Source organism: Mauremys mutica, chromosome 12 (genome assembly GCF_020497125.1).
Source record: "Mauremys mutica isolate MM-2020 ecotype Southern chromosome 12, ASM2049712v1, whole genome shotgun sequence".
In the NCBI taxonomy this organism is placed as follows: domain Eukaryota; kingdom Metazoa; phylum Chordata; order Testudines; family Geoemydidae; genus Mauremys; species Mauremys mutica.
Window position 1 is genome coordinate 44468311 of NC_059083.1, and position 71155 is coordinate 44539465.

A 71155-nucleotide genomic window follows, 5' to 3' on the forward strand; every position below is an offset into this window, starting at 1 on the left:
CTCTTGCCTGGCCGGAGTGAAAGGTGCGGATATCGTCGGTGCCGCGGCAGACATCGGTGCCGGCGATCCGACGGAGCATAGCGCTCGGCTGCGGAGCAGGCGGCTCGTACGCAGCGACAGAGCGAGCTCGACCACGGTCCGTACCGGGGAGCTTTCCAGCACCGGACTCGACGGCTCTTGCCTGGCCGGAGTGAAAGGTGCGGATATTGTCGGTGCCGCGGCAGACATCGGTGCCGGACGCTCCGACTGAGCGTAGCGCTTGGCTGCGGAGCAAGCGGCTCGGACGCAGCTTCCGGGCGAGCTCGACCACGGTGCATACCGGGGAGCTTTCCAGCACCGGACTCAACGGCTCTTGCCTGGCCGGAGTAACTCTTCATCCTCCAGGAGGGAGGTCCATGCTGAGGGTACGTCGGAGTCAGTGACGGTGGTGCCAGGAGGCCTTGTCGGCACCGGCGGTCCGGTGCCGAGGGAGCGCGCCGTGAAAGCGAACTAGCGGTCGGCGCCGAGAGCGGAGGAGCAAGAGCTGCCTCCCTCAGGAGCTGTTCAAAACGAAAGCCCCGCTCCCCTTTGTTCACGGATTAAGGACCTCACAAACGCGGCACTTATCTGTGAGGTAAGATACCTCGAGGCACTTAGGAGAAGATCTCTTGTCGGCAGCGGCTTGTGGCCGGCCGAGCAGTAGAAAAACCCTGTGGACCGGGCACCGGACCCGGCCCCGGGAGAGGGGAAGGGGATAAACCCCAACCCCTGTAAAATAAATACACTATACTATACTACAAACAAACAGATTTAACTACCACTATAAACAGAACGAGAAAAAACTACGAGTAGCTAGGGAAGTGGAGGTCAGCTAAGCTGTGCTCCACTGTTCCAACTGGCCGTCACGGGCGGGAAGAAGGAACTGAGGAGCGGACGGGCCGGCTGGGGTATATATTTAGCGCCATAGCGGCGCCACTCCAGGGGGCGCCAGCCGGCCCGCCGGTGTTGCTAGGGTAAAAAAGTTCCGAGATGCCGTGCACGCGCGGCGCGCACACCTAACTGGAATGCATTGGAGCAATCACTCGAAGAAGAACATGGACACTACAAGCCAAACATTAAATCTGGGGGACACATGACCCCATGTGCCTCCCCCACCCCCCACAGTGCTTCTTCTGCTGTGAGATGGGGTTTCCTGCATTTTAGAAGAGGGGAAATTCAGGCTCAGACAGAATAAGTGACTTACCTGACTTCACACGGAGCAAAACCTGGATCTGTGCAGGCTAACTTAGCACCTTAACTATGGGGCAAACCTTTCCCTCTGCAGCCAGAACCTGGGAGAAGAGGATAAGGAGACAGATGGACATGCCCAGACACAGAGTTTGTCTGATAATCATCTCACTGACCCTCCCCATAGGCACTAGGCCAGTCTGTGCAGTGTTGGGTGATAATGGTGATGACACCAGTCTTTGAAGTGGTCTTTCTCCTTGGCCCAATACTGACCCTGTAATCACTGCGTGGACCGGTTCTGCTGGGGGGAAATACGAGCCAGTTTGGGCTTTGTCTGACTCTGAGCAGAGGAGTGTCAGGCCGGAGAGAAGAGACAATGGGGACTGCTCAGCACACAAACATGGACATGCTCAAGACCACAGTTAGCAGCAATTGCTCCTCTGCACGGGCTCTTTGCTGCTGGAGCTCCCCGCAAATGTTTCCCACCAACGCATTTGCCTCCACAGGTCTAGATTCTGACTCGGGTTGTACCATTGCTCCTTTGACCTCAGCAGTTAGCCAGTGTTTGGGGCCTGGCTAGGTTCTTCCATTGGCAGGAGATATTGATTATAGGCGTCAGGTATTTCTCTGGTGCAACCTTTATTAGTTACAGACAATGTCCAGACATTACTGTGCCCTGAACACGGTACGAACAGCCAGCAGCCGGCAGTTCCCTTACTCAGAACTCCATGTCTGCCTTTCCGGGGAACCCTGTGCCTGAACTGAGGGCAGAAGAGGTCTGGGTGGGGAGGCAGAAGGTCAGGCTGAGGTGCTGACCCTGGCTCCGTGTCAGCCTCCCCCCAGACCCAGGTGAAGGGCTGGAAGTTGCAGAGCATGCTGGGAAGCCTGAGCCCCTCCCAGGTGGCACCACGTGGGGTCCCAGAGTCCCTTGGGGCAGGGAGTGGGCGGGAGTGTTGCCTAGGGAAGGGAAAGGGGCTGTCACTCACACCACAAGTAGCTGTCCCGCATGTCCATCTGGACAGCCAGCTTGGCCTGCTGGAGGCTGTCCATGACATTCTGGGCATGCTGCTCCACGCTCTCAGCTGCCACAGAACCATGGACAGGTTCTGCAGCGAGATCTTGTTCTTCCACTGTGGGGGCAGACATGGACCCTAGGGCACTAGCATTTGGGGGGCATGGCGACCACAGCAGCTGGATCTTTGGCTGCCCCAGTGGTCAGCAGTATTTTGAGGGTGGGACCTTCCACTGCCTCTGTCGGGGGCACCATTTATGGGGTGGAACCTTCCATTACCTAGGGCACCAAAAAAGCTGGCAGTGCTCCTGCTGCCCTTCAGTCATACCCACTGTGACAAAGTTCCTCCTCTACCTGGGTGGGTCCTGCACTTATTGGCAGATTTGCTCACCTCAGTGATCTTCCCCACAGTCTGGGTCAACTCCTCCTGTGTCTGATCAGGAGTTGGGAGGAACCTGCTCTCTACTCCAGGTTCCAGCCTAGGGCCCTGTGGATTGCAGCTGTCTATAGTGTCTCCTGTAACAGCTACATGACAGCTACACCTCCCTGGGCTACTTCCCCATGGCCTCCTCCAAACACCTTCTTTATCCTCACCACAGGACCTTCCTCCTGGTGTCTGATAACGCTTGTACTCCTTAGTCCTCCAGCAGCACACCCTCTCACTCTAAGCTCCTTGTGCTCTTGCTCCCAGCTCCTCACACCCATTTCCTCTCCTCTGGCACTCCCTTCTCCCCCACGTGACTGGAGTGAGCTCCTTTTTAAACCCAGGTGCCCTGATTAGCCTGCCTTGATTGGCTGCAGGTGTTCTAATCAGCCTGTCTGCCTTAATTGGTTCTAGCAGGTTCCTGATTACTCTAGTGCAGCCCCTGCTCTGGTCACTCAGGGAACAGAAACCTCTTTCTCCAGTGGCCAGAATATCCCCCTTGACTCCTCTACTGTGGAGGGTAGAAGGGAGAGGGCGGCTGCTGCTGCTGCTGTTGCTGTTCCTGCTGGGCCCTCGCTGCTGCTGTTCCTGCTCCAGCTGCTCCCCTGGCAGGGCTAGACACCACTACCTATCCCCCTTTTCTGCTACTTGCTGGCTGGCTAGTGGATTCCCCCCCCACCCTCAGTTGCTGCTGTTACTCCACCTACAGCCCCTTGGGGGCGCCTGCTGGCCCGCTCCCCAGAGGAGGGGAGTGAGGGACCCCAGCTCCAGCCCTTGTTGCTGAGGGCTCCACCACCACCATCTTCTGAGCGGGGTCCCTCCTGCCTGGCCACCAGACCACCACCTGGAGCTGCTGGAGCTGCTGTGTTTGCTACTGGGGAGCTGCTGGAGCCCCGAGGAGGAAGAGGAGAAGGAGAGGACCACCTGCTGCTGGAGGACCTCATAGGGACTCTGAAGACCACCGTGGAGGGGGCACTTGAGGACTGAGTATTTTTCGAACTGTGCTCTTGTGGTGGGGGTTTGGACTGTGTCTGTTGGGACAACGGGGGTGTGGTGTGGAGCCTGCCCCCAGTCCATCCGTGTCCCCCTTTGCCCCCACCACCGTCGTTGCCCCCTCCACCACCCCCGCTGGCTGTGTTCTCTCTACCTCAATCTCCTGCCTCTGGGACTGAGCTGCTCACCTGGCTTGCCACGCCCAATTCCACCAGTTGGGCCTGCAGCAGCAGCAACCACCATTCTTTTTGCACAAGTGCCTGTGGGCGCACCCCCCACCCCGTTGGCCTGGCCCCCTCTCCTTTGCCGCATTAGTCTGCCCCACCCATTTCCCTCTGCGGCCCTGCTTGTCCTGCCCCAGCCCTGCAGCTAGCCCCGTCATCCCTCTGCCCCATTCCTGGCTCAACTTCCCCCCGCCCCTGTGATCCCTCAGCCCTGATTAGCCCCTTCTCTCGTGCGCCCATGCCCCCTCCCATGCGCTTGTGCCCTTCCCCCATTTGAGTTTGCCCTTGTTCACTGCACCCCCCATGCTGTTAACCCCCCTGATCCCCTAGTGCAACTAGAGGAGCCGGAATTCCCCTCTGGGTTGGTGGCCTGCCACCCTCCCGCCCCTGGGTCCTTGATTACTCCCCACGTCCCTTTAGCCTTCCCTTTCTGGCACCCTCCTCCCCTGCCTGCAGCCTAGCGGGGCGGGGTGGTCACCTCCTCTCCCTCCCCTCCCCTCGCTGTTTGTCCCCCTCCCCGCTCTCGTTATGGCGGGGGAGAACCCCTCGTGATGCTCCCGCCGCCCCTCCTCCAGAAGCCCCCATGTCCGTTCCCCAAGCCTCTACCTCGACCTCCGCTGCCGATCTATCTGCCACCACCCCCGCTGGGGCACCGGCAGCGGCGAGTACCGCGGGGACATCCGCTGATGCCACGTCCTTCGCTCCTTCCGATTTGGGAGAGGCTCCCCCAGCCGGTGGGAAAGGTCGGGGTGGGAAGAAGGGTAAGGGCCCAGCTAAAAAGACCAAGCCCTCCATGGTGGAGACTGCCCCTGCTGCCGCGGCCCCATTACCGGCCGTGGCATCCCTCCCCGCTGTTCCCTCTACCAGCTCTGCGGGTGTCCCTCCCCCGGCCCCCAGGGCGTATGCCCAGGTGGCGGCTGCCCCTCCGCCTGCCGCTGCTCCTCTGCCTGCCGCTTCCACTACCATCTATAGCGGCCGGGGCCCCTTCCCCACCTTGACCAGGAAGCACGGTGTCCGTTGCCTCCTGGTGCCCGCCTCGCCCCATGTGGAGACCTACGTGCGGGCGTTGGCGAGGGTGGTGGGGCCCACGGCCATCGTGGTGGCCTCCAAAATGGATCTTCCAGTCTCTCCTTACCAGTCCCCCAAAGAGTTAAGGTAAAATTGGTTCCGACCCCTCCTTATGGGGCTCACCTCCAAGATGTAGCGGAGCCTGTCTGCGTCTGGGGACTCTGCCAGCAGGTTCCCCAGCAGGGCATCCAGGAGCTCTGGCATGACTTTGTGCAGAGCCTGCAAAGCATGAGTCAGAGTTAGGGAAACTGGACCTACACCTGCCACAGGATGGGAAGAGGGGTCTCTGGGAAGCACTGGTGAGATTCCCAAACACACATCCTGGCCTCTCTCATTCACATCCCACTGCAGGCAATTAGCAAGGATTGATGACACCTGGATCTTTGATCCATGAGCTTAGCAGGTCTGTGCAGAGGGCCTTGTAGGCAGAAGAGGATGAAACAGCCAAGTTGCTATGGATGGAAGCTGGGCTGCTGGGCAAAACACGGCATAAGAAAGAAAGAAAGAAAGAAAGAAAGAAAGAAATCCCCCAGGGAGGGGTAATCCTCTGGAAGGAAGGATCCAACCCTGCAGCTTGTTCCATCTCTGCCTACCCCACCCCTAAATCTGGAGCTCCAGTGAATCAAGGGAGCAGGGACCAAGAACCACTCTGGAAGAGGAGGAGGATGGAGGAGGAGGATGTACCTGGATGTTGATGGTGTCCTTCTCCGTGCCCAGGGTGAAGACCGAGCCAAGGGCAGCTTGCAAGAGGTGGGTCTCTAGGTCAGGCTCAAGGGCTGGTTTCATGGTGCTGGCAAGAGAGAGGAGCTGGTATTAGACTGTGCAGTGCGGGGGTGGGACTGTCGCCAACACGGACACGAAACCACAGGGATATAGGCACAGGCTGGTGAGAATGGAAAGTGAGGCACTGAGCTAGGGAATGACAAGGCCAAGGCGTCACAGACAGACAGCGGCAGGACAGGAATAGTGCCTGTTCCCTGGAGCCTGCTGCCCCTCCTGTATCTGAGCCCGGGAGTGAGCCCCTCCCCAAGGCCCCTGCAATGTTAGTGGAGTGAAAAGAACAGCCCAGCCAAGAGAAGTGAATCTTCCCACCCCACCAGCTCTGCCAGAGGAGCCACTCCTGGGAGGTGACCTGGGAGTGGGAGGGACAGTGACTCCCAGCCTTGGGCCTGAGCAGCACTGGGGTTAGGGGAGCAAGCGGGGGGGCTGTCTCGGTACCTGAGGTTGCCCACTGCAGCCAGGGAGTTGGTGAGGATGGCGCTGGGTGGAGAGTCTTGAGGAAGCTCCTCAATGAGCTCCTGTGAGACGCAAAGGAGACAAAGGAGCGTGAGAGATTCGGGCCCTACTGACACCTCCCAATGAGGAGATTACACAGCCAGTGCCCCACATGGCCAGCAGGATCCCCCACTACCTCCTGCTCCTCCCATTTCTTCCTGCCCATCAAACTTGTCTCCTTCCAGATTCCTGCCCAGCTCAGTCCCAATCCCCTTCTTTCCTCCTCCCTGTCAAAACTGCCCCCATTCAGCACCATCCCAACTACTGAGCTGGGACCATGTGATTCCTTGTCCCCCAGTCTCAGCTGCCCTCCAGCCCCACAATTCCCCCACTGCCCAGTCTTACAATTTCTCCCTTCTCTTCTCCCCCGCCTTCAGCCCCAGCAATCCCTGCCCTCTGCTGCCTCTCCAACATCACCCAGCCCCCATCCATTAGCCCGGCGATACCCCTGCCAATCCCATGTCTCTCCTCCCTCCAGCTGCCGTAGGACGTGTCTCACTCACCACAATTCTCTCCACCACAGCCACCTTGCAGCAGTGCGGCTCCAGCGTGTCCTGTCCTCTGTCCTGTGCAGCAAGACACGCGGGGTAGATGGCCTGCAGGAACCTGAGCTGCTGCCCCTCATCCTGTACCCACCAGGAGTGGGGGATAGCGAGAGAGAACCTGTTAGCTAGGGACCTTCCTGCCCCACCCACACCAGCTCCAGGGCTCAGGCCTCAATGGGGGATTGTGGGGACCCGCCTAGTGTCCAAATACCCCACGACTCCTACACAAGCAGGATCAGGAACTGGGACAGTGCCTGTGGGGGTAGGAGACCTCGGCTGTTGTGGGACAGATACCCCCATCTTGAGGGTCCCACATCATGGATGTAAAAGGGCCCCATGAGGGGTGGAGGATCATCAGGGACAAGACCCTTGGTAGGGGGTGGGGATGCTGGAAAGGGACAGGTCAATCTTGGTTCCAGCCCAGGTGGGGAACATTTGTACCTTTTCTCTGCACTGGAGCTGCTCTCTGATGACCTTGAGAGCAGCTTCATCTGTGGATATGTCCACCCATTCCTCCTCCTCTGAATCCCTGGGGGGTCCCTGCACCAGGGAGAGAAGGGAACAGGGTGATGCCTGCTGCCACTTGGGGGAAGGACAGGGACGTGGTGGGGAGAGCAGGACTAAAGACCCCCTTTCCCACCTCAGGCACCCAGGGCAGATCGGCCCCACACCTCCCTCTCAGGGCTGCCTTCAGCCCCCAACAGCTTCAGAAGCCCATAGCAGAGCCCCCCCCCCCCATTGTCCAGGACTCCAGTGGAGGTGCCCACTCCCGAAGCCCTGGAGCATCAAGGGATAAAGTGGCAGCAGCTCTTGATGCCCCCACCCCCAGTTCCCCTTGCTGCAGGGGCAGCTGTGTGACTGCAGCTGGTGGCAGTGGGGTTCACGTGGCTTAGGCCAGACACCTGGGCTGGGGACCCCGCCCCCCGCCATATCACTGGGAGAGTGTCTGGGCCCAGGGGGTTCACATCCCCGTCCTCACCCCTCCCTGAGCCCAGCCTGGCTCCTCACCTGGAACAAAGCAGCAGCGTCCATCGGCGTCGCTGCTGCCAGAGTCCCAGGCGCTGCTGGTGTCCTAGGCTGAGCTGCTGGTGCTGGCACAGGGATCTTCCACTTCCTGGCCTGAGGGGCTGGAAGGTCCTCACTGGCCGGGCAGGGCGATGCCTCCTGCTGGGAATGAGGGCTGGGCTCCTGGGGCCGCTGCTGCCCACACAACAAGCCACAGAGCCTCCCTGCTCGGCGCCCCTCCTGGGCTGGGTCCTGTCTGCGAAACCCCATCCTGAGCCAGCTCCATCTGGGCCTGGTCGGGGCCTCTCCCAGCTTGGCGCCTGCGCCGGGAGCTGGGTTTGTTCACCAGAAGGCTGGGCACTTCCACCTTCTGGCCTGGATGGGAGCTGCTTCCTCGCCAGCGGGGACGGAGAGGTGGCTCTGCCCCTTGAGAAGATGGCAGCTGCTTCCCTCAGGCCCTGGGGCCACCTGCAGAGCCTTCCTCCTGAACATCCTCAGGAGCCTGGCCATCCTGGAACCGAGCGGGGAGCAGGTGTGAGGCTGGGGTCAAGGCAGCCTTTCACTCATGGGCCTTTTCGGTCCCTCCTCATCCCTGCTCCAACCAGAGCAGCCCCTTCTCCCCCCACAGGAGTGCAAGCTACACACACTGGCAGGAGTTCATTGCATGAGCTGCTCCCAATGTTCCCCCTCCTAATCCCTGCTGCTGCTGCAATATCCAGGAAGTCTCATCCTTTTAGAGCAATGGGGTCAGTCCCAAAGACCATCGGTTACTCTGGACAAGCAGCCCCCTCCTGCCATCCCAGGCCACACTCCACCGCCCAGGCTAGAGAAGGAACAGAACCCAGGAGTCCGCACTTCTCCTGGGAAGCCATTCCCCACCTCAGAGTCACAAAGACCCTAGGCACAGGAAGAGCAGGGCCCTCCTCATTCCCCATTGATTTCCATGCTCAGCAGCTCACAGGGTCTGGCCCAGCTCAGAGACTCTCAGCCTGGGGAACAGTGTTGCACAAGGGAAGGGCTGGGAGCCCCATTGCTGGGACCTTTCCAAACACACTGGAGACGGCTCTGGAGAAGCCCCTGCCCAGTTTCAGAGAGAGGGGCTTTTGGGGGCTGTTTGCAAATGAAATCCCCCTTTGGAGATGTTCTCTCCCCCTCTTTCTGCCTCTCTCCAGACAGACAAGGGAAGCCACCGAGGAACCCTAATGCCACTCACTTGCTCTAGGTGATGGTATGATGGATGGCGGATGTTCAGGGTCAGCAGATGTCCCTCGCCCTCCTCCTCACTCCCCAAGCCCAAGGCAGGCTGGAGAGGATGGTGACCTGAGCAGTTACCGTGCCCAACCAGCAGGCAGGGTAATGATACTAGGGCGATCGGCTGGCTGTGAAAACAAGAGTCTGTCTTATTGCCAGGGGATGGAGAAAGTCAGCCAGCAGCAGTGGGGTGCAGAACACTGCTCTAGAGCGGAGGTGACAGCGGCTCCAGGATCCTGACGTCCCAGCACCTTACACACCTGCCTGGAGCCTCCCAACCTCCCTGGGCTGTAGCGATGGGACCCCAACCCTACTGATGGCAAACAGGCCTCAGCTACCAGCTCAGGATCACACCGAGTGTCAGAGCCAAGGATGGGCCCCTTCCCTAACCACTGCTGCACACTCCCTCCCACAGCTGGCAATTGCGACCAGGCCCTAATGTCCGGTCCCCCTGCCTTTGAGAGGGAGTGTCACTCCTGCTTCCATTGCTGCCTATTGATCTGTGGGACTGGGCAAGTTGCTCCCCCTCTCTATGGCTCTCTGGGACTCACATCCCCGAATGGGCTTTAAAAAAGACAACGGTTAAAGTTTGGCCCCAACTATTTCTTGTTTCTCTCCACCAGCCATTTTAGCAAAGTTTTGAATTCTTGACGTTCAACACCTGGAAACATCCCTTTCCCCTTCGCAGACAGCTTGAGCCTCCCTCCTCACCCAGGCTCTCTGCTGCCTGGAGTTAGAGAATTGACCCTATTCTCATTGCACCTACCCAAGGTGTCACACAGCAAAGCAGTGACAGAGCCAGAAAGAGAAGCCAACAGTCCTGTCTCCTGTTCTAACTAACAGACAACAACCCCCATGGAGGCAGGGATAGAGCCCAGGAAATAAGGGGTGAAAATTTTCATGGAAACCCTTTTCTGTCAGAAAATCCATTGAGACTAAACCACTGTTTCTTGAAATCATAACACGTAGGATGAAAATTCTTTGCAAACAAATATTTGTTTGCAAAACAAGAGCTTTTCCTGTTTGTCACAGTTCATTAAACTGTCTCATCGTACACAAAGAGGAGACACTGTGATCTAGAAAGTTAGATGAGATGCTTCAGTCTGAGCTAAGTAGTTGCTGCTCTTAACAGTCTCAAAAGAATAAAATACCAATCAAATAGAATATTATGTCATAATCTGATATGGCTCAATGTGATAGGACACCTCCTATTCTGCATTGCTACTAGTGACACTCTTCAATAGATCCCCATCATCCACCCAGCATGAGGTAGGTGGGAGAGGATTGTTATTTGTACTTGACAGAAGGAGAAACTAAGGAGCAGTGACTTGTCTTAGCTGATGCAGCCAATCAGTAGCAGAGCTGCTCTCAAATGAGCTACAGACCAACAATTATTGGTCCAGCAAGTATTTTGGAAGAATTGGAATGTTAGAGAGGCTCATGAACTGCTCCGAGACAGTGAATGCAGAGCAGCATCAACATCGGTCAAACGTATCACTGGTTGTGACTTATTTGCTTGGTCATAAAAGAGAGCGACAAAGACCAGCATTTCCTCCCTGTCAATAGCATAGAGGAAAAGGACAAAGGAAGCCAGAAGAGAAAGGTAGGAGAGACAGAGGAAAAGGGAAAACAAAAAGGAGAAACCCAAATGTTCCCCATAATTCTAAGGGACAAAGTCCTAGGTCAGAAATAAAATGTTGCCCGCACAATCTAATGTTTTCTTTTCTTAAAAATCAGCCGGCACCTGATGGATCAGACTGAACAGGTTCCAAACCTCTCAGAGGCTCTTACCTTCTATACAGGGACATCTGTTTTCTAGCAAAATCAAGAAAAGAAAAGGAGAAAACTCCAAAGATGCTCCTCCTTGCGCTCACGTACGTGAAAGTGAATTCTCTCTCTGTCCTCAAGGAGAGACCTCGAGAAGGAGACGTGCTGAAGCAAAGCCACAGGGATCTCCAAGGTTGCCCCTGTCCTGCACCCCTGTCCTGCCTGGCAAATGTCAAGATCTCTCTGTGAGATCATCACCTTCCCACCACCTTTGTCCAATAGGCTGAGGTCCTGCCAAAGGCCCTTGTGATGTCACTGCCACACCCACCCCTCCCCTGCAGTGCTGATGTCCTGCCCCTGTCCAGCCACATTGAATGGTTGAGCTGCTTCCCCTGTATCATCCCACTCAATGACTCTTCATTGTGGGATGACACCGACTATACAGTAGAACACAAGAGGCTCCCCCAGGCCGCAATCAGCTTTTCATAAGTTAATAGACTTTATGGCCAGAAGGAACCATTAGAGCATTTAATCTGATCCCCTGCAAATCCTAAGGCCTCCTGTATGTCAGAAGAGCTGGGTTTTTCTTTTACTCAAACAGTTTCCAGAAAGGCATCTAGTCTTTATTAGAAGATCTCAAGACATGGGGAAGGCATCATTTCTCTTGGTAGTTTGTTCCAATGATGAATCATCCTCTTACAAATCTGGGTCTTATTGTCATTATACTTTTTCTGATTTCTGCTTCCATCCAGGGGGTCTTGTCATGCCTGTCTCTGCTAGATAAAAGCTCTTTTATACTCAACATTTTCTCTCCATGAAGTCAAGCAACTCACCTCTCATTCTTGTTTTGTACATACTAAACACATTGAGCTTTTTCCAATGTCTCATTACAAGGCATCATCCCCATCACTCAATTATGAATCTTTTCTGTACCCTCTCCAATTTTTTTAACATAATATTCAAAATGTGGACACAAGAACTGGATTCAACATTCCAAGATCAGTCTCACCAATGCTGGATCACTTCCCTTTCCATACTCACTACTCTATCCATCCAAGAATGGCTTTAACCTTTTTTACCACAGTTTCACATGGACAGGTTATGTTGAGCAGCTCGTCCACTATGGCCCCAAAATCCTTTTCAGGGTCACTGCTTTCCAGTGGACGGTCCCCCATTCTGTAGGGTGCCGCCTGACTCCTTTGTGACTGGAAGTATGGGTTTGCATATGCCTTTATTAAAACCTAATTATTTAGTAAGTATTTTAGAAGAACTAGCCCCATAGAGAGAGAATCATGAATTGCTCAAAGACAATGAATGGAGAAAAGCAGCAAGAGCAATCGAACACATGTTTGGTTATGGCTTATTTCCTTGCTCTTAAAAGTGAGTAACAAGGACCTGAGTCTCCTCCCTCACAATAGCCCCATGCTCGCCCAATCAGCACTGAGACTCTGAGAATCAGAAAGCTGAGAGTTCTCACCAGATGTCCCAGGTCACCACTGGAGGGAGTCATTCTTAGAGCACTATTCCAGCCACATGTCTTTGGGAGGGCCTCCCGCAATGAGAGTTGGAGCACAACCTCCCCCTCCCCGTCCCCCACTCCACATGCACAGACAGGTCCTGGTGGTGAAAGAAGAGCAGGGGAAAAGGACAAAGATGCAAGAGAAGAAGCGAAAGGAGGGAGAGACAGGAAAAGGGAAAACAAACAGGAGAAACCCCAGTGTCCCTAGTGATTCTCAGGGACAAAGTCCTAGGTCGTAAATAAAATGCTGCCCCCACAATCTAGTGTTTTCCTTTCCTAAAAATCAGCCGGCCCCTGATGGATCAGACTGAACAGGTTCCAAACCTCTCGGAGGCTCTTACCTTCTATACAGGGACGTCTGTACCATCTGCTGCCATTGTAAATTGGCAATGAGATGACAGTTATCTGTCGTTCTGTATTGTCTGCTGCTGTCATGGGTGCCCCTGGCTGAGGTCGGCCGGGAGCACAAAGACAAAAATGGGAATGACTCCCCAAGTCAATCACTCCTTTATGGTATCTAAAAATAGAATCAGTCCTGCCTAGAATATGGGGCAAGTGTACTAGAGAACCAGTGTATCAGAGAATAAGAGAGCACAGCCGCTCCGTGTCAGATCCTGCAGAAATGATGAGCTGCATGACATTCACAGGGGGTGCCCCTGCAACAACCCCACCTGTTGCTTCCCTCCTCCCCCAACCTTCCTGGGCTACCGTTGCAGTGTCCCCCCATTTGTGTGATGAAGTAATAAAGAATGCAGGAATAAGAAACAGTGACTTGTTACTGAGATAAAATGAGGGTGAGGCAGCCTCCAGCTGCTATGATAGTCCAGGCAGTACAGAATCTTTTCTTTACACATGAAGGGCGAGGGCTGATGGAGCTCAGCCCCCAGTTGCTATGATGAAGACGGTTACCAGCCGTTCTGTACCATCTGCTGGGAATGACCAGGAATCAGTCCTATTTTTACCCAGGCACCCCCGGCCAACCTCACCAAGGCCAGCCAGGAGCACTCACGGGCTGATGACAAAAACCGATACCAGTCCTTTTGTACGGTACCATCTGCCACCAGGGAGAGAAGAGGATGCTGCTGTTTAGCTCTCCAGTACCCCATCTACCAGCAGCATGCGGTAGACATAGAGTGACCTTGAAAAAAGGTGAGAAACGATTTTTTCCCTTTTGTTTCATGGGGGGTGGGGGGGGGGTTCATTGACAAGCTATACCCAGAATCACCCCGGACAATGAGTTTGACCCTACAGGCATTAGGAGCTCAGCCAAGAATGCAAATACTTTTTGGAGACTGCTGTGGACTGTGGGATAGCTGGAGTCCTCAGTACCTTCTCTCTCCCTCCATGAGCGTCCATTTGATTCTTTAGCTTTCCGTTACGCTTGTCACGCAGCACTGTGCTGTGGACTCTGTATCATAGCCTGGAGATTTTTTTCAAACGTTTTGTCATTTCGTCTTCTGTAATGGAGCTCTGATAGAACAGATTTGTCTCCCCATACAGCGATCAGATCCAGTATCTCCCGTACGGTTCATGCTGGAGCTCTTTTTGGATTTGGGACTGCATCGCCACCCGTGCTGATCGGAGCTCCACGCTGGGCAAACAGGAAATATTCAAAAGTTCACGGGGCTTTTCCTGTCTACCTGGCCACTGCATCCGAGTTCAGATTGCTGTCCAGAGCAGTCACAGTGGTGCACTGTGGGATACCGCCCGGAGGCCAATACCATCGATTTGCGGCCACACTAACCCTAATCCGATATGGTAATACTGATATTAGCGCTACTCCTCTCGTTGGGGAGGAGTACAGAAACCAATTTAAAGAGCCCTTTATATCGATATAAAGGGCCTCAGTGTGGACGGGTGTGGCGTTAAATCGGTATAACGCTCCTAAAATCGGTTTAAACGCGTAGTGTAGACCAGGCCTGATAGTCAGTCCTGGGCCCTAGCCGTGTTTATCCTGGCCTCTCTGCTTCAGCTACAGTAACAACCCAAGTAGAGGTTTTCTTCTTCTCCATGTTCTTTAACTTCATGTCACTGCAGAAGAAAGATTTTTTCTTACCAGCTGGCTCTGATGTATGTAGATGTCTTTCCAGAAGATGTGCTCTGGCTCAGTCACATTATAGATTTTCTGGAGGAAACACTCGGTGACATTTTTGGGCCTGTGTTATACACATGTTCTAGGGCCGAGCCGTCCCTCCCCGCTGCTCCTTCTACCAGCTCTGCAGATGCCCCTCCCCCAACCCCCAGGGGCATATGCCCAGGTGGCGGTGACTCCCCTACCTGCCACTACATCATCTCCTCCAACCACCGCCTCTGCTACCATCTATAGCAGCCAGGGCCCCTTCTCCACCTTGAACAGGAAGCACGGCATCCGTTGCCTCCTGGTGCCCACCTCGCCCTAAGTGGAGACCTACATGCAGGCGTTGGTGAGGGTAGTGGGGCCCACTGCCATCGAGGCGGCCTCCAAAATGTACAGAAAGGTCATCTTCTTCCTAGCATCGGAGGCCGCTGCTCAGGAGGCGGTGGAGAAGGGCCTGGCGGTGGGAGCGTGTTTGGCCCCCTGGAGCCATTGGAAGACCTGGGTGTTCAGTTAGTCCTGACCTCTGTCCCTCCCTTCCTGCCCAATGCCACCCTGCTGCCTGCCCTTTCTACCCTGGGGTGACCAATCTCTGTTATCAGCCCTCTTCCATTGGGCTGCAAAGACCCTACCCTCCATCACGTCCTCTCATTCCGCCGGCAGGTGCAGCTTCAACTGCCGCCAGCTACGTGTGATGGAGAGGCACTCGAGGGGTTCTTCCTCGTCCCCTACAATGGAGCCCACTACCGGGTGCATTATTCCACAGGGGAGGCCCGATGCTACCTCTCCTGGGAGATGGGACACGTCCGGAGGGACTGCCCCTTGGCCCAGCACGGAGGGTGTAACGAAACCATGTTCGAGGGGAGTCAGAAGGGTCTAATGATTATGGCACTGGACTAAGAATCAGGAGACCTGGAGTCTATTTCTGCCTTGCTGGGTAAGTCAGAAATTCTTAGTGCACAGACTGTAGATTAAAATAGGGTTGACTTCTTCACGGACAAGAAACTGTCCAGAGCTGTGGCATTTGAGGCCCTTTCCATTATCCTGTGCTGGTTCCATCAGGCAGTTTGTGTTTCCACTGCTTGGTTTGAGTCTCTCTTAGATCTCCAAGGAGACCTTTGAGTGCTCTGGGTAACGTTCTCTGGTTTCATTGGAAAGACAGCAGAGAACCCAGGGAGTTACAGAAGGTTCTGGTCACCTGCTGTCTCTGTCATATGCTTTGCAGGAGTTCATACAGGATCTCATGCCAGGCAAATGTCCTGCTTGGATTGGACTTAACTTTACAACTCCTGCAATGAAGTGGACCTGAGCAGATGGCTCCCCGTTAAATCAAACACTTTGCATCTTTCCCCATGTTAAATACATCTGAAGTGTTTTTAAACATTAGCCAACCTAATTGTTTATCATTATCTGTATTTATTATTGCTGCACAATAAAGCCTCTAATCAGCTCTAACACAGTGCAGCAACAACTTCTATTTCCCGCTGTGCTGGCACAGTGACAGCGTATTTATGCAAGTTTTCAGTTGCAGAAGTTTGGCCTGTATTTATTTATGTCTGAAAAACACCAAAAGTTAGATTCTGACTGTGTGGAGACATCAACTTTTATAGAAACCACATTATAACGTTTACTTTGTTTACTATCAGAGGGGTAGCCGTGTTAGTCTGGTTCTGTAGAAGCAGCAAAGAATCCTGAGGCACCTTATAGACTAACAGACGTTTTGCAGCATGAGCTTTCGTGGGTGAATACCCACTTCTTCAGATGCATCTGAAGAAGTGGGTATTCACCCACGAAAGCTCATGCTGCAAAACGTCTGTTAGTCTATAAGGTGCCTCAGGATGCTTTGTTTACTATATATGGGATTATAATAAAAATGTCATAGGAAAGATCCAAATGAGAACTCTAGCCTGTGTTCTTGCACACGGGTTGTTAAACCCTGGGAACTGCTGAGAGCAAATTTAGTAGGGCTCTATCCAGTACCACAGAAGCGATATCAGTATGTACTGACAGCTACAGATGATTTTTCAAAAGCGGTAGAAGAATTTCCACTTTGAACTATGACAGCACATGAGGTGGAGAAGAAGACATGTAAAATTATATATCAACATGGCTGTCCAGAGCAGATACTGGCAAATCTAGGTTCTGAACTGAATCATGAGGTAACAGTTTACATTTTCACTGTATGGTCAAGTACACAATCATGGCTATGTGACAGGAGCTGTTAGCAGCTACAAACTGAGCCCTTTGGAAGCCAGCACCCTGGTCACTGAGAACACCCAGGGCACCGGGTGCAGTTAGAGTAGGAGGGACTGGTTAGTTTGGGTTTGGAAGGGCAGAGGGGATCACTTGCACCTGTAGGGAGCCCGATGAAGTCACTAGCTCAGTGCTGAGAAGAAAGCAGCAGCATAAAATTCTCAATTGGAGCAGGAAGGGGCTCCTTGTAACTGCTGCTATGTTGTGATGCACCATAAAAAGTCATAAAGATGCTTGGTGGAAGTTCCCTGGAGACTTCATGCTGCTTAATTCACACAGAGGTCTGCCAGCCAGGGGTTGCAGGAACTGATGGGGGAGCCCATTCAGAGTTAGAAATTTAAAAATGAACATTGCCTGCAATCTCTTCATGACACTTCATGCTGTAAATTGTGAGTGACAACACATTTTTGTGTCTTGTCAGATATACAACATGGTTTTTACTATTAACTATTTGCCAACATATTTCCCCATGTAATAACACAATAAGATTGGATAAGGGAACACAGTAATTACACATAATTCAGTGAGAACTAGGGAAAGGAACGCAGATATTTCTGAAGGAAATGTTATGGAAAAAATTATCTATTTTTAGATTATTATTTCCCTGTATTAAAAATTAGGAAAAACACAAAGCTTCAGGAGCTCATGCCACCTAGACACCAGTAGACTGGATAAAAAGCTCAAATGAATCCATTAAAAGATAATTTTAGGGTATTTATTTTCAAATAATCAAGGTACGTTTAGGGTACTCTGCCATGGATGGCATTATAAAGGGGCCGGACTCACCCCTGCGGCGCCTCCTGCTGGTGACTCTGGGGAATTAGCTCGGTTCCAGCTCCGGAGTGCCCTCTGCAGGCCAGTGATCCGCCTGTTCTCTGGTCCCGAGTCCCTACCTAGACCCCGGTGCCCTTTTACACGGGGTGCTGTCCCCCCCAGCAGTAACGCCTTTCTCTCAGGGTCTCCCCTCTCAGGGAACCCCCACCCTCTATCCCCACCTTGCCTCAGTGTATGGCTACTGCAAGTCATTGTCTAGCCCCACATCCTGGGGCAGACTGCAGTATCAGCCTATTCATCACTGGCAAGGAGGGTTTGGACCTGCTGCCTTGGCCTACCCCTGGGCTGCCCTCTGCAACCCCCAGTACCTGTTAGCCCAATGCTAGGCCGCAGCCTGGGGCTTTCCAGGCTGGAGCTCCCCAGACTGTCCCCAGCCCTGCTCCACTCGGGTACTTTGTCTGTAGCTCCCTGCAGGCAGGCCCTTCTCGCTTTTCAGACAGAGGAAGACTGTCTGCTTGGGCTTCTGGCTCACAGCCTCTTATAGGGGCCAGCTGGGCCTGATTGGGACGTGGCCCAGCTGCAGCCACGTCCCAATCAGCCCAGCTTAAAAGATGCTTTCTCAAGCCTCAGACCCTTCCCAGGGCTGTTTTTAACCCCTTCAGGGCTGGAGCAGGGGTCCACCCTGCTACAGGCATATTATGAATAAATCTTCAAAAAAGACGGTTACTCACCTGTAGTAACTGTTGTTCTTCGAGATGTGTTGCTCCTATCCATTCCAGTTAGGTGTGCGCGCCGCGCGTGCACGGCATCTCGGAACTTTTTTACCCTAGCAACCCCGGCGGGCCGGCTGGCGCCCCCTGGAGTGGCGCCGCTATGGCGGCTGTTATATATCCCAGCCGGCCCGTCCGCTCCTCAGTTCCTTCTTGCCGGCTACTCTGACAGTGGGGAAGGAGGGCGGGTCTGGAATGGATTGGAGCAACACATCTCGAAGAACAACAGTTACTACAGGTGAGTAACCGTCTTTTCTTCTTCGAGTGATTGCTCCAATGCATTCCAGTTAGGTGATTCCCAAGCCTTACCTAGGCGGTGGGGTCGGAGTGAGACGTGGCGGAGTGTAATACCGCAGAGCCGAAGGCTGCGTCGTCTCGAGACTGCTGCACCAACGCGTAGTGGGAGGCGAAGGTGTGGACCGAAGACCAGGTGGCCGCTCGACAGATGTCCTGGAGCGGAACATTGGCCAGGAAGGCGGCCGACGAGGCGTGCGCCCTTGTCGAGTGAGCGGTGAGGCGGCATGGCGGCACGCGAGCGAGCTCGTAACAGGTTCGAATACACGCAGTGACCCAGGAAGAAATTCTCTGGGAGGAGACCGGCTCGCCCTTCATGCGGTCGGTGACGGCCACAAACAGCTGGGTCGAACGCCGGAAAGGCTTCGTCCGCTCGATGTAAAAGGCAAGCGCCCTGCGGACGTCCAGGGTGTGAAGTTGTTGTTCCCGAGGTGAGGCATGCGGCTTCGGGAAGAAGACCGGGAGGAAGATCTCCTGGTTGAGGTGGAAGGCCGATACCACCTTGGGGAGGAAGGCCGGATGTGGTCGAAGCTGTACCTTGTCTGCATGGAAGACGGTGTAAGGTGGACCCACCGTTAGTGCGCGAAGCTCAGAGACTCGTCTCGCGGATGTGATGGCGACGAGGAAAGCTGTCTTCCAGGAGAGGTAGAGCAGGGAGCACGTGGCCAAGGGCTCGAAGGGGGGACCCATCAGCTTGGCCAGGACGAGGTTCAAATCCCAGGTCGGGGCAGGGCGCCGCACCGGCGGGTACAAGCGGTCCAGGCCTTTAAGGAAGCGGGAAACCATCTGGTTGGAGAAGATGGACCGACCTTCCAGCGATGGACGAAAGGCGGACACTGCTGCCAAGTGAACCCTCAATGAGGAGACTGCAAGACCTTGCTCCTTAAGGTACCAAAGGTAGTCGAGGATGGTAGGTACCGGAACTACGAATGGATTCTGATTTCGCTGATCGCACCAAAGCGCGAACCTCTTCCATTTCGCGAGGTAAGTGGAGCGAGTGGAAGGCTTTCGACTCTCCAGCAGGACTTGCTGAACTGCCGCGGAACAGCCCCTCTCCGCGTGGGTCAACCACTCAGGTACCAAGCTGTAAGATGGAGGGACTGCAGGTTCGGATGGCGGAGTCTGCCGAAGTCCTGGGTGATGAGGTCCGGCCACGACGGGAGGGGGATGGGATCCTGAACGGAGAGCTCAAGCAGCAGGGTGTACCAGTGCTGCCTCGGCCAGGCCGGCGCTATGAATATGGCGTGGGCTTTGTCCCTCCGAAGCTTCAGGAGCACTCGGTGCACGAGTGGGAACGGAGGGAAGGCGTAGAGGAGGCGATCCGTCCATGGGTAGAGGAAGGCGTCCGACAGGGAGCCTGGCGAGTGACCTTGGAATGAACAAAACAGGTGGCACTTCCTGTTCTCCTTGGAGGCGAATAGGTCTATCTGGGGAAACCCCCACCTCCGGAAGATTGTGTGGACGACATCTGGGCGGAGGGACCACTCGTGGGAGAGGAACGACCTGCTGAGACGGTCGGCCAGCGTGTTCTGCGCTCCCGGAAGAAAGGACGCTTGCAGGTGAATGGAGTGGGCCACGCAGAAGTCCCACAGGAGTATCGCCTCCCTGCAGAGGGGGGAGGAGCGTGCTCCACCCTGCTTGTTCACGTAGAACATTGCTGTTGTATTGTCCGTGAACACTGTCACACATCGGTCCTGCAGGTGGGGGCAGAAAGCTCGGCAGGCTAGACGGATCGCTCGGAGCTCGCGGACATTGATATGCAGGGCGAGCTCCTGGGTCGACCAGAGGCCTTGCGTGTGGAGATCGCCCAGGTGGGCCCCCCAACCGAGTGCTGAGGCGTCCGTGGTGAGCGTTGCGGACGGGCACGGAGGGTGGAACGGGACCCCGGCACACACGATCTTCGGGTCGAGCCACCATCGGAGGGACTCGAGGGTCGGTCTGGAGACCGTCACCACCATATCGATCGGGTCCCGATGCGGCCGGTACACCGACGCGAGCCAGGACTGGAACGGGCGGAGGTGGAGCCGCGCGTACGCGGTCACATAGGTGCATGCCGCCATGTGGCCCAGGAGGCGGAGGCAGGAGCGCACCGTCGTGGTCGGGAAGGTGACTAGGTCCATGATGAGAGCGACCATCGTCTGGTGGCGGGCGCGAGGGAGACAGGCCCTGGCTATGGTGGAGTCGAGGACCGCTCCGATGAACTCCACCCGCTGAGAAGGGATCAAAGTGGACTTCTCTGCGTTGATGAGGAGGCCGAGCCGCCGAAAGAGGGACTGGATCTCCGATATCTGGCCCCTTACGACCTGACGAGATTGTCCACGAATCAACCAGTCGTCTAGATACGGATATACGTGGATCTGACGACGGCGGAGGGCTGCGGCGACCACTGCCATGCATTTGGTAAAGACCCTCGGCGCGGTGGAGAGACCGAACGGCAACACAGCAAACTGGTAGTGGGCGTTGCCGACCACAAATCGGAGGTAACGCCGATGAGGAGGATAGATGGCAATATGGAAGTAAGCGTCCTTCATGTCGAGGGCGGCAAACCAATCTCCCGGATCCAGAGAGGGAATGATGGTCCCCAAGGTGACCATGCGAAACTTGGGCTTGAGCAGGTATTTGTTCAGCTCGCGAAGGTCCAGGATAGGACGTAGCCTGCCTTTCGCCTTGGGGATGAGAAAATAACGGGAATAAAATCCCCTGCCCCGTCTGTCCTGAGGCACTGCCTCTATGGCACCCACGCTCAGCAGAGTCTGGACCTCTTGTAAGAGGAATTGCTCGTGAGAGGGGTCCCTGAAGAGGGACAGGGAGGGTGGGTGGGAAGGAGGGAACGAAACAAATTGCAGGCGGTATCCCGACTGGACTGTCTGAAGCACCCAGTTGTCCGATGTTATTCGGGACCACGCCGAAAAGAAATGGGAAAGGCGGTCGTAAAATAAGGGGGTAGGATCCGGTATTGAGAGTGATGGGCCGTCCCCGTGCGTCCCATCAAAAAGCAGGCTTGGCTCCCTGGGGGCCCTTGGACGAGGCCTGCCCCTGGGTCCGCCGGTTGCCTGACGGACGACGGCGGTTCTGGGCCAGTCGTCGGCTAGCATACGGGCGATAGCGCTGCTGGTAGCGGGATGGTTGTGGCTGGAAGGGCCTGCGCTGCGTCGCCGGCGTGTGCATTCCGAGCGTGCGAATAGCGATGCGGCCGTCCTTCAAGGTCTGGATCCGAGAATCCATCTTCTCGGAAAACAGACCCTGGGTGTCGAAGGGGAGGTCTTGGAGGGTATACTGCACCTCCGGCGGCAGGGTGGAGGACTGCAGCCAGGAGATGCGCCTCATTGTCACGCCAGACGCCAAGGTCCGAGCCCCGGAGTCTGCGGCGTCGAGGGCGGCCGTTATAGAGGACCTGGAGGACTTCTTCCCCTCGTCCAACAAAGCGGAGAACTCCTGGCGGGATGTGGACGGCAGGAGCTCCGTGAACTTCGCCAGGGACGTCAGAATGTCAAAGACGTACCTGGCGAGAAGGACCATGATGTTTGCGATCCGCAACTGCAAGCCCCCTGCGGAGTAGACCTTACGGCCGAGCAGGTCCATGCGCCGGGCGTCCTTGGACTTGGGCGCAGGTGCAGGTTGGCCGTGCCTCTCCCGGTCGTTGACAGATTGAACGACCAGGGAGTCCGGGGTTGGGTGGGAGTAGAGGTACTCATAGCCTGTTGGTGGGGCTGAGTACTTACGCTCGACCCCGCGTGCTGTAGGTGGAATGGAAGCGGGGGTCTGCTAGAGCGTAGTGGCGTTCTTTTGAATGGTCCTTACAAAGGGCAACGCCACTCGGACGGGAGCGTCCGCACCCACCACGTTGGTGATCGGGTCCTCGTCCTCTTGGACCTCCGCGACGGGGAGACCCATGGCTGTCGCTACCCGGCGAAGCAAGTCCTGGAAGGCTCGAAGGTCAATGGGAGGGGGTTCGTTGGCTGCAGCACCTGCCACCGCCTCGTCCGGCGAGGACGATGAAGATACGCCCTGCACAACTGGCTCAGGCACCATGGCTGTTGGTTGAGCTTCCGCTGAACCGTGCGGTGTGGCTGATTGGCGGTCCGGAGGAGCGGCGGGCTCGTGCAGAGGGGAGGGAGGCGGCCGACTAATTGTTGCTTCGGGCACCCTGGTCCCGGAGGTCACATCCCGCAGAGGAAATGGGATGCCCTGCGCCTCGTGATGCTCCCAGGGGACCCAGTAGCCCCACTGTTCATGAGGAAGTCCCTGCGGGGTCGGCAACCGGTGGGCGGTATCATCTGCGCCGGAGGCCACCGACGCTGGGCGGGATGGCCAAGGTGGTGCTGAGGCGCCGAGGGATTGAGCCGCCGAAGACGGAAGTCTCTCCGCCGACGGCACCGAGGGCCGATACGTGAATCGCCGTCGAGATGGCGAACGTGATCGTCGGTTACCGCGGTGCCGGGAGCTCGACCGGTGCCGGGAGCTCGACCGGGACCGGGATCCGCGGTGCTGGGAACGACTACGAGAGTCACGGTGCCGGGGACGGTGCCTGGATGGAGACCTCCGGCGGTACCGACGGTACGGTGACCGGGACCTGGATCGGTGCCGGGAGTGCGACCGGTACCGAGATTGAGAGCGGTACCGGGACTCAGACCGGCGGCGGGATGGTGCTCGGTGCCGTGATGAGGAACGGCGTCGAGATCCCGAGCGACGAGACGGGGACCTGCGCCGGGACCGGGACCGGGACCGAGAGCGCCTTCCGTGCCGCTCGTCGAGGGAGGGTGGCCGCGTCATTCTGGCCGGTTTCCCCAGCGAGACGACAGCCCGCACCGGCGGCACCAGGGGCCGGAGGCTCGGAGCCTCTATGAGTCGGATCAGGTCTCGGGCGGAGGAGAATGTCTCCGGCGTCGTAGGCAGCCTTGGCTCAACCACAGTCGGTGCCGGGGAGCGTGGCGGTGCCGGACTCGACGGCGCTTGCGGTGCCGGAGTCGAGGGCCCAGGGCACACTGTACGCACGGCCGCAGCCACTCTTGCGGCGTCTTCCGTGCTTGCCTTTGCAACTGCTTTCGCCAGCTGTTGCTTGCAGGAAGGCGAAAGCGAGCGGTGCCGAGTCTTCTTAGCCACCGGCTTAGGTACCGGGGCCACGGTGCCGGAACGGCTCGGTGCCGTGGGTGCACTCTGCACCGAAGGGGCCCTCGGTGCCGGCACGGACGGTGCCAGGGGTTGGAGGGATGCCTCCATAAGGAGCTGCTTGAGGCGAATGTCTCTCTCCTTACGGGTCCGCGGCTTAAAAGCCGAACAAATAGCACACTTGTCCGTGCGGTGTCCCTCGCCCAGGCAGCGGAGGCAGGAGCCGTGAGGGTCACCCACTGGCATAGGCCTCTGGCACGCTGCGCAGGGCTTAAAGCCCGGTGCCTTGGGCATGAGCCCGCACCGGGGAGGGGAAGGGAGGAAACACCCCCCTTATCCTTATCTAAATTACTAACTAACTAACTACTAAACTAACTATACTAACACTAAACAAACTATGTACAACAAGAGATAGCGAGAGCTAGGGTTGTGGAGGACAGGGAGCACTCCATAGTTCCAACTGGCCGTCACGGGCGGTAAGAAGGAACTGAGGAGCGGACGGGCTGGCTGGGGTATATAACAGCCGCCATAGCGGCGCCACTCCAGGGTGCGCCAGCCGGCCCGCCGGGGTTGCTAGGGTAAAAAAGTTCCGAGATGCCGTGCACGCACGGCGCGCACACCTAACTGGAATACATTGGAGCAATCACTCGAAGAAGAACTGAATTATTACATTGAAAATGTTCATAACGCATCAAGTTTAAAACCAAAAGGAGTCCTAGCAATGCCATGTCATGTGCCTCCCCTCAGACTCTGCTCAGCTAGATCTTCAAGAAATTAGGTTCAACAGCTAATTTCAAGGAATTAGATCAATCAGTCACTATTTTTACAGAGCTTTAGAGAAAGTGATGGACAGAACCCAGAGGAATTGTGATGAATTTCCTGGAGAAACTTTATTTTCTTTGTACTCTAAACCTCACATGACACCAAAAATATCACTCTTTCGACTGATTTATGGCCGAGAAGGAAGGTTTGCCAAAAAGCTTCACCAAATTTCATGTTATGTGTCATTAAGTGCCAGCGTCTTTAATACAGTTAAGTTAATGTATGATGATTGAGGGCTGGTCTACACTACGGGGGGAAATCGATCTAAGATACACAACTTCAGCTACGTGAATAACGTAGCTGAAGTCGAAGTATCTTAGATCGAATTACCTACCGTCCTCACGGCGTGGGATCGACGTCCACGGCTCCCCATGTCGACTCCGCTACCGCCGTTCGGGTTGGTGGAGTTCCGGAGTTGACAGGAGCTCATTCGGGGATCGATATATCGCGTCTAGATGAGACGCGATATATCGATCCCCGAGAAATTGATTGCTACCCGCCGATACGGCGGGTAGTGAAGACGTACCCTGAGTAAAGGAACACAATTCCTTCTCTATTTCTTTATCAAACTACATTTGTTGTGTCCTTATAACCAAGAACATGAAGAGACTGGCAGTACACCGAAATCAACAGTGGACACTGACAATACATTGTCTGCAAATAATATGTCTAAAAAAAAATAAACAAAAAATGGAGATTGTAGAAGAGATTTCTATCAATAGGAAGAGAGCATTTGAGGTTAGGGATCGTGTTTTGTTAATCGATATAAGAAAAAGAAAGGAAGGGTCATATCTTGATTACCAATTAGATGTAGCTAGAAAGTTAAAAACCACATGAATTAATGCTGACAGAAGTTCAAAGATTATTATATAATCTTGTGTGAGTTAACTTAAATATATTGCTTAATTATTCCTATCATTTTTTCAACTATTAATTTTCAAAGGTGTAGTGCAGGAGGTGGGTGTATGTGTCCTGCCATCCAGAGAGAACCAGTCAAGACAATGAAGAGTGGGGTAGAGGGAGAGAGAGAGAGAGAGACCAGCTGCACATGTGTGTAGTTGTGATGTTTATGACACATGTACATTGTAACTGAACAACCCAGTCTGACAATTTAATGTTTATTTTATTAAGATAAATATTTTGGATTTCTTGAAATTCCACAATTGAAATACAAATGACGTTATTTAGATAAGTTAAACTTCAATATAGATTTGAGGGAAAGAAAAAAATATGTAAATAATTCCATTTCTACAAATATTTATATGCTTGTTTTTTAAATACTGTTGAAATGTAAAGTAAAATATTCTTGTATTTACACCTTGTTATAATAATAGTTTCTAAATTAAAATAATCTTTTTTCTTTCATATTTTATATTGAGATTTCACAGGAGTAGAAAATTCTGACAGGAGTGAATGACCCCATTCCCCACCATCTGCTACCCCTGGGGCAGGGGACGGGGAAGGTGGGGGCTGGGGGTTCCCAGGTGTCTGGTTTTTCATTGGAGGCTCCAGTTGAAAAGAGAAACTGGCAGCGTCCGGTCAGCACAGAAAGTCCAGTTGCTGCAGTAACTGGCCCCCACCACTGGGGATGGGAAGAGCAGCAGGGCTGGGAGGGGCCAGTCTGTGCTGCGGGGTCACTGTCAGGGACAGAGATTCCCTCCGGCCTGAGCTGGGACCGGGCAGATTATCAGGGGAGCCGCGTTTGTACCCCCAGCGTTGTTACAGGGACAGAAATAAGGGCGGAGCTTCCCGGAGAAGGTGCCAGTGAAAGTGAAGAGATGGGACCTGTCAGTCACATTGTAAAACGAGACCTCACCCGCCTCATAGTCCAGAAAAATCCCCACCTGCCTGGGCCTGACCCTCAAGGGGAGGGGGGCCGAGGGGGAGGTGGAGACTGAGTATTTATCCCCATTCCTCAAACTCATGGCCCAGTAGCCCTGTTTGGTTGTTAGTGTGACCTTCCCTTTCCTGCTCACAGATTCCCTACAAACCCCCACGTCCCAGCCTGTCTTGTCTCCCACCTCCACCTCCCAGTAACGCCTCCCGCCCGCGAATCCCTCAGCACCCAGGACAATGAGATATCTAGCAAATCTCTCAGGGTTGTTGGGCAGATCCTGGCGTTTGTCTCCGTGTCTCACACGTTTCTGATCCTCAGACAGGACGAGTTTGGGATTTGCCGTGTCTGGATCCAGAGTCACGTCCACTGGGGAGAGAGTCACAGTCAGGGCCGGGGGCAGGTCACTGGGATCAAAGGGAAATTAACCTGTGTCCCCGTTAATCACTGGGGGGTGGGAGTTGTGGCCTGAGGGGTGTAAGGGCCCCTCTGCCTTTGAGGAGACAATGAGGGGAAAGTGCTGGAGAAGCGGGGGAGGGGTGGGAAGGTGTCAGGGGAGGCGGGGGAGGGGAGGGGACAGGCTGATGCTGGGAGAGGAAAGGGGAGGGCGAGGTGACAGGAGCAGAGGGGAGGAGGGAGGGACATGGGGTGGGGCAGGCACAAGGGCAATGGGGTGATAAGGGAAGGGAGGGGCACCAGGACGACAGGGGGGTGAAGGGAAGGGCAGATTCCAGGGGGCTGCAGGTGGAGAAGAAGGGGACGGACACCAGGAGGCTGCGGGGGGCAAGGGATGGGGCAGGTACTAGGGGCAGAGGGGGGTGAAGGGCAGGTTCCAGGGGGCTGCAGGGGGTGAGGGGAGGGGTGGGCACCAGGGCAGAAGAAGGGGATGGACCGCAAGGGGCACAGGGAAACGCGGGAAGGGGCAGGCACCAGGGGGCAGAGGGGTGTAAGGGAATGGGGGAGCTCCAATGGGGCACGGGAAATCAAGGGGCGGGTGAGCTGCCAGGGGTGAGATGATGAGGAGTGGGGAGGTGGAACCATGTGGGGGGGGAGCGAATGAACAGGCATTGGTGCCAATGGGGCAGAATGGGGGTGAGGGAGCAGGTGAGCAGAAGGGGGCAGAGAGAGGGGTGTGGAGAAGGACAGGCCCTAGGGGGCACAGGCGTGTGCAGGGAGATGTGGGCACCAAGGGGGCAGAAGGAGGATGAAGGGAGGGGTGGGGCCCAGAGGTTAGGAGAGGGGGAGGGGAGGGGTGGGGCAGTGCTGAGGTGAGGGGAAGGGCTGAGACCAGGGGTCCGAAAGGGGGCGAGGGAAGGGACTTGTACCAGGCAGGCAGAGGGGGCAAAGGAAACAGCAGGCACCAGGGAGGCAGATGGGGCCAGGGTAGAGCTGGGACTTGGGGCAGAGGAGGAGCTGGCACCAGGGGACTGGAGGGGTGGTGAGGGGTGCAGGTGTCACGGAGCCAGAGGGGGAGGGGAGGGGCAGGGGTGAGAAATAAAGAGAAGGTGTCATGAGTGATGGTGGCAGAGGGGCGAGAGGAGAGCAGGGTCAGTGGGGCAGAGGGTGGGGAGGGGCTGGCCAGCAGGAAGGAAGGGGCCAAGGGGAGGGGCAGGTGTTGGGGGGCAGGAGGAGGGAAGGGGCAGGCAGCAGAAGGGTGCAGGGGGAAGGGAAAGGGCAGGTGCCAGGGGATTGAGGGGGTTGAGCAGAAGGGCAGGCACAGGGAGGGCAGAGGAGGGGAGGGAGAAGCACCAGGGGGCAGAGAGGGGTGAGAGGCAGGGCAGGTGGGCAGAGGGAGGTGTTAGCAGAGGGGATTGGGGAGAGGCAGGTGCCAGGGGTCAGAGTGGGGCTAGAGGAGGGGTGGGCACAGGGGGACGAGGGAAGGGGCGGGTGCCAGGGGTCAGAGAGGGTGGGGAGAGGGGCAGGTGTCAGGAGGGCTGAGGGGAGTAAGAAGGGTGAAAGTCAGGACAGCAGAGGAGGGTGAGGGGAGGGGTGGGAGACATGGCACAGAGGAGGGGAAGGGGAGAGGTGGATGTCAGGACATAGTGGGGGTGTGAAGTGATGGGAGGGCTCCAGGGCGCAGAGGATGTTTGGGGGGAGAGGGGCAGATGCCAGGAGGGCAGGGGGAGAAGGGATGGGCTGTTGCAGTGGGGCAGAGATGGGTGGAGGGCAGGGGCACGTGCCAGGGAGGCAAAGTGGGAGTAGAGGGGCAGGGGCCCAGGGGAGCAGAAAGGGAGTGAGAAGAGCGGGAGGGATGTTGGTGAAGGGTCAGAATAGACGCAGGGTCCAGGGTCCCTCAGAGGGGTGAGAAAAGGGCAAGGGAGAGGTGGGAGCCAGAGGTGGGTGAGGGAGAGGCAGGCCCCAGGGAATTTCTGTTGCTTTCAGGCCATGTGTGGTTGGTTTCTCGCTCAGAGCAGCAGGACCGACTCCAGGCTTTTTGCCGCCCGAAGCGGGGAAAAAAAAAAAGCCGCAATCACAATTGATTTGCAGCTCCACCGCACCGCTTTCTTCTTTGGCGGGAATTCAGCAGCAGGTGCCTTCCTCTGAGAGGGACCCGCCGCCAAATAGCCCGACGGGCGGCCCCTTCCCCTTGGCCGCCCCAAGCACCTGTTTGCTGGGCTGGTACAGGGGTGAGGAAAGGGTAAGGGAGGGGCGGGAGCCAGAGAGTGGGGAGGGAGAGGCAGGCCCCAGGGAATCTCTGCTGCTTTCGGGCCATGTGTGGTTGGTTTCTCGCTCAGAGCAGGTCGGTGCTGTCCCCACACACACTGGGGGTGCAGCCCTGCCCCAGGGGGAGCAGCTGGGACTCTCCATGCTGGCAGGCCCCATGGGCCCCACCTTCCAGCCAGGAAAACCCCACAGCCAGGCCCTCCCGTCGCCTGGCCCAGCCCCACCTCCACGGGGGCAGTTGCCTGGATTGGGATCACTTGGGGGGCATTACAGTGGAAGATTCGGGCGGGGGTATAAATGCGTAATAATGGGCTGTTGCTAATGAGGCCAGGGCAGTGGGGAGGGGAGGGGGCATTTCCCCACTTACTGCCCCCTGCATCTGGAAGAAGCTGCACCGGGGACCAGTCCCAGTTCACACCTGCACAGCGCGTCTGTACTAGGGGTTTGCACCAGTGCAGCTACATCAGTGCAAGGAAACCCCGGCAGACATGGCTGAGACACTGCTGTGCCATGGGCTGTAACCCCTCCCCTCACTGGGGTTATGGATCCATAATTACAGGGTCACTGGAGGAGAGGAGCTGGACTCTGGGCTCCCAGGTCGGGGCCTGACCCACTGGGCTGCAGAGTCATTCTCACCCCTACGCTCTGGCCCAGTGCCCATGGCAGTGTTGAGACACAGCGGGACGTCATCAGACACCTGGAGCCCAGCGGTACAAGCTCTCATGGCATCACTCAGGGGGATTGAACCTGGGGCTCCCAGCTGAGGGCCCGACCACTGGGATAAAGGCTACAAGGGAAGTGGCGGCACCTTTTTCTCTTAATTGAAACTAGTCAGCAAACCCAACATGGAGTCACGAATAGTTTCTCTTGACCCAAAATATAATTTTGCAGCAAATAAACTATTTGTCCAAAACATTTCACCCAGCGCCACTGCAAACCTGTCTGAGCAACTTAGGAGCCCCATTCCCATGACCTGCAATGAGAGACTGTCAACATCCCCAGAAACGCAGTTACAGGCAGGCCAGGCTCAGGACATCAGCGATGAAACACTCCAGAGCTGCTGGTTAATTTGCCCTTTGCAGACAAATGCCCCCTGGGCCCCTGATTTCACCCCACAAAACAGGCTGAAAATGGAGACTCGGCTCCAGCCTGAACTCTCTGCCCAGAGCCATTTGTCTCATGGACGATGCTAGCGGCACAGACCCTCTGCAGCTGCATCTGGGCATCTCCCAGAGCGGATAATGGGCACAGAGACCGTCTCAGAGCCCCAGGAGCTCAGGTGTCTCCATCTAACGACTGTGCCAGCCACCCCCCTCGCTCCCATTAACCAGCCCTGGGTCAGACACGCTGGGAACTTTCACACTCAGACTCTGGAGACACTTTGGATCCTTCTACACAGCCTGCAGCAGCGAGTTTTGGAACAGGGTGGACAGATTCAGGCTTGCAGGGCTCCCTCTTTGGCACTAAAAATAGCCACATAGATTTTCAGGTTCTGGCTGGAGCTCAGGCTCTGAAGCCCAGGGAGGAGCCAGGTCTGCCCCTCACAGTGCAAGAGGGGACATTGTCTGTGTCCACATCCCCTTCACCCCCTTCCTGGGATGGGGAACAGCAGCCCCAGGACCCCTCCCTTCACCCCCAGGGCAGGGGAGTGAGAGCCCTCGGCCTCCTGGGCAGTGGGGCCTCCCAGCACAGGTTCCTGGGTGAGCGTGAAAGTGTCTCCACACAGAGAGCTCTGTGCACCTGGCAAATACACAGGTGTGCCCGTGGATCAGGATCGGGGATGGTGCTCTGCCCAGGAGTGATGGAAGCTCCCTCAATGTAGAGGGGTCACCCATTCGTGCCAGCCCTTCTCCCTGAGCTCCTGTCCCCGCGCCCCTGAACCCTCGCTCTCACACTGCCCCTCCTTCCTGAGCCCCCGCCTTCACCCCACCTCTTCCCCAACACCCTGACCCCCTGGTCTCTCCTTTCGGCCCCCTCCCCCATCCTCGCTCACCCTTATAGCTGGTAAAAAGTGGGAGGGAACAGCCCTCCCATTGGTAAAAGTGATGGGGCCATGGCCCCACGGCCCCCCTCTTCCAGTGCCCCTTACTCACTCCCCAACCCAGCAGGAGAGGACCCTTGGGGCAGTGTCAGTGAGTTCGGTGCTGGGGATACGAATTGGGTTTTACACCCCGGCTACTGGAGCTCTGTGTATTGAGGGTATAAGGAGATAGAGGCCGTGTGAGCCCCCCCACTGTCCTGCCAACATGGCTCAGCCCTGACATCTGTCGGAGCCTCTCCCTGGGGAGGAATCGTCCCTGCGGCCCGTTCAGGCCTTGGCCTCCCTGTGGAGATGGCCGGTGAGGCTGCTGTTAAAGTGAGTTACGATGTGAGCTCCTGTCCGCTGGGAACTGGACTCTGAGCCTGGGCTGGGATCGGTGACTGGGGAGTGAAAGGCCCCAGCTGCCCTCACTGCCCCCCTGAGCCAGCCCAGCACCCCCAGCGCGATACCAGCGATGCTCAGGCTTGGAGACACAGTCAGTGCCCCCAGCGGGCAGGGCGAGGGCCTGTCCAAGGAGCAATGGGCGCAATCTGCAGCAAGGGAGGTTGAGGCTGGAGATGAGGAAACACTTTCTAATTCTCAGGGCAGTGAAGCTCTGGACCCGTCTCCAAGGAAGGTTGTGGGATCCCCAGCACTGGAGGTTTGTAAGAACATGTTGGACAAATCCCTGCCAGGGATTGTCTAGTCCCTGACCTACCCCAGGGGGGGCTGGACTAGGTGACCTCTCAAGGTCCCTTCCAGCCCTGCATTGCTCTGGTTCTAGGTTACAGCTGTTCTGGGGCTGGGCCTAGGGCCCTGGCGGCTCTAAGCCTGGTGAGTGGCACGTGACAGAGTTAACACTGTTAGTGACCATGGCAGCTGGCAGCTCAGCGTCCCTGCCAGGGGCCTGGGCTGGCATGTGGCTGCCTGTACCTGGCTCAGCAGTGTGTTACTGGGCCATGTGAACAGGACCTAGGGTTGGCACCTGTCCATAGGGTTGCCAGGCATCTGTTTTTTTATTGGAACGCCTGGTCGAAAAGGGACCCTGGCAGCTCCGGTTGGCACCACCGACTGCGACATTAAAAGTCTGGTCAGTGGCGCAGCAGGGGCCCGGGGCTAAGCAGGCTCCCTGTTTCCCTAGGTCCGTGCAGCTCCTGGAAGTGGCCACCAATTTACTTCCCTGGAGTTTGAAACTTTTCTAGCAGAACGTAACCAAGTGTCAGCCATGGTCAAGCCTCCCTTTGAATACAGGTTGGCTCTGGGGGTGGGGGGAAATGTATCAAGAGGGCTGGTCCTGTTAGGGGAGTCAGGGACCAGACTACCTGTGACAGGCCCCTGTAAGGGAGAATGAGACAACCCAGACCAACCTGGGAGTAATTAAATCCCTAGGTGGCTAGTTGGCAGCGAAACAGCTAATGAGGCTGATAAAGGGTAACCAGGGCTCAGCTGAAGGGATCCCAGGGACAGGAAGCTGCTGAGGAGAGGAGCTCCCAGGAGAGCTCACCAGAGCAAGGAGTCTGGAAGGGGCTCCTAGAGCAGTGCTCCCCAAACTTTGGGTCGTGACCCACTAGAGGGTGTGGAGGAACATTTGGGGGGGGCTGAAAGGGCCTGGACCAGCCCCCATGGGTGGCGGGAAGGGAATGTCACCCAACCCTGCTCTGCCCCCAGCTCCACTCCGGCCCCACCCTCAGCCCCAGCTGCATCTCCGGCCCCAACTTCAGCCACCGACTCCTGGCCCTGCTGAGTCGGTGGCTGGTTCTCCTGGCTGAGAACCCAGCTGCAGCCCTAGCCCCAAACATGGTTCGCCCCCTGCTGAATCCCCAAGCTCCTGGCCCCAACTGCGGGTCCACTCCCAGCCCTGGCCCCCAAATTCTGGCCCCAATTTCAGCCCCGTTCCTGACCCATCGCCCATTGGCCTGCTAAACCCAGGGTTGGAGTTCAATCCTTGAGGGGGCCATTTGGGGATTCGTCCTGCTTTGAGCAGGGGGTTGGACTAGATACCTCCTGAGCTCTCTTCCAATCCTGAGATTCTATGAATCTATGAATCAGAGAGCAGGAAAACAATTGTCTGTTTGCCCCAGCTCCCCCTCAACAGCAGGTACCTTAGCGGGAGTGTGAATAACCAAACCCTCAGACTTTCATACGGACAATGACATTTTGCCCGACCCCTTAGTTATTGTGAGAGCTGTAAGAGGACTGAGGAGGGACTGAACATCCCAGGGGAATGGAACTGAGAGTGACTGAAGCAGTATCAGCGTTTGTTACCTGCGTAGCTTTGGGCTCTGGTGAGTCCTGAAATAATCAGACATGAGAATTTAGACTCGAAATACAGATTCGACAAGTCACACACTGTGAAAAACAAACTCCACAAACCAGAAACAGAGCTTACCCAGTTCTTCCAGAGGATCCATGGGAACGAGAGGGGAGAAAAGGGAAAAAAGAACATAAATGAATCAATAGGAGAGATTCTCAATTACATAAGTGCCCAGTTCTAAACCCAAATTACATTGGCTTCAGAGGGAATTTTGCCTGAGTAAGGACACCAGCATTAGGCTCCTAATCAGTAGTTAGGGCAGGGGTGGCCAACCTGCACCTGAGAAGGAGCCAGAATTTACCTATGTACATTGCCAAAGAGCCACAGTAATATATCAGCAGCTACCCATCAGCTCCCCCCGCCTGCCAGCAGCCCGGCTGATCAGCGCCTCCCCCTCCTCACCCATGCCTCCTGCGGCACGCAGGAGGCTCTGGGGGGAGGGGGAGAAGTGAGGGCATGGCAGGCTCAGGGAAGGGGGCAGGAAGAAGCGGGGGCCTTGGGGGAAGGGGTGGAGTGGGGGCAGAGCCAGGGGTTGAGCAGTGAGCACCCCCAGCACATTGGGAAGTTAGCGCCTGTAGCTCAAGCCCCAGAGTTGGTGTCTATGCAAGGAGCCATATATTAACTTCTGAAAAGCCGCATGCGGCTTAGGAGTCACAGGTTGGCCACCCCTGAGTTAGAGCTTCTGCTTTATTGCACCTGATCCTGCAAACCCTCCCCCCAGAAATCACTGGGACTGCACCTGTGAGGATCACTCATGTGAGTCGGGGGGCAGAATGGGGCCCATAGTGATAAAGGGTTCAGTTCTCTCCCCTGCTCCGGTCACTGTGTGCAGGGATGGCGCAGACTGGCAGGAACCAGGCCCTGGATATCAGAGAATTCCCCTGGTGTAGAGAGAGCTCAGCTGGGGTAAAGCAGCGTATCTGGCTCCTGTGCTAACTCCCACCACCTCCAACCTGGTGTAGGAGGCTTGTCAAGGTGGGAGGGGTTGGGGGGAGGTGTGCCGGGGCAGAGCAGAGCACAGTCACCAATCTCAGGGACCACAGTCAGCTGGAGCAAATTAGAGCAGCCCCTGGGCAGCCTGAGAATCAGGGAGCCATAACCTGCTCCCTCACTGCCCCCACCTCCTACCCCAAGCAGATCCTGGCACAGCAGAAAATCTGGGTTTCCAGCTCAAAGAACTCTTCCTTTATAAGTGTTTCCATAATGTCGATAATGCAGGTGACCCCAAGAGCTGCTGAGTGTCTGCATCTGCTGCTGGCTTCAGTGGGATCAGACCCACTCGGGGGCCCAATCCTGCTCCAAGCAAACCAATGGGCGTGGGACAGGGCCGGCTCTAACATTTTTGCCGCCCCAAGCAAAAAAAAAAGAGCGCCGCCCGACCCCTCCCTGAGCGTTGCGTCACACCGCCCAAGTCCCCGCCCCCCAGCACCGCGTCGCACCGCACAAGTCCTCACCCCCCAGTGCCACGCCGCGTCGCACTGCACCGCCCAAGTCACCGCCCCCCAGCGCCGCCTCGCACCGCCCAAGTCACTGCCCCCCCGAGCATCGTGCTGCGCTGCCCAAGTCCCTGCCCCCCCGAGCGTCGCACCGCGCTGCCCAAGTCCCCACCCACCCCAGCACCGCGTGACGCCGCCCAAGTCCCCCTCCCCCCCAGCGCCATCTGGCCAAACCAAAAACAACAAAAACAAACCCCGATCGCCGCCCCCTCCTGAGGTGCCGCCCCAAGCACGTGCTTGGTAGGCTGGTGCCTGGAGCCGGCCCTGGTGTGGGAGCATGTCCATGGAGAACTCACGCGGCTGGGCCCTATTTTTATAAATAATTATTGTTCTTGTTACAGGGTGTCTGTGGTGTCAGGGAGTGAAGTTTGATTGTTTGTTTGTTTGTATTTAAGAGTATTTCCAAGGATTAATGTTGTGAAAAATAAAACTGTTAATGTTCATATTTCAATACCACAATTTTTCCACCCATTATTTCTGGATACTATCTGGATTTCCCCTTGTCATGTACATTACCTATAACAGTAACACATTACTTTTTTACACTAACATTTCTTTGCACACATAGTTCTGAGTGTTCGTTTTCTAATATAAAGCATAATCAAAACTAGTAAAAACACATGTACCTTTCACTGCCTCGTACTCCTCTGGAAAGTAAAAGACATTGTGAGTTAACGTTGAGTCTCAAAACTTAATGCACAATAGTCAAGCTAACAACGACATCTTCCTCACTGGTGATACGAACGTTTTGCAAGATTTGTCCATCAGATGCTAAGCAGTGCACAGCACAGGACCTGGCTTCTTATGGAGGCAGGGACCCAATCTGTCTAGGGTTGCCAACTTTCTAATTGTACAAAACAAAACATCCCTTTCCTCAGGCCCTGCACCTTCCACAAGGCCCCGTCCCCGGCTCGCTCCATCCCTCCTCACTCCATTGCTCGTTGTCCCCTATCCTCACTCAGTTTCACCTGGCTAGGGCAGGGAGTTGGGCTCCAGCTAGGGCTAGGGATAAATTGTCTGGGATGTGGGAGAGAGCTCTGGGCTGGGGCATGGGTTCGGGAGTGGGCTCCGGGTGGGGCCAGAAATGAGGGATCCAGGGTGTGGGAGAGGGCTCGGGGCTGGGGGTTGACGTGCAGGGGAGGGGGCGGTGAGGGCTCCAGCTGAGGGTGCAGGTTCAGGGGTGGGGCCAGGGATGAGGCGTTTGGGGTGCAGGAGGGGATTCAGCAGGAGTTTGGGATGCAGGAGGGGGTGTGCGCTCCAGCCACAGCTATGGCTCTGGGGTGCCATTTCTGTAATTCCCATGGGGTTTATTAGGAAAAGTGGTCCCTTCCCCTACAGAGCCCGTCTGTGTCAGCACAACCAGCCCTGAACTCACTGCTTGGGCTCTGGTGCCGATATGGAGATGTTCTTCATTACTTATTAAAACAGGCTGTAACTCCACCTGCTAAAATTAAAATTGTTAAACTGAGACTCCACTGCATTAAAGTGGCTTTCAATTGACTTAAGTTGGCTTGAGAGAGCTAACTCGACTGACATGACGTGAAATCTTCAACCCATCCCATTGGTCCCAGACACTGACCTTTCTGTCTCTTCATGTCAGATCGCAGCGCCTCTAGAGGGAGAAAAGAGAGAGACATGAGATTCCCCCTGTTGTATTTATAACGGTAACCCCACAGCTCATGCAACTGTTCCAGACACTGACCTTTCTGTCTCTCCATCTCAGATCGCAGGAGCTCTAGAGGGAGAAAAGGGAGAGACATGACATTTCACCCTGTCGTGTTTGTGGGGATAATGTTAATATCAGTTAATGTAACTGGCCCAGACAGCAGGGTCTCTAGAGAGAACAGGGTGAGAGGTCATCAATTCATAGAGTCCAAGACCAGAAGGGACCATTGTGATCACCTAGTCTGACCCCTGTGTAACACATGCCCATGGGCTTCCCCACAACAATTCCTAGAGAGGATCTTTTAGAAAAACATCCAATCTTGATTTAAAAACTCCCAGTGCTGTAGAATCTACCATGACCCTTGGGAAACTGTTGCAACAGTTAATTAATAATGGTGAGATTTCACCCTGTCGTGCTTATGGGATAACTCTACTGTCAGATAATGTAATGGGCCCAGACATTGACCTTTCTTGCTCTCCATTTCAGGTCGTAGGGTATCTAGGGAGAGAAAAGGGCGAGAGGTGAGATTTCACCCGATCGTGTTTATGGCGCGGTTCCCGCTATTCATGTAATTGTGCTGTAATTATGAAAGCGAGGCAAACAGACTGACAAACAGGACACACAGACAGATCTGTCTCTACATCCCTGCACTCAGCGTCCCTGCTGCCTGGGCCCACTGACCATCACCTCTAGGGGCTGCTCTAAGTGTCTCCCCCAGAAGCCATCCCTGCTGCCTGGGCCCTGTCACACTCCTGTCTGATCTGGCTGTTCCCCTCTGTGCCCATCCCCTGAACAGCCGCAGCTCTCCCCAACTCCTGCCTGTGGGGATGGGGAAGGGCAATGAGCGACGGGAATGGGGCACTGACCTGGATAACGGACAGGGTTTGGTTGGCTCAATCCTAGGCCAATTCCTGACCTTGTAGGTGGTACTTGCCCCTGGTCCTAATGATAAGTGGTAACAGCTCCTCCTAGGGTCTCGGTAGATTGTGGAGGGAGAATGGGGTGGAGGTGCCTTTGTTTAGCTGGATGTTCAGGTCAGCAGGATCTCAGGCTGAACAAGTCTTGGGATATGTCCAGACTACCCGCCGTATCGGCGGGTAGCGATCGATTTTTCGGGGATCGATATATCGTGTCTCATCTAGACGCGATATATCGATCCCCGAACGTGCTCCCGTCAACTCCAGAACTCCACCGGAGCAAGCGGCGGTAGCGGAGTCAACATAGGGAGCCGCAGACATTGATCCCGCGCCGTGAGGACCTGAGGTAAATCAATCTAAGATACTTTGACTTCAGCTACGCTATTCACGTAGCTGAAGTTGCGTATCTTAGATCGATACCTCCCCCTGCAGTGTAGATCAGCCCTAAGTGAAGCTAAGATAACTGCTAATCTGTCCATTTTGACAGCCACTGCTTTGCCCTTCTGCAGCTCCTACTCAGCTGGATTGGGGTGGGGAGTGCAAGCACCTACTGGGGAGCAGAATTGGCCCTAAGAAACACCCTTTTTTCCTCCTTTGCTTTCTGTTTTTCCTGCAAGCAGCCAAGTTACATTTATCAGTGCTCCAAGCCCAGCTCACTGAGCCCCACATGGTGTTTCTGTCTGAGCCATGCTGGTCCCCGTGGAATAGTTCAGAATCACACTGGATTGGGATCCCTGAGTGAGATCTGAAGGAGTGAAACCACTTGACACTTCTCAGTTTAGACAAAGTTATAATTTGTTCAGCTCCCACTTCATGCTCAGCCCAGTTCCCACTGCCTGACACCTCCTCCAAATACTGAATCCCTGTATATCTAAGAGGGCTTGTCTACAGTACCGGCTGGATTAACAGGCAGTGATTGATCCAGCAGGTGTCGATTTATCACATCAAATTGACCACTGAGCGCTCTCCCGTTGACTCTGGTACTCCACCAGGGTGAGAGGCACAGGTGGAGTCGACAGGGAAACATCAGCCATTGACTCACTGCACTGAAGACACCCCTCCAGAGTAGACCAGACCGTAGGGTTTCCAACCCTCCAGGCCTGGAGTCTCCCGGAATCAGCATCCATCTCCCAGTGACTATTGAAAGCAATCCTGGTGAGTTTAATAGGCTATTTTAAGAAAATTACATTACTTCATATTGGGAAAAAACCCTACCAGAATAGCTTCAGTTAGAGTTGGCAGCCCTAGTATCTCTCCTTTTGGTCTTGGTTTTCAATCAGTCAATCAATCAATTTTTCTCTCTCTCTCTCACCAAATTCCCCCCTCTTGTTACTTCACCTTTTGCTCTGTGTTGCCTCCAGAAGCAGTAACTGGCCAGGCCAATGAGAACAGCCAGGAGACACAGGATCACACCCAGTGCTACCATCCAGGGACTGACCTTCGGGAAAAACAGCTCTGCAAGAGAAAGTGCCATTGACTTGGGAGCAAACACGCGCAGAATGAAGGCAGAACACCGTGACAGTGGTGACACTGTGACTAGTTAAAAGACTCACAGGGAAATACACAGGGAGATGTGGCTCCTCTGTGCTTTATTATTAAGCCAATGAAAGTCCAAGCTTTAGCCTGGTTATGGAACAAGGTTAATTAATGGGAGGCGGCATGTCGAGAGTAGGGAAGGAATAGGGTGGAGCTCCGCTATGCTACAACTATCCTCCTGTAGCCAATGCTGAAATGTATCAGATATATTTAGGATATAGAGGTGAAATATAAATATTAGACATGTTGATTAATCGCAGTTAACTCATGCAATTAACTAAAAAAAATTTATCGCAATTTTAATCGCACTGCTAAACTATAGAATATCATTGAAATTTATTAAATATTTTAGGATGTTTTTCTACATTTTCAATTACAACACAGAATACAAAGTGCACAGCTCATGTTGTTCATTTTAAGAACACTTTCACTGCAGATTTGACAAAACGCAAAGAAGATACCAATGTGAGATTTCTAAAGATAGCTACAGCACTTGACCCAACGTTTAAGAATCTGAAGTGACTTCCAAAATCTGAGCAGGATGAGGTGTGGAGCATGCTTTCAGATGTCTTAAGAGAGCAACATTCTGATGCGGAAACCACCGAACCTGAACCACCAAAAAAGAAAATCAACCTTCTGCTTGTGGCATCTGACTCAGATGATGAAAATGAACCCGTGTTGGTCCGTGCTACTTTGGATCGTTATTGAGCAGAACCCGTTAGCCGCATGGACGTGAAGGGTATGCTTATGTTCATTTTGGATAAAATGTGGTTTGCAAGGTGCTTATGCATAGGGAAGCATGCTGTGGCTCACCACCCTAGGAACATTCTAGAGAAGGCCAGGGGGAGGGGGTTGACCTCAGCATGTGGAATGGAGAACTATGAGCATGTGATAAAGAAATCCATATATGGAAAGGTTAACTCTTATTGGTTAGAGCAGGGGTCGGGAACCTTCCAGAAGTGCTGTGCCGAGTCTTCATTTATTCACTCTGATTTAAGGTTTTGCGGGCCAGTAATACATTTTAACGTTTTTAGAAGGTCTCTGTCTATAAGTCTATAATATATAACTAAACTATTGTTGTATGTAAATATGTTTTTTTAAATGTTTTAGAAGCATCTTTTAAAATTAAATAAAAATGCAGAGCCCCCTGTACTGGTGGCCAGGACCCAGGCAGTGTGAGTGCCACTGAAAATCAGCTCGTGTGCCACCTTCGGCACCTGTGCCATAGGTTGCCTACCTCTGGGTTAGCGGTTCATGTTATGTAACTTGTTATGTAAGTGCCATGTGCTATAAAATACCAAGGGGAGGGGCTCCTTGCTGGAGAGACTCTGGCTGATTTTTTGTACCAGGGGCTTCCTTTTGTTCACATTAAATAAAGCCTTGTTGAATTGAATTGAATCACATTGAATTGAATCACATCGCATCGAATCAAAGTCCCTTGATTCTACCCAGCATCAGACTCATTGGGAACCACAAAATCCCAACAGATGCATGTCCTCTGGAATGGTGGTTGAAGCATGAAGGGACATATGAATCTTTAGCGCATCTGGCACATAAATATTTTCCGAAGCTGGCTACAACAATGCCATGCGAATGTCTGTTTTCTCTTTCAGATGACATTGTAAACAATAAGTGGGCAGCATTATTTCCTGCAAATGTAAACAAACATGTGTGTATGAGTGGACAAGAAATAGGACTGAGTGGATTTGTAGACTCTAAAGTTTTACATTGTTTTATTTTTGAATGCAGTTTTTTTGTACATAATTCTACGTTTGTAAGTTCAACTTTCATGATAAAGAGATTGCTCTACTGTATTTGTATTAGGTGAATTGAAAAATACTATTTCTTTTGTTTATACAGTGCAAATATTTGTAATAAAAATAAATATAAAATGAGCACAGTACACTTTATATTCTGTGTTGTAACTGAAATAAAAATATTTGAAAATGTAGAATACATGCAACATATTTGAATAAACAGTATTCTATTATTGTTTAACAGCACAATTAATTGCACGATTAATCACGATTAATTTTTGTAATCGATTGACAGCCCTAATAAATATTAATCAGTGTTGTAACACAGGCCTGTAAAATATCTGACTTAGCCAAATTAGGCCTCAGGACTTAGCGTACGTTAGTATAAATACATTAATAATATACCGGCTGAGTTTGTGGCTCTGTTTGTGATATGCTGATGTTTTGAAAAGAAGTGCTGAGTTTCGATAATGTCTATGAGGGATCCATAGACACCACAAGATGACCCTTGGTAGCCGGGATGAAAGACTTCTGCCTGTTACTATGTTGATACGGTGATGTAAATGTTAATGAGTATAAGGGTAACTAATGAGTTCACCTATGAGAAATGGAGCATCCCAACAGGAGTGAGGTCTGGAAGTTGAAATAAGGAATAGGGGTTAAAAACTTCATAAATATGTTTGACCCCCAGTGGGAATCAGCATAAGACATTACAAAAGCTGTACCCCAGCCTGTGCACCTTGGTGGGAGGAGATGCCAGGGTGATGGGCACTGGTGGGAGGGGGGGTGCTGAAGGATGATGGTGAAGATGAGGGGTAACACTTTGGGTGTTTCCGCAAGGCCTGGTGTGAGTAGTGCAAACACTGTGCATTCTATATTGGGCTCTCTCTACTTTGCCAGTCTGCAGCATGTGTATTGTTTGGCTAGCTAATCAAAGTAATTAGTATAGAGAGAGCACTATGTAGTCTCTGTTGTGCACCATGGGGTCCCCCTTCTATTGATAATCTCTCTACTGTAGTTGATGTTGGAGGCTGAACTCTCTCAGATTAAATTAGATTAAACCGGAACCTTGGGGTGGGTTGTTGGTTAAACTAACCCATAACTATAGATAAGGCTAAACCCACTGACATAACTTCAAGCAGTCCCTAGGCTGCTCTAACTGATCCCCAGGCTGCAGCCAGTGCCAACTGGCCATCAGAATCAGAGAGTTGTGACCAGCTTCCTGACACCCCCGACTCTCCTGTGCTCAGTGGGGCTCAGCCACACGAGAGAACCTGGCCTAAAATATGTTAATGAAGGACTTTAATAAAAACAAAATGTCAGCCTGGAAATTCAGAGTAAACATTTCTCCAGATTCCTGTTGCCTGGGCTCTAGAGCAATGGCTGAATAGAAGGTCATTGCTACATGATTAATGGTGTATTGAAAACTGTGTATAAATTACAAGTGTCACTTTAAATCCTGAGGTGATTCCTGGTGTTGCTTGCAGGCTCAGGGGCTCTGCGAGGAGTGTGCAATCTGGGGCCTCTGCAGTCAATCTGCAAAGAATCAGCCTACACATAGGTGGGTTGAGTTCCGCCACTCTGCCTTAGGGAGCAGCCTGCTTTGTCTCTGTACTTGGCAGTGGTGTGTTAGAGTTCTACAGTGTTAGAAATAAAGCAGTGTTACATTGCAACCTTTCAAGAAGACTATTTATGTTTTGTTTTCAACTCTCGGTGTGTATGCTCTGAATTTAAAAAAAACTGTAATTACAAATGACAAAGGATGAATATAAACAAAAAACACAAGTATGTAGGGACAAAATTAGAAAGACTAAGGCACAAAACGAGATTAAACTAACTAGAGACATAAAGGGTAACAAGAAAACATTCTACAAATACATTAGAAGCAAGAGGAAGCCCAAGGACAGGGTAGGCCCATTACTCAATGAGGGGGGAAAACAATGCTCATCTATAGGAACAGTTTGTGCACTGCAGGCTGGGGTGTAAATCCACCTCACACTAGCCTGCTGCCCACTAACTATCCATGTGGGCCCTGCTGGCATGCACTGAACGTTTCTTGGTGCACGTTGCTCTGTTCCAGTTTCAAAGCAGGGTAAATCAAAGTGCACTACGGAATTATTAGTGCATGTAGCAGGGTCCACACAGACAGACAGTGCCCAGCAGGCCAGTGTGAGACAGATTTACACCCCAGCTCACCACAAACTAACTGCCCCTGTCGACAAGCCCTGATTCTGCTCACACACTTTCCTATAGAGCCCTCTAGCCTGAAAATAGGACCTGGAAACACCCCACTCTTAAAGTGATAGCTTGCAATTCCAACACAGTCCTCTCTATACCACACGAACAAAGGAGAATTCCCTCCCACAGCCCCAATGAGAAGAATGATGATTGCTGGGTACTGAGCTATTATGAAAATCTGGCCAATGACATCCCAGCCTGCAAGGTGCTAAACACCCTCAGCTCCTACTAGAGACAAAGAAGGCACGTCTATGTTGTAATTAGCAACCGCTACTGGCCTGTGCCAACTGACTCAGGCTCCTGGGGCTCGGGCTAAGGGGCTGTTTAACTGCAGTGTAGATATTTGGGCTCAGGCTGAATTCCGAGCTCTGGGACCCTCCCACCTCACAGGAGTCTGAAGCCTGGACTCCTGCCCCAGCCCGAAAGTCTACACCAGAATTTAACAGCCTCTTAGCCTGAGGCCCTTAGCCTGAGCCAGCTGGCACAGGCCACCCGCGGGTGTCTAATTGCAATGTAGATACATCCAAAGAGAACTGAGGTTGCTTAGGACTTTACAAGACGTGCTCAGCACCTTGACGGTTCAGGCCAATATACAGGAGACACAATGATAAATACTCTCCATCCATGTCTGCAGCATCTCAGTCTATCCATGTGCGGTACGGACGGGCACTGACCTGCAATGGAAATCGCTGACTCTCTCTCCTGGTTGAGTCGGGGGTTCCTGACACAGCAGGACACTTTCTGGTTGGACTCTTCAGTTATAACAATGGCAATCTCTGCTTGAAACAGGCCATTGGCCTCTGGGGATATGTTTTCAGAGGCTGATGGTAAGAGCTGCCCCTGGAGATCTCTCCACTGAGCCTTGGGCTGTGGGTACCATCCGGATGATCGACACACAACCTGGATCCCTCCGTCCTGATGTCCCTCCACAGAGATGGCAGGAGCAGAGCCCAAATCTACAGAAGAAGTAAATGAAATTGTGATAATCCTACAGTGCCTAGTAATGAGCAAACGGCTTCATTACACTGTTATCAAAACACATTTCCTATTAAACTAATAATCGAATGTGAGTCCACGAGTGCGGCTGACCAGGTCATCTTCTCAGATTCCTATTTGATATACAGTAAAGTTAATAAGAACAGGAGTACTTGTGGCACCTTAGAGACTAACAAATTTATTTAAGCATAAGCTTTCATGGGCTAAAAACCACTTCATCGGATGCATGCAGTGAAAAATACAGTAGGAAGATCCATATATATACACAGAGAACATGAAACAATGGGTGTTACCATACACACTATAAGGAGAGTGATCAGTTAAAGTGAGCCATTATCAGCAGAAGAGAAAAAGAACTGTTTGTAGTGGTAATGAAAATGGCCCATTTCCAGCAAAGTTAATTTTACTATCAGGGCTTTTCTATGCACATACTTGCTTCAATTTAGCTGAAATGATTTAGTTAATCAAGAGCAAATCCCTGTGTGGACACTTGGAAATCAGGAAGGAATTGACTCAAGATAAATCAATACAAGCCATTTCCAAACTCATTTAAGAGTATCCATACCGGACATTTGCACTCATGCATTGAAACCAGTGCACATGTATGTGTAGACAAGCCTTAAATTAATTCAGTAATAAAAAGCCTTATTATAGGGGAGTTTGGGTTGCTTTGGCACTGCCTTGTACCCTTCCAGAATGCAGAAGTGGGTGGCAGTAAACTGGTACCTCCATAGGTGCTGGCTTGAAATAGTTTCCATCATATACAGTGTTCACGGTTTGGTTCAATGGATCTCAGCACCCCCACTATACACATTGTTCCAGTTACCCTGGGTACCTCTGAAAGCCAGGACTTGGCTACACTGGAGAGTTGCAGTGCGGGGGTGGGTTTACAGCACTGCAACTTACTCACCGTCCACACTTGCAAGGCACATACAGCGCTGCATCTCCCTGGCTGCAGTGCTGGCTGTACTCCTGCTCTGCCTCGGGTATAACTATTGCAGTGCTGGTGATGCAGCGCTGCTCCTACAGTGTGGCCACCAAAAGCACTGTAATTGGCCTCCAGAATTTTCCCATAATGCTTTTAACCAAAGAACTCTCTTTGTTTTGTTATGATGCCTCTCTTTGTTTTGTTGTGAACTTGGGGCTCCCAGAGCTGCTTATCTGAAAAACAAACACAGCTCCTGTTTGCTGTGAATGAGGCAGGCAGGGGGATGAATGTCTACAGCTAGTGTTTGCTTGAGGAGAGAAACAGCACGGCGCGGGGGGGAAGGGAGTCGGTCAGAGCAGCTGCTTATCTGGTCTGCAGGCTGTTTGCATTTAAGAGTGAATGAGGGGTCGGGGAAATGGTCAGATTTTGCAAGGCAGGGAGCTGACACACAGTGTCAGCTCCAAAAATCCACTCTCTCTCCCGCTCCCTGTTACACTCCACCCCACCCCCCTCTTTTGAAAAGCATGTTGCAGCCACTTGAACGTTGGGATAGCTGCCCATAATGCACCATTCCCAACACCGCTGCAAATGCTGCAAATGTGGCCACACTGCAGCGCTGGTAGCTGTCAGTGTGGCCACACTCCAGCGCTTTCCCTACACAGCTGTACGAAGACAGCTGTAACTCCCAGCGCTGATGAGATAAACTGTGTGACGGGTTGGATCACAGAACTCCCCCTGACAGCTGTCACCCGATGTGCCAAGACTACTTCTATCCCTGTTTTCCCTGCCAGCTCAGGCCTCCAGCACCCTGTCTTGCTGAGCCAGACACTCTCGTCTGTTCCAACAAAGATCCAGGGTCTGAATTACTTGCCCCAAAGTTGCAGGTTTACCTGAAAACAGCTCACAGAAGTGTGCTTGTCTTTAGCACTAGATGACCAATTCTCAAGGGGGTCTAAACTCAAATAAATCCATTTTAACCTGTATAAAGCTTATGCAGGGTAAACTCATAAATTGTTCACCCTCTATAACACTGATAGAGAGATATGCACGGTGGTTTGCTCCCCCGGGTATTAATACATACTCTGCGTTAATTAATAAGTAAAAAGTGATTTTATTAAATACAGAAAGTAGGATTTAAGTGGTTCCAAGTAGTAACAGACAGAACAAAGTAAGTCATCAAGTAAAATAAAATAAAATGCGCAAATCTATGTCTAATCAAATTAAATACAGATAAGATCCTCACCAGGTCCAGAATCAGGGGCAGCTCTAAGAATTTGGCCACCCCAAGCAGGGCAGCACGCTGCAGGGGGCACGCTGCCGGGCGCCGGTCCCGCGGCTCCTGGTGTCCTCTTGCAGATGAGCCTGCGGAGGGGCTGCTGGTCCCGCGGCTCCGGTGGAGCTTCCGCAGGCATGACTGCGGGAGGTCCACCCGAGCCGCGGGACCAGCAGCCCCTCCGCAGTCATGCCTGCGGGAGGTCCGCTCTCCCGCGGCTCCGGTGGACCTCCCGCAGGCATGACTGCGGAAGGTCCGCCGGAGACGCTTGCCGCCCTGCCGGCAAAATGCTGCCCCACGTGCGCGCTTGGCGCTCTGGGGTTTAGAGCCGGCCCCGTCCAGAATGCTCCCTTTTCCAGACTAATCTCCTTTTAGCCTGGGTCCAGCAATCGCTCACACCCCCGGCAGTTATTGCCCTTTGTTACAGTTTCCTTCAAATATCCTGGGGGGTGGAAAGGCTCCTTCTTTAGCCAGCTGAAGACAAAATGGAGCGGTCTCCCAGGGGTTTAAATAGATTCTCTCTTGTGGGTGGAGACCCCCTCCTCACCCTGTGTAGAATCCAGTCACAAAATGGAGATTTGGAATCACATGGGCAAGTCACATGCCCATGTATGACTCAGGACTTGCAGGTAGCAGCCATTACCCGTATGCTACCTTAAACTGCTTATGTGGATTGGAGTCTTCCAAGCTCTTTTGTCTGTTAAGTGCTTCCTGATTGAGCAGTTAATTTGCACATTCCTTTCCCAAGAAGTGACCAAATGGTCTAACTAAGACTACTTAGAAATCAAGCAATTATACAGCCAACGTTCATAACTTTGAACACACAAATGGTGCCTGCACACAACTAGGATGAACATAACCAGTAGATCATAACCTTTACATAGATATGTTACATGGCATATGTAGCAAAACCCTATTCCAGTTATATCATACATACATTTATGAGCACCCCTCCCCATAAAGCCTTATGGGGTACACTGTCACACCCACCCATTGCCAAAGGACCTCCCCCAGCCTAAGGGGAGGATCCACAAAGTCCAGGATCTCAATTAATTACAGGGGACAACTAAAGATATATGAGGGATAGGAGTGAGGTCACAGGGCTAAACTAAGGGAACCTGATGGCGACACCGAGCAGAGAACCCCAGACAGCACCCACAACTTCTCAAGGCATCAAGGAAGATTTTTGTACCATAACCAAAGGTGTGAATTCAAACTGATTTCATTATTGCAGGGTCAGTCTGTGAGCACCTTAGGGTGTTTGGAAATTTCACACAGAGAGAAACAACGAACAAGAGAGACAGAGAAGGGACGGGTGTCTGGAGCCTTCCTGCTCGGATTCTTGCCCAGAAGAGCACAGGCTCAGGAGTCCCCTCCCAGAAGGGATGTGATTCAGAAGGCTTTGGTCTGACAGACTCATGAGGTATGCACAATAGCCACAGACAAGAAAAAACGGTTACTCACCTCTTGTAATTGTTGTTCTTCGAGATGTGTTGCTCATATCCACTCCAATTAGGTGTGCGCGCGCCAGAGGCACAGCTGTTGCAAAGTTTTTCCCCTAGCAGCACCCGTTGGGTCAGCTGTGGAGACTCCTGGAGTGGTCACTCCATGGCGCTCAATATATGACCCTGCCAACCCGGCGCCCCCTCAGTTCCTTCTTGCCGGCTACTCCAACGGAGGGGAAAGGGGGGCAGGTGTGGAATGGATATGAGCAACACATCTTGAAGAACAGTACTTACAAGCTGTGAGTAACCCTTTTTTCCTTCTTTGAATGATTGCTCATATCAATTCCAATTAGGTGACTCCCAAGCCTTACCTGGGCAGTGGGGTCAGAGGTAAGGAATGCTGATTGCAGCACCACTCTACTGAAGGCCGCGTTATCCCTGGTGTGCTGGATGATGGCGTAGTGCAATGTGAACATATGCACCGAGGACCATGTTGCCATCCTGCAGATTTCTTGGATCAGCACATGGGCCAGAAATACTGCTGACGAGGCCTGGACCCTAGTGGAGTGTGCGGTAAGAGCTAGGGTTGGCACCCCAGCAAGCTGATAGCAGGACGTGATCCAGGAGGATATTCTTTGAGAGGAGACCGGGAGGTCTTTCATCCGGACCGCTACCGCTACGAATAGCTGGGTTGATTTTCTGAATGGCTTAGTGCGTTCGATGTAGAAAGTCAGGGCTCTGCGGACATCGAGGGAATGCAGCTGCTGTTCCCAGGACCAGCATGAGGTTTCGGGTAAAAGACGGGTAGGAAAATGTCCTGGCTGGTGTGAAAGTTCAACATCACCTTAGGGAGAGAAGCCGGGTGTGGTCTGAGTTGAACCTTATCCCTGTGGAAGACCGTGTAAGGTGGTTCCGAGATGAGGGCCGTCAGCTTGGAGACGCGTCTCGCAGACGAAATGGTGACCAGGAAAGCTGTCTTCCAGGAAAGATACAGGAGAGAGCACATGGCCAGTAGTTTGAACGGGGGCCCCCATGAGCCTCGAAAGGACCTGGTTAAGATCCCACGCAGGGATAGGCTGACAGATCTGAGGATAGAGACAGTCCAAGCCCTTGAGAAAGCGACCGACCATAGGGGTTGGCGAAGACAGAGCAGCCAGATGTGCCTGGATGGAAGGCCGAGATGGCAGCGAGGTGCACCCTTATGGAGGACCCCACCAGGCCTTGCTGTTTCAGGTGCAGGAGGTACTCCAGAATGAGGGGTACTGGCCCCTGGAGGAGGGGTGTGCAGCACTGGTCACACCAACATGAAAATCTTTTCCACTTTGCTAGATACGTGCCTCGAGTAGACCGCTTCCTGCTGCCTAGCAGGACCAGTCTTACTTGGTCCAAACACAGAAGCTCTGTGGGGTTCAACCATGCAGCTTCCAAGCCATGAAGTGGGGGGACCGTAGGTCGGGATGACAGAGGCGGCCGTGGTCCTGAGTGAGTAGGTTGGGGAGGAGAGGCAATGTGATGAGTATGTCCACTGACAACTCCAGCAGCATGGTGTAGCGATGCTGGCAAGGCCACGCTGAAGCTATCAGAATCACCATTGCCCCCTCCCTGCGAATTTTGAGCAGGACTTTGTGCACGAGAGGGAACGGAGGAAAGGTGTAGACCAGGCGACCTGTCCAGGGTAGCAGGAATGCGTCCGTGAGGGAATGAGTCCCTGGAAGGAGCAGAACACCAGGCACTTCCTGTTGCTTCGGGTGGCAAACAGGTCAACCTGGGGAAACCCCCACCTCTGGAAGATGGGGTGTATAACATCCGGTCGGAGAGAGACCACTCGTGCATATGAAAGGACTTGCTGAGACAGTCCGCAAGCTTGTTCTGGATCCCTGGAAGAAAGGACACTACCAGGTGAATGGAGTGGGCTATGCAGAACTCCCACAGTCGAATGGCTTCCTGGCAGAGGGGGGAGGAATGGGGCCCCCCCTTGCTTGTTGATGTAAAACATGGCTGTGGTATTATCCGTTAGAACCGCCATGCAGCAACCCTGCAGCTGGGCCTGGAAGGCTTGGCAAGAAAGGTGCATCGCCATCAGCTCCGGGACATTGATATGGAGGGAGTGCTCATCCTGTGACCACAGGCCCTGAGTCCGAAGATTCCCCAGATGTGTACTCCCCCCCCCCCCCCATTGCTGACGCGTCCGTAACTAGGGACAAGGAAGGCAGGGAGCTGTGGAAGGAGACTCCACCGCATACTGCTTGAGGGTCGAGCCACCAGCGGAGGGAGGTGAGGACCTGCCCCGGTACATTGACCACTGAATTCAAGCTGTCACGCCACGGATGGTAGACCGATGCGAGTCATGCCTGCAACGGCCTCAGCCGGAGCCTGGTGTGCCGGGTCACATACGTGCATGAAGCCATGTGGCAGAGGAGACTCATGCACCCTCTCGCTGTCGAGGTCAGGAAGTGCTGAAGGCCTTGAATGATGCCTGCGATAGTTCAGAAATGGGACTCCGGTGGGAGAGCCTGCGCCTGAATGGAGTCCAGCACCGCCCCGATGAATTCTATCCTATGGGTCAGTTCTAGGGTCAACTTCTCCACGTTGAGAAGGAGAGCCAGCCATTCAAACGTACACCTGACCAGGTGGAGTTGGGACTGCACCTGCGCTCTGGTGTGGCCCCAAAGTAACCAGTCATCGAGATAGGGATATACTTGCACCTGCCATCGATGGGAGAAGGCAGCCATGACCAACATGCACTTGGTCAACACTCGGAGGGTTGCTGAAAGGCTGAATGGAAGGGCCGTAAATTGGTAATGTTCACAGTGGACTACGAAGCACAGGAAGCGCCTGTGCGCCAGATGAATCGCTATGTCAAAGTACACGTCCTTCATGTTGAGGGCAACATACCAGTCTCCAAAATCCAGGGAAGGGATAATGGTGCCTAGGGAGACCATGCGAAACTTCAACTTTACCTAGAATTTGTTGAGCCCTTGCAGGTCCAGGATGGGTCTGAGGCCCGCTTTGGCCTTGGGGATTAGGAAATATTGGGAGTAGAACCCCTGGCCCCATAGTTCCCATGGAACCTCCTCTACTGCCCCCATGGCGAGGAGCGCCTGAACCTCCTGAATAAGGAGTTGCTTGTGGTAGGGGTCTCTGAAGAAGGATGGGGAAGTGGGGTGGGTAGGAGCAGAATTGGAGAGAGTATCCTGCTTCCACTGTGTAAATCACCCAGCAGTCCAAGGTAGTTTGAGACCACACATGGTGGAAGTGGGATAAATGATTCAAAAAGGGCAGGGAAGGATCCGGGGGTAAGTCCAGTACGATGTCCTCGGGTTTCCCTTCAAAAGGCCTACTTGGAATCCAATTATGGTTTGGTTGGGCCCTGGCCTTGTCCTGACGGTGGGGTTGGAAGGCTTCCTCTTGCCATTCCTTCCTATCCACCTCAGGGCCGCCCAGAGGGGGGGCAAAGGGGGCAATTTGCCCCGGGCCCCGGGCTCCGCAGGGGCCCCCAAGAGAAGAGCGGAGGCTCCCGCCTCCGCCCCTCTCCTGGAGCCTCGGCGCATCAAGCGCCGAGTCTCCTGCCGAGCCCCTGAGCCCCGCCCCGATCCCAGCCCCGTGGGGAGGGGGCGGGGCAGCTGCCTCCGCTCGGCGTGGAGCTCATAGCCCCGCCACCTCACCACGCGGCTCTGAGCGGGACGAAGCTCAGGCCCCGCTGGAGACGCGCTCGGGTAAGAGGCCGGGCCGGGGCCGGGCCGGGACCCGCCGGGGCGGGGCCGGGCCGGGCCAGGCCAGGCCGGGGCGGGGAGGGGGGAGCGGGACCCACCGGGGCCGGGCCGGGCCGGGGGGGGGCGGGGCGGGGATAGCGGGACCCGCCGGGGCCGGGCCGGGGCGGGGGGGGGGTGGGGGACCCGCCGGGGCCGGGCTGGGGCGGGGCGGAGCGGGGGGGCGGGGGGGGGGGAGCGGGACCCGCCGGGGCCGAGCTGGGGCGGGGAGGGGGGGGGGAGCGGGACCCGCCGGGACCGGGCGGGGGCGGGGCGGCGGGGGGGGGGGGGAGCGGGACCCGCCGGGACCGGGCTGGGCCGGGGTGGGGGGGGCGGGAGCGGGACCCGCCGGGACCGGGCTGGGCCGGGGGGGGAGCGGGACCTGCCGGGGCCGGGCCGGGCCGGGGCGGGGGGGGCGGGAGCGGGACCCGCCGGGACCGGGCTGGGCCGGGGCGGGGGGGGCGGGAGCGGGACCCGCCGGGACCGGGCTGGGCCGGGGCGGGGGGTTCGGGAGCGGGACCCGCCGGGAACGGGAAAGGCCGGGGCGGGGGGGGGGAGCGGGACCCGGGACCGGGCTCGGCCGGGCCGGGGGGGGGAGCGGGACCCGGGGCGGGGGGGGGAAGCGGGACCCGCCGCCGCCGAAGCACAGCCCGGTCTTTGGCAGCGGGGGCCCCTTCTGTTCCGGGACCCGCCGCCTAAGTGCCCCGAAGGCCCGCGGCGGGGACCACCCCCCCCCGCCGCAGGTCTTCGGGGCACTGTGGTGGCGGGTCCCGGAACGGAAGGGGCCCCCCGCCACCGAAGACCCTGGGCCCCCGGAATCCTCTGGGCGGCCCTGATCCACCTGTAAAAGTCCTGCCTTGGCCAAGGAGGGTAGGAGTGCTGTTGCAGTTGCTGGGGCTTGAAGTGCTTCTGCTGGGTTGCCGGGGTGTGCATACCAAAGGACTTCATGGTTGCCCTCGAGTCTTTAAGGTTATGCAGCCTAGAGTCAGTCTGCTCCAGGAACAGGCCCTCCCCGTCAATGGGCAGGTCCTGCAGCGTCTGCTGAACCTCAGGAGGTAGGCCAGAGGCTTGCAACCAGGAGGTGCGCCTCATGGCAATCCCAGAGGACAAGGTATGCGTGGCTGAGTCTGCAGTGTCCAGTGAAGCCTGCAAAGAGGTCCATGCCACCCTCTTGCCCTTGTCAACAAGGGCCCCAAACTCCTCCCTGGACTCAAGTGGCACAAGCTCCTTGAACTTGAGCATCGAGTTGAAGTTATAACAGCTCAGGAGTGCCTGTTGATTAGCAATCCTGAGCTGGAGCCCCTCCCCATGGAGTACACCTTGCGGCCAAACAAGTCCAGCCGCTTGGCTTCCTTCAACTTGGGCGCTGGGGCCTGCTGCCCGTGCCTCTCTTTCTCATTCACAGCCGCAACCACGAGTGAGCAGCGCTGCAGGTGCGTGAAGAGATAGTCGTACCTGTACGAGGGCATGAAGTACTTGCGTTCGACCCCCTTGGCTGTATGGAAAATGGAGGCCAGGGTCTGCCAGATGGTCTTGGCATTGGCCTGAATGGTCTTGATGAGGGGCATGGCCACCCTCGACAGACCTTCTGGGGCCAAAATGTCTACTACCAGGTCCTCCGATTCTACGACCTCCTTGGCCTGCAGACCCATGTTGCGTGCCACCCTGCACAGGAGGTCCTGGTGGGCACGGATGTCTATGGGGGGAAGCCCAGAGACAGAGGTGCCTGCTATGGCCTTTTCAGGGGAGGAAGATGAAGAGGCCAAGGCGGGGAGAGGATCATCTCAACCTTCCTGCTCCTCGGGAGCTCAGTGCCCTGAGTCACTGACCGCCTCAGGATCAGGCTCATGAACTGGAGTTGGAAGCAGTTTCAAGGGGGGAAAGGGGCACAACGTCTCCTCTGCACCCCTAGGAGTGGGCTGACTGGCTGAGGCTTCTGGTACCCTTGGTTCAGAGGCGGCTGACTGGGAAGCCCCAGACTGTGTACCCTGGACCTGGTGATAGGTCCAGAATAGCCACTGAGTGCCAGTGCACCTGCCATGGCCCTGCCCCCACATCAGGGCATCCACAGTCTGAACGGTGGCAATCCCACTCCGAAAACTGAGACCCCGTCTCTGAGCCTGAGGAACAGGATCGGGATCACGAGGGCCCGGGGTGGAACCAAGCGGATCTGCGACAGCGAATGGCACCGCAAAGCTGGAGAGTGGTGGTGTGAGGCTGGGCAGTGGTGCCGTGACCTGGATTGGTGCCTCCTGCCTTCACCTGTTCTGGGGGGGAATTCCTCAACGCTCCCACTCTTAGACAAGGGGCAGGGCTACTGGACCCTGTGCATCGAGCACTGTTATCCTGTGGGTGCCAGACACCACCAAAATCAATTCCAGCTGGTGACATCAGTGTGGGGAGGATCAGCCATTGTTTGGCCCCAGGTGTGCAAAAAAAGTTGTAATAACCACACATGTTAATATCATCTGTCCTTTCAGGGAGGTTTGTGTATCTCATTAACCTCTTGCTCAAATGACCTCAAATTTAGCCCACTAGCCCCTCCCCAGAGTCTAATGAGTCACAGAAATTTTCAAGAGAATTTGAGCATGTGTCTGGATTTTAGAACCCACAGAAAAAAATAGCCCTAAACAGTAAACTAGAATCAACCTTAACCAGAGCAGAGCTACCCCCCTACCATAATGAGAAAAATCAGGTGTCATCTCACAATGAACCCTCTGACTCCACTTATTACCCTGTTGAAGATGTCAAAGTATCAGAACAAGTCACTGACCTGCCACTTGCAGTTCCAATAAAGCTTCTTCATAAGAGACTTTGGATTTAAAAAAAACATTTGTATTGTCCATTGTCGGAGGGTTGGATATCGTGTATTCTCAGGGAAACTCTCCCATTGGTAATATCGTCTCCCAAAAGCTCAGTTCTTCCTCGATATTCTGGCATCTGCTCGCCGTACTGATTCTGCCCATCACGGTACAGGTGCACGACTGCAGAGAACTTGAATCGGAACCATCTCACCTCCATGTTCTCAGCGCTCATCCTGGGGGAGAGGTGGCAGGACAGGACGGCCTCCCCACCTAGGGATGCAGTTATTGGATGGCCAGGTCCAGTCACTGTGAACTGTGCTGTGAAATGTGCAAAGAAAAATGGAAGGTAAATCAGTGAAGGGCTGGGAGTGGCATTAACTCAGGGCCGCCCAGAGGGGGGGGCAAAGGGGGCAATTTGCCCCGGGCCCCGGGCTCCGCAGGGGCCCCCAAGAGAAGAGCGGAGGCTCCCGCCTCCGCCCTTCTCCTGGAGCCTCGGCGCATCAAGCGCCGAGACTCCGGCCGAGCCCCTGAGCCCCGCCCCGATCCGAGCCGCGTGGTGAGGGGGCGGGGCTGGGAGCTCCAACGGGGCCTGAGCCCCGTCCCGCTCAGAGCGCCGTGGGGAGGGGGCGGAGCAGCTGCCTCTGCTCGGAGTGGAGCTCACAGCCCCGCCCCCTCACCACGCGGCTCTGTGCGGGACGGAGCTCAGGCCCTGCCGGCGACGCGCTCGGTACGCGGCCGAGGCCGGGGCCGGGGGAAGAAGCGGGGGCCGGGGCCGAGGCCGGGGCCGAGGCCGGGGCCGGGGGGGGAGAAGCGGGGGCCGAGGCCAGGGCCGGGGGGGGGAGAAGCGGGGGCCGGGGCCGGGGCCGGGCGGGGGGGGGAGAAGCGGGGGCCGGGGCCGGGCGGGGGGGGGGGAGGAGAAGCGGCGGCCGGGGCCGGGCCGGGGGGGGGGGAGAGAAGCCGGACCCGCCGCCGTCGAAGCGCAGCCCGGTCTTCGGCGGTGGGGGCCCCTTCCGTTCCGGGACCCGCCGCCGAAGTGCCCCGAAGGCCCGCGGCGGGGACACCCCCCCCGCCACCGAATTACCGCCGAAGACCGGGCTGCGCTTCGGCGGCAGGTCTCGCTTCGGCAGTAATTCGGCGGCGGGGGGCTCCCGCCGCGGGTCTTCGGGGCACTTCGGCGGCGGGTCCCGGAACGGAAGGGCCCCCTGCCGCCGAAGACCCCGGGCCCCCGGAATCCTCTGGGCGGCCCTGCATTAACTGAGCAGTAAGACACACAGTAAGAGAGCGCCCTGCGTTAGAAGTGAACACTCCATACCCAGGCAGTGCCCTACACATGTCTCTGAATGCAGAGAGTCATAGGCTTGGGGTAACTGCACCTCTGACCCCCTCTGTGGTCTGCTCAAGGAATATCTTCCTAGGTCTCAGGTCTCCATCCATCACCTCTCCCTGGGCAGGGACCCACATCCTTCTCTATCCACACTAGGATTTTAGGCTTGCAGCCCCCTTCAAGTAACTGTGGTTTTCCCAGCACGCCTGACCAAAGACCAACATGTGCACTTCGCTTTCATGCCCAGGACTATGAACAACATGTTCCAGTAGTTACCAGTAACCTAACAGCCCTTCCAAAGCAGAGAACATTGAAGGATAAAGGCCTGACAGAGAAAACTTACCATAAACCAATAAAAGGTCTGAACACATTATACTTATGCCAAAGGATTCTCATTTGGCACATTCGACTCACTGTTAGGGTCCAAAGTCTTTCAAAACTGTCTCGAAGGGTTTGTTCTTTTGGTTAACAAGTCACGTCAGTTTGTAGCCCAAGATCCCAGGCCTCTGACCAGTTTAAATCGAGGGTTTATACCAAAAAATCTTTGTTCTCTTGGGCTTCTGGGACCTGCCCTGAACTAGTTTAAGCAATTTCCCCCAGGGGTGGTACTTCTCTGGAGCTGTTATCTGTCCCAGCAGTAACTACCCCCCATGGTTCATAGATACTGGAGGAGGTGGGGAAACCCTCCCCCTTGGAGTAGATTACAATCCAGAGCCCACAAAGACACATATAGCACAGGGGTTCTCAAACTTCATTGCAACACAACCTGCTTCTGACAACAGAAATTATTACATGACCCCAGGTGGGGGGTGGAGGGCAAAGCCCAAGCATAAGCCCCAACACCCTGGCTTTGGGGGGCCAAAGCTCAAAGGCTTCAGCTCCAGTCAGGGGGGCCTGTAACCTGAGCCCCACCACCCAGGGCTGAAGCCACTGGGCTTTGGCTTTAGCCCAGGCAGTGGGGCTCAGGCTTCAGCTTTGGACCCGGGCGGTGGGGCTCAGGGTTTGGCCCTGAGTGGTGGGGCTTGGGCTTCGCTTTGGCCCTCAGCAAATCTAATGCCAGCCCTGGCGACCCCATTAAAACAGGGTCGTGACCCACTTTGGGGTCCCAACCCACAGTTTGAGAATCGCTGATATAGCACATATAGATACTATTTATAAAGGGGATACAAAGACACACAGAACATTCATAACATTAATTCAATAGTCCCCAAAATACCACGTGTGGTTGCAATATCTGTCACACAGAGTACACGTGTGAGTGTTATACACTGTCCATATTGTCTCTCATTAATGCTCTGACTTCTCATGGGCACCTTGCGTATAATGGATATTGCGAGGTCTGGTTCACTGATACACAAGGATCTTTCATGATGCTGAAGTGCAGGGGTCTCTGCAACTAGTGTAGGGATGATGTCAGGGTCTGCAAGGTGTAAAGATGTGAAAACAGATCATCACTATGCAGGTAATGTTAGAGCTCAGATAACAGAGAGAGGGAGGAGGCAGATAAAAAAGTGCAAGGGGCAGAGAGCCAGCCATTATGGAACTGCAGAGAAAGGGGGTGTCTCAGGGCAGAGACTCGGCATCAGGAGAGACAGAGAGAGCAGGTTAAATTAGCAGGATGGAATCCACTGCAGGAGGGAACCAGAATGCCAGAGTAGCTGTGGAGCCAGCCCTGGGGGTGGAGTGGGTCACTATAAGGCATTCACCAATGGCACAGAATAAAGAAGACAGCAAATATCCTCACATCCTCACTGAGACGTGAGGTTTAGCTCTCAGCCCTAGTCAGATGTACCTAGTGCAGTATGAACGGCTTTTGTGTTTTCGTTTCATAACCAGAGTTGGGGATTCATGATTTTTTGTGGCTGAAGAGTCTGATTTATGACGTATACAGTCTGGCAGTGTGTCATAAGAAAGGGAAGGGAACAGCTCTCCTGTGTACAATACTATAAAATCCCTCCTGGCCAGAGACGCCAAAATCCTTTTACCTGTAAAGGGTTAAGAAGCTCAGGTAACCTGGCTGACACCTGACGCAAAGGACCAATAAGGGGACAAGATACTTTCAAATCTTAGTGGGGGAAGGCTTTTGTTTGTGCTCTTTGTTTTGGGGGTGGTTCGCTCTTGGGATTAAGAGGGACAGGACATCAATCCAGGCTCTCCAAATCTTTCTGAACCAGTCTCTCACATTTCAAACTTGTAAGTAACAGCCAGGCAAGGCGTGTTAGGTTTAACTTTGTTTTCTCAACTTGTAAATGTTCCTTTTTGCTAAGAGGATTTACCTGTTTGCTGTAACTTTGAACCTAAGGCTAGATGGGGTTCCTCTGGGCTGTATGAATCTGATTACCCTGTGAAGTTATTTTCCATCCTGATTTTACAGAGATGAATTTTACCTTTCTTTCTTTAATTAAAAGCTTTCTTTTTAAGAACCTGATTGATTTTTCCTTGTTTTAAGATCCAAGGGGATTGGATCTGGACTCAGCAGGAATTGGTGGGGGAAAGGATGGGGGGATGGTTAAATTCTCCTTGTGTTAATTTCCAAGGGGTTGGATACTAGGAACTTGTTGAAGAAGTTTCTCAAGACTATCCAGGGAAGGGAGTTAGTATTTGGGAGTGGTGGCAGCAAAACCAGATCTAAGCTGGTAATTAAGCTTAGAGATGTTCATTCAGGTCCCCACATCTGTACCCTAAAGTTCAGAATGAGGAAGGAACCTTGAAACAGTGCAGTATAAAGGAATTGGGTAGTGTCCCTTTAAATAGTTTGTGAGCACCATAACGATGCTCACCATGTTCTATGTCTTAGAAGCCGCCAGTCAGAGCAGCAGTGTGTGTGTAGCTAGGCCTGAAAAGATTGCGTATAGGTAGCAAACATGGCTACTGGTGACCCATCAGTGCCCTGTGGTTTCTCCACGTTGCTGGTTGTGGGCAGGTTGAGCAGACGTGGTTTACAAGACAAGGCAGTGATGTGGGATAGAGGGTGATGACCATCAACAGCAGCAACCCCAGCGAGGAGGCCGGAGCTCCTACCTGACACCAGCCTGTGAACCTGTAGAGCGAGGCAGAGAACAACGTAGCTGGGCAGAGCGGAGCTCACTGTGGAGCCGGGGGAGAACAAGGGAACCTTCCCTGTCATCGTAGCTGGGTCTGTGGAACAGGAGAAATAACAAGCCAGATGGTGAGTAAGTGGGATGCAGTGACAGGACAGTACCACGGGGCAGTGGGGAGGAGGTAACAAGCCTCACTGCTGCCTAACGTACATGGGAAGGGATTTTCCCCACAGTTCTTGTCTGTCCTGGTCCTGAGCAGGGTCAGATGTCACTGTGCCAGCAACTGGTCCATACCACGTTCACACCATGGCTGGCACCTGTGAAGCTGTCTGGTCTAATGTAGATTTTAATACACTCTCGAGAGCAGGGACGGTCCCTCACTGCTGGTGTGTATGGTGCACAGCACAATCAGCCACCCATCTTGCTTGGGGCATTTAGATACTACTGTAGAATGGGACATATTAAGGAAAACAAGCCAGTGCAGGCAGGGCCATTGAATGCGGTATGAATGGCCACTGATTGCTGTGGGGAGAAGTGGCTCCATCTCCCAACCACACCTGTGCTGGGCGAGGGACCTCTGGGGATCTCCCAAAGAGCAGATCAGTTCCTGGCCCTGATGATTTTACATGTCAGTGACCAGGGGCGGCTCTAGGAATTTCGCTGCCCCAAGCACGGCGGCACGCCGTGGGGGGCGCTCTGGCGGTCGCCAGTCCCACGGCTCCGGTGGACCTCCTGCAGACATGCCTGCGGAGGGTCCGCCGGTCCCGTGGCCCTGGTGGACCTCCCACAGGCATGCCTGCGGATGCTGCACCGGAGTCGCAGGACCAGCAGACCCTCCGCAGGCACGCCTGTGGGAGGTCCATCAGAGCTGCCTGCCGCCCTCCCGGCGACAGGCAGAGCACCCCCCCTGGCATGCCGCCCCAAGCACACGCTTGGCGCACTGGGTGTCTGGAGCCGGCCCTGTCAGTGACCCACCCTCATTGCCTCCAGCATTGGCGCTATGTCAGGAATGAATTCTGAGGATGATCAACACGACTCTGTGCCCCTGGGATCTGCAACATTTAAACCACTCTATGTATACGTCTCCACTGCAGCTGGAAGCAAGCTTCCCCGTGGTGTAGACAGACATGTGCTAGTTCTACTGGAAATAGCACACTAAACACAGCAGTGTAGCTTTGGTAGCCCAGACAGCAGCTCGGGTTACCTCACATGCCAGGATCATGGTGGGAATGTACTCGGGCAGCTAGCTTGAGCCACTACCCATGCTACATTGCTGTTTTTGTTGCACTAGCTTGAGCATGCGTCTGTCTGTCTGTCTATGGTGGGAATCGCACCACCCATCTGTGGTGGAGACGTACCCTTAGAGACAGAGAGCTTTAGGCTCACGCTGCACCCAGCCATGCGACCCCTGCCAGGCTGTGCAGTGATGTAAAATCCTCCCAGGAACCAGAACTTCCCCTACAGCCACCAGGGCCAGTGTTGCCCACAGAGCGACCAGTGTTGGCCCATAAGGAAACCTGACCAGGGCTCCAGGGCACAAACTCGTGGCCTCACAGTGACTCCCACTGACAGAGCTCGGGGGGGATGTTAAGCACCCCCTATCCTGGCAGGCACCCATAGAGTGGGGCTGGGAGGGATTCACTGAATCTGGACCAAGGGTTTTCTCTTCTGGTCTTTCACCCAGGGCCGGCTCTAGGCACCAGCCTACCAAGCACGTGCTTGGGGCGGCACCATGGGAGGGGGCAGCGATTGGGGTTTGGTTTTGTTGTTTTTGGTTTGGACAGGCAGCGCTGGGGGGGGCGGAGACTTGGGCAGTGCAACGTTCGGGAGGGGCGGGGACTTGGGAGCTGCGATGCGATGCTCGGGGGGGCGGGGACTTGGGCAGTTCTGGGGAGGGTGCGGGGACTTGGGCGGTGCAACGCTCGGGGGGGGCGGGGACTTGGGTGGTGCTGGGGAGGGGGCGGGGACTTGGGCAGCGCGACGCGGCGCTCGGGGGGGGCGGGGACTTGGGCGGTGCTGGGGAGGGGGCGGGGACTTGGGTGGTGCGACGCGGCGCTTGGGGGGTGGGGACTTGGGTGGCGGGGACTTGGGTGGCGCGACGCGGCGCTTGGGGGGGCGGGGACTTGGGCGGCGCGATGCGGCGCTCAGGGGGGCGGGGACTTGGGCGGCGCGACGCGGCGCTGGGGGGGCGGGGACTTGGGCGGCATGACGCAGTGCTCGGGGGGGACTTGCGCGGCGCGACGCGGCGCTGGAGAGGCGGGGACTTGGGCAGCGCGACGTGGCGCTCGGGGGGCGGGGACTTGGGCAGCGCGACGCGGCGCTCGGGGACTTGGGTGGCGCGATGCGGCGCTGGGGGGGCGGGGACTTGGGCGCTGTGACACGATGCTCAGGGAGGGGTTGGGCGGCGCTCTTTTTTTTTGCTTGGGGCAGCAGAAATGTTAGAGCCGGCCCTGCTTTCACCCCCTCCCTCTGGAACATCAGTTTAGTGACTTAATAACAAAGGAGAGGAGGGGGAGAGAAAAACAAACACATACACACACCCCTGTCACAAAGGGAGCCCAGCTCTGTGCCAGCCTCCCAGTCTGTGCTCAGATGCAGAGAAATCTCTGAGCTTGCAGGGACATTCCCACAGCCAGGTTGACATTCAGAGTCAGGAGGTGCCAGTGTCTCCCGAGAATCCCTTCAGTGAGGCCCATTGGTGCTAACAGTCCATCTGAAGGGACCTGAGTGCCGTGTGTCCGGAGATCTCAGTCAGAGCCGTGGAGCTGGGGATCTGGAGCCCGGAGCTTCCCTCCTTGCTGAATCCCAGAAAGAAGCTTTGAAACAGAAAGTCTGGAAGGTTCCACAAAATTCTACAAAGTTCTGGAACATCCTCGGAGGTTAGTGACAAACGAGCCACAGAAGGAAAACCTGGAACATTTCACTTCACACGTGCGATTTTTCCTTTTATCGCTAACAACAAACACAGCCCCCGAGCCCGGCGCCCCCCAGCCTGGCACCCAGGCAGTCGCCTCAGTTACATGCCCCTAAATCCAGCCCTGGTCCCCATGTCACTTACCGAGGCTGCAGCCCCAGTTCCGCACACGGGTCACGGAGCCGGAGGACTTGAGACCGGATCCGTCAGCGTTACTTGTGTGACATTTGTAGCTGAATTGATGGGACCCAAATCCCCCGCCTGGGCCTTCCGCGTGCTTCAAACTGGAAGTACAGAACTAAGGGGAAGTGAAAGTACCGGTCCGTGTCCCGGGCTGATTGGGGCGGAGCAAATTCCTGTGAAAGTACCAGCGCCCCCTCCCCCCCAGTGCACTGAGCTGGGGGGAGGGGCCTGGTAGGGGCAGTTTGCTGGGTGAGCCAGTGCAGGGGTGCCAGTGCCCCCCAGCTGCTGTTCCTGCCCCCCGGGATCGCTGGGTTCTCAGTAATCCGCCCCTAGCACCGGCCGCCACAGCCCTGCCCGGCTGGGGAAATAAAGCAGCAGCAGCAAAAAGCACCAGCCAGTTCTCATGCCCCCCTCATGCCACCGCCCTCGGTGGAGGCAGAATGAGGAAGGTGGAGAGGGCTGAAATTCGGAGTGACTAAGTTGAGTGTGAATGGGATGGGAAGCAACAGCTGATAAATGGGGGCGGGGTCTGGGGGGAACAGAACGGACTGAATGTGACCCAGGCGCTGCCCGGCTGCAGGGCCGCCCAGAGGGGGGGGCAAAGGGGGCAATTTGCCCCGGGCCCCGGGCTCCACAGGGGCCCCCAAGAGAAGAGCGGAGGCTCCCGCCTCCGCCCCTCTCCTGGAGCCTCGGCGCATCAAGCGCCGAGTCTCCTGCCGAGCCCCTGAGCCCCGCCCCGATCCCAGCCCCGTGGGGAGGGGGCGGGGCAGCTGCCTCCGCTCGGCGTGGAGCTCATAGCCCCGCCCCCTCACCACGCGGCTCTGAGCGGGACGAAGCTCAGGCCCCGCTGGAGATGCGCTCGGGTAAGAGGCCGGGGCGGGGCCGGGCCGGGGCCGGGGCGGGGCCGGGGCCGGGCCGGGGGCGGGACCCGCCAGGGCCGGGGCGGGCCGGGGCGGGGGGAGCGGGACCCGCCGGGACCGGGCTGGGGTGGGGGAACGGGACCCGCCGGGACCGGGCTGGGGCGGGGCGGGGCGGGGGGGGAGAACGGGACCCGCCGGGACCGGGCTGGGGCGGGGCGGGGGAACGGGACCCGCCGGGACCGGGCTGGGCCGGGGTGGGCCGGGGGGGGGGGGGGGGGGGAGCGGGACCGGGCCGGGGGGGGAGCGGGACCCGCCGGGGCCGGGCCGGGCGGGGGGTGGCGGGAGCGGGACCCGCCGGGACCGGGCCGGGCCGGGCCGGGCCGGGCCGGGCCGGGGGGGGGGCGGGAGCGGGACCCGCCGGGACCGGGCCGGGCCGGGCCGGGCCGGGCGGGGCGGGGGGGGGGGGGGCGGGAGCGGGACCCGCCGGGGCCGGGCCGGGGGGGGGCGGGGAGCGGGACCCGCCGGGGCCGGGCCGGGGGGGGGCGGGAGCGGGACCCGCCGGGGCCGGGCCGGGCCGGGGCGGGAGCGGGACCCGCCGGGGCCGGGCCGGGCCGGGCCGGGCCGGGCCGGGGGGGGGGGGGGGGGGGGCGGGAGCGCGCCCCGCCGGGGCCGGGCCGGGCCGGGCCGGGCCGGGGGGGTGGGGGCGGGAGCGGGACCCGCCGGGACCGGGCCGGGCTGGGGCGGGGGGGGGCGGGAGCGGGACCGGCCGGGCCAGGCCGGGGCGGGGGGGGGCGGGAGCGGGACCCGCCGGGACTGGGCCGGGCCGGGGCGGGGGGGGGCGGGAGCGGGACCCGCCGGGGCCGGGCCGGGGCGGGGGGGGGGCGGGGGCGGGACCCGCCGGGGCCGGGCCGGGGCGGGGGGGGGCGGGAGCGGGACCCGCCGGGACCGGGCCGGGCCGGGCCGGGGCAGGGGGGGGCGGGAGCGGGACCCGCCGGGGCCGGGCCAGGCCAGGGCGGGGGGGGGCGGGAGCGGGACCCGCCGGGACCGGGCCGGGCCGGGCCGGGGCGGGCCGGGCCGGGCCGGGGGGGGGCGGGAGCGGGACCCGCCGGGACTGGGCCGGGCCGGGGCGGGGGGGGCGGGAGCGGGACCCGCCGGGGCCGGGCCGGGCCGGGGGGGGGCGGGAGCGGGACCCGCCGGGGCCGGGCCGGGCCGGGCCGGGCCGGGGGGGTGGGGGCGGGAGCGGGACCCGCCGGGACCGGGCCGGGCTGGGGCGGGGGGGGGCGGGAGCGGGACCGGCCGGGGCCGGGGCGGGGGGGGGCGGGAGCGGGACCCGCCGGGACTGGGCCGGGCCGGGGCGGGGGGGGGCGGGAGCGGGACCCGCCGGGGCCGGGGCGGGGGGGGGCGGGAGCGGGACCCGCCGGGGCCGGGCCGGGCCGGGCCGGGGCAGGGGGGGGCGGGAGCGGGACCCGCCGCCGCCGAAGCGCAGCCCGGTCTTCGGCGGCGGGGGCCCCTTCTGTTCCGGGACCCGCCGCCGAAGTGCCCCGACGGCCCGCGGCGGGGACCACCCCCCCCCGCCGCGGGTCTTCGGGGCACTTTGGCGGCGGGTCCCGGAACGGAAGGGGCCCCCCGCCACCGAAGACCCTGGGCCCCCGGAATCCTCTGGGCGGCCCTGCCCGGCTGTAGCTGGCTCGGCTCCTACAGGCGCTCAGGGAGGCAGAGCCGGGGGGGTCAGGGCGGGCAGCAGCTCTGGGACTCGCAGCCCCCCCGGGAGCAGAGCTGGGGCGAGGAGGGGTTGTTGGTGCAGAGTCACTTTCCTGCCCGGTCCTTCCCCCATCAGCTGCAGGCTCCGGAGCTGGTGTCGGCAGAGCCCGGGGCTGCCCCAGGGGGTGGTTCCAGCCATCACAGAAAGTCCCCCCACCCCCGACCTCGGAGGGAGTTTTAATGGCCAAATCTGAATGTCAGTGACGTCTCTGGGGGGCTCCGGGCTGGTGCTGAAGGCAGCAGGGTCCCGTCACTGCTCTAATCAGCAGGAAGCTGGAGAGGAGTCGTCCCCGGGTGCTAAGCCAAAGGGCTGGAGTCTTGTGAATCACCTGAGTTCCCCTCGCCCCAGCCCCGCTCCTTCCAAAACCGGGAACAGGAGCAGGCGGGGAACAGAGCCCAGATCTGGTGCCGTGTCCCCGCTGCTCAGCACAGATGCTCCCAGCCAGCGACACCCCTTGCAACCCCCCCCCCGCATCTCCCCAGCAGCCCTTAGTCACAGCAGCACCCCCTGAGACCAACCTGATGTGTGAAACGGGAGGGTTTGCAGGATCAGGCCCTTGCGGGCTCTCTCATATATTATTGCTCCACATTTCATACAGGGGAAGGCAGGATTCATGAAAGGGGGTCTGAGCCAGGGAGAAGGGGGATACCCCACTGGAGCCCAGATGGGGAAAGAAGGGGCTGAGATCCAGGCAGCTGAGCTGCTCAGCCTGTCAGGAGCTGCTGCCCATCAGACTCTGTTACTAGTATCAAAAATCTAAACTGATTTTGAGCCTAAATGTTTGCAGTAGCAGTCCCCTAAGTGCCTGATTCTGCCTCTAGTCATGCACACTGCTGCCACCCACCCGGCACCCACATGCCTATCTCCTGCCCAATCCCTAGCACCCATGAACCCAGGAGAAATAGGTGATGCTCCATCTATCTTACCTTCCGGGCCCAATTCAGCAGGTCTGCTCAGAGGCGGACCATCAGTTCAGGTCCCATTCAGAATCTGGCCAGAGGAGGAGGTTCCTGCCTCTCATCGCTTTCAGCCCAGTGATTAAAGCACTCACCTGCAATATGAAGGGACCCAAACTCACTTCCCCTCCCTCTGAGGAGGAGAAAGGACTTGAACTGAGGTCTCCCACCCTTCATAGGAGAGTGCTCTAAATATGTGTTCCAGCAACTGAAGTTAGGCTGGCTGGTCTAGAATTCCCTGGGTCTTCTTTGTTCCCTGTTTTAAAGATAGGTACCATGTGCCCTTCTCCAGTCCTGGGTCCTCCAGGAGTTCTCAAAGATAATCATTAATAGCTCTGAGATGGCTTCAGCTAGTGCCTTCAGGGCCATGGGTGAATTTCATCAGGCACCACCAACTTGAATACATCTAACTTACCTACATATTCTTTAAGCTGTTTTTTCCCTATTTTGGCTGGCGTTCTGCCCCCCCCTTGCTGTTAATATTAATTATGTTGAATATCTGGTCACAATGAACCTTTTTAGTGAAGACTGAAGCAAAATAGGCATTAAACACCTCGGTGTCAGTGACTGGGGCATGAGCAATCCTGCCTAGTAGTCAGAGCAGTAGCCAGGAGTCAGAGCCCAGGGTCAAAATTGGAGTAAGAGGCTTTATGCCAGAGCCAGGGGTCAGAGCTGATGTCAGAAGTCAGGAATCTGAGTCATGAGTCAGAATTGGGTTAACGAGAATGAGACAAATCAGGGACAAGGCTGAGGCCAAGATAGGAGGCACCACACTGGGACCAGGCAGGTATGGGCCTTAGCACAGCAATGGTTTGAGCAGCATGTGAACCGCTCCTGGGATTAAGAGCTGCTCTGCTGACTCTTCCAACCAATCAGGTGCTGTAGCCAAATGGCCTAGTACAGGCCGGCTGCACACATTAGGTTCCCCAGAGACTGGCTCTGCTGCAGGCCCTGCTTCTTGACGCTCCCTGGAGTCCATAATAAAGGAAAAAAATTTCTCCAAACCCCGCAATGTGGGTCCTGCGGCAGCACCACAGGAGGCAGAGCCTCCCCTGGCCTATTATACCCACCACCCATGTAACACCTCATCCTTTTTTCTCCGCCTGTCCTTCATGAACAAGCAATGCTCCTCTATACCAATATACCAGTCATGAGAGTTACCCCACCAAGTCTCTGGGATGCCAATTAAGTCATAGTTTGGCTCATGTACTAATACTTCCAGTTCATTCCCTCTGCTTCTTGCCTACATTCTTTAGGACAAATTTTCAAAACTATTTAGGCATCTCAAGATGCAAATAGGTGCATGTAAGAATTTCAAACGTATCTAAGCAGGTTAGAAAAAACACCTGCCAAGGATGGTCTCTACTGAACCTGCCACAGCCCAGGGAGATGAACTCGATGGCTCCTTGAGGTCCCTTCCAGGCCTACATGTCTATGACTTCTAAGAAGTCATGTGATAAAGAAAAAGCTTGTGCTAGAGGAAACATAAAAAGAACAAAAATTGTAAAATAACAATTGAAAATTACAAAATCCTGGTAAGAACATAGGAAAAGTTCTGCTACAAACACAGTAAGTGGTTGCTTATATACTAGCATCAATTACTATTTTCTGTGATTATTTATTATTAAAACTGTACACTAAGCAGCACAGTGACCTCCATGCACACCATGCTGACCAAGGTGTGCTAAGGAAAACAGGAGTAACCAAAAACCTACTTTAAAAAGTGAATTAAAAATAAATAAATAAATAAAATGGTGTGAAACTGCATTTGCAGTGGCTTATAGGAAACAGAGTAATTTTCAGGCAATCAGAATGGCAGATAAGACCCACGTAAACTGACTATGAATTATTTTATGTAACAAAGACATATAGGGCAATGTGCTTTAATACCACAGCCCCGTGGAGGGAGTGCTGAGATGGGCCAGCAATGAACACAAGCCTCTCTGCCACCAGGGGTGGCTCTAGGAATTGCACCGCCCCAAGCAGGGCGGCACGCCGTGGAAGGTGCTCTGGCGGTCGCCGGTCCCGCGGCTCCGGTGGACCTCCTGCAGATGTGCCTGCGGAAGGGCCGCTGGTCCCACGGCTCCGGTGGACCTCCCGCAGGCACGCCTGCGGATGCTCCACCGAAGCCGCGGGACCAGCGGACCCTCCGCAGGCATGCCTGCGGGAGGTCCACCGGAGCCGCCTGCCGCCCACCCACGCAGGGCCGGCTCTACAGTTTTTGCCGCCCCAAGCAGCGCGCTGAATTGCCGCCTTGGGCTGGGGGGGGGGCAGTCTGTGCGCCCTTAGGGCGGCAGGCGTGTTTCCGCAGCGGTGGCAATTCAGCGGCAGCTTCTATGTTTAGCTGTCTGCTGCGGCTTCAGCTAAACATAGAAACTGCCGCTGAATTGCGCCGCCGCGGAAACACCCCTGCCGCCCTTAGGGCACAGGGACCGCCCGCTGTGGCAATTTGCCGCAGCTGGGATTCAAAGGGCTCTGGGCTCCCTGCCCCTGCAGGCAGCGCAGAGCCCTCTGACTCCCGGCTGCGGCTGAGATTTAAAGGCCTCTGAGCTCCCTGCCGCAGCGGGCAGCCCAGAGCCCTCTGACTCCCAGCCGCAGCTGGAATTTAAAGGGCTCTGGGCTCCCCACGGCTACCGGCAGCCCAGAGCCCTCTGACTCCCGGCCGCGGCTGGGATTTAAAGGGCTCTGGGCTCCCCACGGCTACCGGCAGCCCAGAGCCCTCTGACTCTCAGCCACGGCTGGGATTTAAAGGGGTCTGGGCTCCCCGCCGCAGCGGGCAGCGCAGAGTCCTCTGATTCCCGGCCGCGGATGGGATTTAAAGGAATCTGGGCTCCCCGCGGCTGCCGGCAGGGGCGGCTCTAGGATTTGCGCTGTGCCGTGGGGGGCGCTTTGGCGGTTGCTGGTCTGCGGCTCCGGTGGACCTCCTGCAGGCATGCCTGTGGGAGGTCCACCGGGGCCTTCTGCCGCCCTCCCGCGGGATTCCGCCCCAAGCGCGTGCTTGGCGCGCTGGTGTCTGGAGCCGGCCCTGGCCCAGAGCCCTTTAAATCCCAGCCGCGGCCGGGAATCAGAGGGCTCTGGGCTGCCGGGAGCCGCGGGGAGCCCAGAGCCCTTTAAATCCCAGCCGTGGCCGGGAGTCAGAGGACTCTGCGCTGCCCACTGCGGTGGGGAGCCCAGAGCCCTTTAAATCCCAGCCGCGGCCGAGAGTCAGTGGGCTCTGGGCTGCCGGCAGCCGCTGGGAGCCCAGAGCCCTTTAAATCCCAGCTGCAGCCAGGAGTCAGAGGGCTCTGGGCTGCCCGCTGCGGCGGGGTGCCCAGAGGTCTTTAAATCTCAGCCGCGGCCGGGAGTCAGAGGGCTGTGCGGTGCCTGCAGGGGCAGGGAGCCCAGAGCCCTTTGAATCCCAGCCGCGGCGAATTGCCGCAGTGGGCGGTCTCTGTGCCCTTAGGGCGGCAGGGGCGTTTCCGCGGCGGCACAATTTAGTGGCAGCTTCTATGTTTAGCTGAAGCCGCAGCGGACAGCTAAACATAGAAGCTGCTGCCGAATTGCCACCGCCGCGGAAACGCGCCTGCCGCCCTAAGGGCGCACGGACTGCCCCTCCCCCCCCAGCCCAGGAAGACAATTCAGCACGCTGCTTGGGGCAGCAAAAACTGTAGAGCCGTCTCTGCTCACAATGCAGGGCCCTGATCCTGCCAGGAGTCAAAGTTTCAATCACGTCAAAGGATCCAATGTGTGTAAAGCTACTTTGCACTGGAGTCTTGGCAGGATCTGGGTCTAGGTTAGGAGAAGCTGCAATGGGAGGATCAGAGAAACAAACTGGGGGTGGAGGGGCAGGGGAGGACGAGGTAACAGGAAATCTCCCCTACAGAGAGTCTTTCTTAAGATGGCTGTGAGCTTTAGTGGCTGTTGATTCAGCAGCTTTGAGGTATCTGAATGAAAGAGGAAATGGAAGTGCAAGGGCTCAGATTATTTTGTATCTGGCCTCTTTAGAGAGCTCACACTTTAGGGTCCTGATCCTGCGAAGAGTCAAAGTTTCCATCGTGTCTAAAGCTACTTTGCACTGGAGTCTTGGCAGGATCTGGGTCTAGGTTAGGAGAAGCTGCAATGGGAAAATGAGAGAAACAAATGGGGGGAGGGGAAGGGAGGATAGTCAGGATATGGATGAGGTAACAGGAAATTTTTCCCACAGATAGTATTTCTTAAGTTGGCTGTGAGGTTTAGTGGCTGTTGATTCAGCACTTTTGAGATTCCAAAACAAAAGAGGAAATAGAAGTGCAAGGTTCAGATTAATTTTTATCAGGCTCTTTAGAAAGATCTGAGTGCATGTATCCCTGTGTAATAATTAGAACATTAACATAGAACAGTTAAAGGTGATGATACCATTGTAAATGTCACAGAATGAAATCTTATTGATCCTTTTATTCCCTCCACTCTGCCATGTGAAGTGGAGAAGAACAGCGGGAGATCTTTGGCATCTCAGACAAAGGGTGAGGTTTCAGCGGGTGTTTATATTTAAATGAAAAGAAAATTCCCATGGAAACATCTTCACTAAAGAAACATGAACAAAAACTCAAAGACACTAAATAATCAGAAACATTGTCACTGACCAGGACCCAAACACCTTATCTCAGCCCATATGAGTCCCAGATTCTTATTAAAGATCTCTGTCTGTCTGTCTGTCTGTCCCTCTCTGTCTTTTTCTCTCTGATAAATAAAACACCATCACATCAATTAAAATATTCAAGGATACTTAGAGCTGAATCCAATAATCACCTCTATCAGCACTGGTTCGGCTTTGGTGGCTTCATTAGAATGGATATATTATTAGGCTGGAAGACCAAGGAATTTCCAAGCATGCTTTTACCACAGAGTGCCGCAGCGTGGCCAGCAATCACATGGTTGCCGAAAGCTTTGGCGGTGGGATACAATCACCACTGATGGACGCAAACTGAATATCCAACTGGGCCACGTTAAGGACTTAGCTAGAGATTGATTTGGGGGATGTTCAGTCTGCAAGGAGGCCACGTCCCTTTGGGATTTGCCATGACCATATGTCCATTAAAAGTGGGGATGTCGTTACAAACACGACAGCATGAAATCTCATCTTCCTCCTCCTCCCTCTCACCTCCCAGATGTCCCACCATCTGAACTGAAGAGAAAAAGGAGGAACCCATCAGATCACACAGATATGGTGAGACTCCAGGGGGTCATTTTCTTTATAGGAAGTGAAAATTCCCATGGAAACATTGTAATGAACATGTAGATAAAGGGAAACATTGTAATGAACATGTAGATAAAGGGAAACATTGTAATGAACACGTAGATAAAGTAACAAGTCAAACATACCCCTCTAATACATCATACACCAAGAAGATTCCAAGCCGAAGCCACACAAACAATCCTGAAACCAGCCTCATTGCTCAGTTCATGCTCTTGACGGGGAAGAGAAACATTTTCGCTGTCCACCATCCAGACTTAACTCTGACCTGGGGTTCTGTGAGGCTTTCACGTGTCTGTTTCATATTAAATTCAGAGGAACAAGTGATGTGACGGAGCCTGCCCCATGGTTCTTCTCCAGCATCCCTCTGTTCCCTTGGGCTGGGCTTTTTCTGATATTTCCCTTTATGCTGCTCACCTCTTCATGGGTTGAGGAAAAGCTTTCCCTGCAGTGCTGCCATGAATGTGACACTGGATCCAGACACGGCTCATCCCAGCCTCACTGTGTTAGAGTATAAGAAAGGTATGAAAAGAGAAGATGTGTAGCAAGACCTGGCTGACAATCCAGAGAGATTTGATGCACATCACTGTGTGCTGGGCTGTGAGGGATTCAACTCGGGGAGACATTACTGGAAGTTGGAGGTGGGGGGTGGGGATCCTGGGCTGTGGGGTCAACAGAGAGTCTGTGAGGAAGAAGGATCAGAACAACCCTAACCCTGCAGAGGTGATCTGGGCTGTGGGGCAGAGCAGGATCAGTTATAGGGTCACAATGTTACTCTGGATTTGAGGGGTGTGTGTACTTCAGATTTTGATCATGCTACATGCAACCATTTTATGAATTAATAAAATAGAACACTGCACAGTTCAGGGTTAATTTGAAAA

General features: G+C 55.4%; 1 pseudogene; it reads right to left on the reverse strand.

Annotated features, from left to right (window-relative positions):
* Positions 1–25891: 25891 nt before the first annotated feature.
* LOC123345971 lies at positions 25892–58473 on the reverse strand (annotated as a pseudogene).
* Positions 58474–71155: the final 12682 nt, after the last annotated feature.